Source organism: Urtica dioica, chromosome 4 (genome assembly GCF_054948205.1).
Source record: "Urtica dioica subsp. dioica isolate 48M chromosome 4, U.dioica_male_clone48M_v1_H2, whole genome shotgun sequence".
Taxonomy (NCBI): Eukaryota; Viridiplantae; Streptophyta; class Magnoliopsida; order Rosales; family Urticaceae; genus Urtica; species Urtica dioica.
The window spans coordinates 46,618,685-46,689,605 of record NC_142759.1 but is presented as its reverse complement, the minus strand read 5'-3'; the positions used below and the strand labels follow the sequence as shown (position 1 = coordinate 46,689,605).

Genomic DNA, 70,921 nt, shown 5'->3' with positions numbered 1-70,921 from the left:
ATTACCACAAGTGAATACCAAGACCAGGGACTCCCCCTGAATTTGAGACCCCTCTCAATTCCACTCTTCGAGCACACGCATATGCTCGATCGACTTCAGTCTTAATCGCACGTGAATCTTCAATCACGTAAACACAGAACCCAAATCACTCAAACACTCAAACTTCTTGAATAGTACTTGATGAATGACACCGCTCTTATCAATATACAAAGTCTCCCAGTCCGCCAGTCGTGCACGTCTAGGAACCGTAAGTATTTTTATAAAGTGTCGAAGGCTGCTAAGGGGGTAGCGCAAGACTTTTATAGCAGTCATACAAATCTGGAAGTGAAACTAGGGTTTCCTTACCCATACTCGCAAGAATATCACGCAATAAAGTCACCAACGAGGCAATCTGGCAAAACCAACTTGCCAGAATAACAGTTTGCGCACAAAAGGAAGGATGCCTTAACAAAAGCTGGAGCATGATGACCGACATCTTTCCTTACAACTTACTCTAAAAAATAAAGACAATTTATGACGTAACAACAATCTCCCCCTTTGGCTATTTTTTAGGCAAGCACTTCCGGAGCAGTTCTCAACCAAGCGTCATGACAAAAAATGAGCGTCAAAATAAATGACCTCCATGACGTCTCTCCCCCTGATTGCCTCAAAAATATATCAAAGGCAAGGATCGACCAAGACAGAGGGAGGAAACAACAATCTGAGCAAATAAACGAGAACTGAAGCAAACATCAGAAATAATATCAATCAACAAGGTCTGAACTTAGTCTGAACAAACATATCAGAGAGGTAGCAGAGGTGAACACAAATAGAAGTTAGGATGTTTCAACCAGATCACACACCAACAGGAAATAAAAGCTACAATTCAAAAGTTACAGACCATATAAAGAGCAAATTAGAGGGTAACAGTTTTGGAGGAGTCATCATCACTTTCATCTACAAAACCGTCTGTGTCACTGCTGCCAGAAACCTCAATATCTTCATCTCCACCAGTACAATCAGCATCATCGTCTTGACTAGGCTGAGAAGTAGAAGCTCCATCTTTTCCAAGAGAGGATGTCATCTCTTTGACAAGCCATTCACAGATAGACTTCCTGCGAGATGAGGTCTCTATGATTTCATTGAGAGCAACAATCTCTTCATAAAGTTCCTTGAGTAGATTATTCTGCACATTATCTGAGAGATGAGCCATCTTCAGTGTGCTTCCAGTGGTGACAGGTGCTGCGACAGAAAGCCTGACAAGATCACGGGCATGTTTCCCTTCGAAGAGCTTGTGACTACAAGAAAGGACGCTCGACTTTTTACCTGCAACATCAGTACTTCGCAATATGTTTTGGTTTTGCTTGAGTAAGATACCAGTGATGATCGAAGGAAACCCAATGGGAAGCTTCACAGCATAAGATTTGGCGTGCTTTGCCAAGTGATCAAAGACAAATTCTCCAAAGTCAAAGGAGGAACGAGTTCCAATTTGGTAGATCAGACAAGCCAGCTCTACCTTGATGCTAGAACCATGTGAGGAGGGAGCCCGGTTAGCGATGCCGATGCGATAGAGTACAAAGTACTTTGCAAAGAGATCAGAAGACGACAATGTGCCCTTGGAAGGCCAGACTTTGGTCTCATCACCAGTAATTTCCTTAGCAATGATGTCCAGGGAATGAACCCGATTAGCAGTAATGATTTTTCCCCGACCAAGGAAGTCGTTAATAACATAAGGGGAAATCTCAAAACAATGGTCCCTGACATACACTTTTCTGAATTCATCATCATAAGGAACATCAAAGGACAGGGAGAGATTGATTATGAATTTCCTCACCAAAGTGGGTAGTAGACCCCTATGTCAGTGACCGTCGAGATCATCTCAGCATCATGCATGAGTTCTATGATGACTCCAATCTTTAGAGCTTCTCTAGATAGCTCTTTCTCAGGAAAGATCGCACGATGATACTTAAACCACCACTTAAGAACACCATCTTCTTTGTGAAAAGAGACATTGTCCATGGGAGCAGTCGAGACATTCTTGGGGAGCTTTTTTCCTCCCACAGATCTCTTGTTCCCGATGCCGAGAGATGACACAGGAACATCTTCTTCAGCTTCAATGGGTTCGTCAGCAACTGGTTCCACAACAGGCTTTTTGCCTTTCTTCTTGTTAAGCCCAACTTTGACTTTCTTCTTCTTCTTGTCCAAAACAGGAACAACTAGCACACTCGCCTCAAGACTCTTTCTCTTCCTCTTCTTTTTCTCAGACTGAAGAGTGGCGATGCACACATCATCGTCATGCGCTACTTTCTCCTTCAATGAGGAAAGAACACCCTACGCAACATCTTGTCTCTTTTCAGTCCTTTCCTCATGAACCGAAACAGAGGATGTTGGAACATCCTTCACAGCATCTTGACCTAATCCCATAATTCCCCCAATCTCATCATCATGTGGGGGTTCTTGTTCATCAAGGAGAGACTCCAAAAGTTCATTGTCCCTAGGGTTCTCTTCAACATGTTTAGGAAGAACAGTAGAATCAGGGTTACCTCGAACCATTTTGTGCGGACTTTCAAGGGGAGAGACGCTGGTGTGGGCTTCTTCCATGATTGTGATATTAGCTTCGCCTTTCTCTTCAGAAGAGCTACTAGAACTAAGTCCCCCGTGATGTCAGTGATGGAGAGGGCGGCTTTCTTCAGCATGGCTTCTCTTACGATGATGAGAAAGGGGTTTGAAGGAGGAACAGACGACCCAGTAATTGCACCTCCGGACTCACCATCGACACGCTTACTGGGTTGCATTCCGTTGACCCAAACGCCATGCCTATTACTCTCGGTTTTAGCCTTTTTTCTTCCGACATTTTTCGCCTTCATCTTCGACTTTTCCTTCTTTTCAGACCCTGTAGTGCTAATTTCACTTCTTATACCAACCATCCTGAGGAAATTGTCAATAAATCCCTTTCACAAATAACTGTCAGACAAGGTGGTTACACAAATGTCGGGAATTTTGAAAGCGAAATATAACCAGTTTTTCAAATTAAGCTTCAGAAAATTTTCAAAATGAGTAACTTCCCTAACACCCTTGAAAACCAAACCATCTGTATGTTGAGGAAACTGGCGAGAATCAAAACGACGTCGTGCTATAAAATGGGCCTTGGTCAATTTCTAGCCTAAGCGAGAGACTAATGACATTGTAGCCCTGTACTCATGTCGAATAGGCCAATCAGCAACATGGGCCATGAGCAAAAACCTATGTAGTACACAGTAGCAAAAATTACAGAAAATTATCAATAAGGAGAAGATACCCACAAACAATCAGCTCTCCAAATCTCTGTAATTGCTATTGGTTGATTACACATAATCCCAGGGAGGATTTGAGTTTTTCAAATCTGCTTGCATCCAAAGCCTTGGTAAAGATGTCTGCAAGTTGTTTCTCAGTGTGGATATATTCAAGTTTGATCTTCTTATCTTCCACAAGATCCCGAATAAAATGATTTTTGATTTCAATGTGCTTTGTCTTACTATGTTGGACCGGATTTTTGAAATATTAATAGCATTGATGTTGTCGCAGAACAATGTCATGACATCTTGATCGACACCATATTCAGCAAGCATCTGTTTCATCCATAGTAACTGAGTACAACTGCTTCCAGCAACAATGTATTTAGACTCAGTTGTGGACAAGGAAATACAGTTTTGCTTCTTGCTAAACCGGGAAATAAGGTTATTTCCCAGATAGAAACATTCATCAGATGCGCTTCTTCTATCAACAGTGCTACCTGCCCAGTCAGCATCACAATATCCCATAAGAGTAGAAGAGGTATCAAAAGTGTATAGAAGACCAAATCAGCAGTTCCGGAAATGTACCTTACAATACGCTTGGCTTGAGACAGATTAATAGCTTTGGGATTAGCCTGGTAGCGAGCACAAACCCCAACAGAATAGGCTATTTCAGGACGTTTGACAGTAATATAGAGAAGACTACCGATGATGCTTCTGTAAAGGCCTTGATCGACAGATTCACCAAGCTCATCCTTAGTGAGTTTAACATGAGTAGCGACGGGGGTTCACTTGTGAGACGAATTTTTCAAACCAAACTTCTTCACAATGTTTTTAGCATATTTACTTTGAGAGATAAAAATATTACCATCCATCTGTCTGATCTGAAAATCCAAGAAAAAATTAAGCTCACCAACCATGCTCATTTCAAATTCAGATTGCATTCGTCGCACAAAGGGTCCACCATCTTGTTCGACATTCCTCCAAAAATAATGTCATCAATATAGATTTGAGCAATCATAAGGTTGCCATCCTCCTTCTTTATGAACAAGGTTTTATCAACTCCACCTCTAATATATCCATTCTGCACAAGAAACTGAGTTAGTCTTTCATACCATGCCCGAGGTGCCTGCTTGAGACCGTAAAGAGCATTTCTAAGCTTGTAGACATGTTGGGGCGAGCTGGGATCTATAAAACCTTTAGGCCGGGCAACATAGATCTCCTCATTCAAGTACCCATTGAGGAAAGCACTTTTAACATCCAACTGGAAGAGTTTGAAGTGGAGATGACAAGAGATGCCAAGTAAGAGTCTGATGGCTTCAAGACGATCAACATGTGCAAAGGTTTCATCAAAATCTAAACCTTCCACCTGTGTATACCCATGTGCCATAAGTCTAGCTTTGTTTCGAGTTATATTGCCATGCTCATCAGATTTATTTTTAAAAATCAACTTAGTTCCAATAACATTAACATTATCTGATTTAGGAACTAACTCCCAGACTTCATTTCTTTCAAACTGAACAAGTTCCTCTTGCATAGCACTAATCCAATATTCATATCAATTGCCTCATTGACATTTTTAGGTTCAATTTTATAGACAAATCAGAGATTACCAATCATTTCTCTGTAGTTTACTGGAGTTTTTGGACGAGTGCGCATACCTTCACCAATATCACCAATCACCTCCTCAATAGGATGGTTTTTTTGAACTCTCCTGGAGGGAACCCATCTTTCTGGTGAAGATTCAGCTTCTTCAGGGGAAGGCTCTTCTTCAGGCACAATGTCGTCCACTTCGTCACCGACATCTGTCCTGACATCTGTGCTACTAGGTAAAACTTCATCTTCATCATCAGCACTCTTAGAGTCATCAGAAACATCATTAACAACCACATATAGATTCCATCATAGACTTAGTGCGTTTATTAAAAATACGATAAGCACGACTGTTTCTAGAATACCCAAGAAAGATATCTTCATCACTTTTGGGATCAAACTTGCGACGGGGGTCCCGATCAGCAAGGATGTAACACACCGAGCCAAAGACATGGAAGTACTTGACGTTTGGCTTTCTCCCCCTCCATATTTCATAATGAGTGACAGTAGTACCTGGATGAATGGTAACTCTGTTATGAATATGGCAAGCTTGAGAGCTTTAGCCCAGAAGTGAAGAGGAATGTCTTTGGCAAGCATCATCACACGAGTCATTTCCTGAGAGTCCGATTTTTCCTTTCAACAATCCCATTTTGCTATGGGGTGATGGGGCAGAAAATTCATGAACTATTCATTCTGCAGTACAAAAGTTAGTAAAACTTATGTTTACAAATTCCCTTCCATGGTCACTTCGGATTCTGACCACTTTGCCAATGCTTTCTCCCTTTTCTTTTTCCACTTGCTTGATAAAGCTTCAAAAACAGAAAAAGTGTCAGATTTCTCACGAATAAAATCAACCCAAGTATCGCTGGAGAAGTCATCGACATACACAAACACGTATCTCTTTCCACCAAGGCTTTCAACCTGCATTGGCCCCATCAATTTCATGTGTAGGAGTTCTAAAACCCGCGAGGTAGTAAGATGTTGCATCATCTTGTGCGACTTCATGACCTGCTTTCCAATCTAACAATCACCACAGATTTTTCCTTCAACAATCTTTAGCTCGGGGAGATCAACAATCACCACAGATGTTGCACCATCTTGTGCATGCTTCTGAGGTTCAGATGACCGAGCTTTTGATGCCATAGTTTAGCTTCATCTTCCTTGGATAAGAGGCACTTAGTGACCTGAGAGTCTTTGACATGAGACCACATGTAGCAGTTGTCCTGAGACTTGGTTCCTTTCATAAGCTCATCATGTTTCTCATTTATCACCACACACTTATCACGAGTAAAATTAACACGTAAGTTCAAGTCACAGAGTTGACTAATACTAATAAGATTAGCAGTGAGACCTTCAACCAATAATGCCTCTGTTAAGCAAGACAAACTAGGATAGTTGAGCTGACCTTTACCAATAATCTTGGCCTTCACTCCATCACCAAAATTAACATGGCAATTAGAGTAAGGTTTTATGTTGGACAAAAAGGCATGCACACCAGTCATGTGACGAGAACAACCACTATCAATGTACCAATCATTACCAATGGAGGCATCAGGGAGGTGTATGCAATGTTGGCGCGATAGGATGTATTTTTCACTCTCCATTCCATGCGAGGTGGGGATTGGTGGCGTGATTGAGCTTGCCTGTGGGAGGATAGATGTCAAGGAAGATTCCTCCCATATAGGCGATAGCAAAAAGGCCGAATGTGACCTCTTCGTCCACAGTGATGGAAAACCCAACGAGGTCTGTTGACAAGAGACCTGGTTGGTCTATGAAAATATCGCTGATGCTGATTCTGGAACATGTCACAACCATATGTCTGAGACATATTGCGCAGCATCTGGGCAGCAGTCTTTTGAGGGACAAAAGTAGTCTGAGACGTGGAAGCACCGCGAGTATACCCAAGCCCCTTCATGTTCTTCGCAGGCTTTCCAACTGTGAGAATTTTATCAAGGGTGTCGGTGCCAGAGTTCAACATCCTGATAGATTTTGTCATCTAGTCAAGTTCCCCATTTAAGCGGCTGACTTCGTGCTTTAGATCAACAATGGTTTTCAAGAGCCTCGTCTTGTCTTCAGTAAGAGAAAGGATGAGAGCATTTTGCTTGTCAAGGACATGAGACTCTTCAACCCATTTAGTATGTAAGACATTATATGCATCATTCATAGCATCATCAGAAAGTTCATCATCAATAACAATTTTCTTAGAGGATTCAGCAACTTCATCAAAAGATTCAAAGCTATGAGTAGGAATAGAAGTTGTGAAAGCAACAAAATTGCTTATCTGGTCAGAGTCACTATCTTCTTCTTCCTCATCAGGCAGAGTAGCGTTGTAACCCTTTTTCTGCTTTTTCAGGAAGTTAGGACACTCCTTCTAAATATGCCCAAAACCTTCACACTCATGGCACTGTATACCTATCTCTTTTCCAGCAGTATTGTGAGAGCGTTCACCACCTCTGCCATTTGTGTGAAAATTTCCATTCTTCTGGAACTTTTGCTGAAAAAGTTGTCTTTGACATCTAGAGGGACGTTCTTCCCGGTCATCTGGCTGAATCTCTTCATAACTCTGCCATAGTTTTTGGCCAACATAGCAATAGTATCATCAATTTCATTATCAGAATCATAGTATACCTGCTCCTTCTGATCATGGATAGAACTTTTAAGAGCCATTCCTTTGTGTTTCTTCTCAATCTTGGGAAGGGATATAGCTCGAAGGTCATGAGGGATCCCATAAGTTCATCAAACTTCAACGTCTTAAGGTTATGAACCTCCTCTATGGCAGTGATCTTTATCTTGAATCTTGGGCTTAATGCCCTCGAGGTTTTTCTGACCAGATCTTCATCCGTCATAGGTTTACCGAGAGAGAAGGACTCATTGGCGAGATCTCGAATACGCACGTTGAAGTCGGCAACAGATTCATCTTTAAACATGGTGAGCGCTTCAAAGTTTGTAGTGATGTATTGAAGCTTCTGCTCGCGAACTTTAGTGGTTCCGTCATAGGCGACAGCAAGGATTTCCCAAGCTTCTTTGGCACTTATGCAGTTGTTTATAAGCCTGAAAACGATTTTATCAACCCCGTTAAATATAGCGTTGAGTGCACGAGAATTACCCAATGCAGCTTCATCTTCAGTAGGGCTCCAGTCCTTCTCAGGTTTTGGACTGTTCACTGCCCCTTTGTCATCAACAGAAACATGAGCTTCCCAACCATGGATCACCGTCTTCCAAGTCTTGTTGTCGAGGGATTTCATAAAGGCCCTCATTCGAGCTTTTCAATAACCATAGTTGGTTCCATCAAGAGCTGGAGGACGATTGACGGACCCTCATTCTCTGGAACTATCCATCTCCGGCAAACAGAATAAAGTACCCAGGAAACCACCCAAAGATCTAGGTGCCTGCTCTGATTAGTCAAAGAAGACAAGATGTTTCACACAATGTATTGACAATGTGTCAGACAACTTGCTTGAACACAGATAATAGATAATCAACAAAAAGTGCGATAAAGAAAAGACACACAATATGGTTACCCAGTTCGGTGCAACATCACCTATGTCTGAGGGCACTCTATTAGTGGAAATGATTTCACTATATAGTAGTCAATAGTACAAGCAAGGTCTTATATGATTACAACACCAAATCAAAGCCCTATAAACTATTACCACAAGTGAATACCAAGACCAGGGACTCCCCCCTGAATTTGAGACCCCTCTCAATTCCACTCTTCGAGCACACGCCTATGCTCGGTCGACTTCAGTCTTCAATCGCACGTGAATCTTCAATCACGTAAACACAGAACCCAAATCACTCAAACTTCTCGAATAGTATTTGGTGAATGGCACCGCTTTTATCAATACACAAAGTCTCCCAGTCCGCCAGTCGTGCACGTCTAGGAACCCTAAGTATTTTGATAAAGCGTCGAAGGCTGCTAAGGGGGTAGCGCAAGGCTTTTATAGCAGTCATACAAAATCTGGAAGTGAAATTATGGTTTCCTTACCCATATTCGCAAGAATATCACGCAATAAAAAGTCAGCGAGGCAATCTGGCAAAACCGGAAACTTGTCAGAATAACAGTCTGCGCACAAGAGGAATGATGTCTTAACAGAAGCTGGAGCATGATGACCGACATCTTTCCTTACAACTTGCTCTAAAAAAGTAAAGCCAACTTATGACGTAACAACAAGGGTGGATAAGGTCAAATGCGGTCTAAAATCAGTCTCTAAACAAGACCGTATCCTTGTAGACGGTGTAAAGAAATTGAGAGCATACTGTATCATTTAAGAAGATAAATCGAACTATTTTAGACCGTTCTAGTCCATATTTAAACTGCTTTTTTTTTTTTTTTTTTTTTTTTTTTTACAAAAAAATAGATAAGAGAATAGTTAAATGAATAACATTTTTAAATTATTAACATAAACTTTCTACTAATTCATACGTTCAACCCAAATTAGAAGGGTTTAATGTTAAATTATTATATAAAAAAGACTTTAAAGTAGTTTGGTCATACATATATATATATATATATATATATATATATATATATATATATATATATATATATATATATATATAAATTGCTCATACTTTTAGAATTTTTAAAATGATAAGTTTGTATAGTCCTTTCATCTTTTTTTCTTAGTAATGCCGGTCTAAAAAATTGGACCGGAGTGGATTGGATTAAAAAATATATTTAATCATATCAACGATTTAGTTTGTGGCGTCGATGATATCATGGGTAGACCTTCCCTTGAGGACCCAGCCACAAGGCGAGTCGCCAGACATGTTTGGCGAGCAGCGCTTGGTTTAGTTGGAGCTTCATAAATTGATCCTCCACCTTTTTTGGCTGACATAATTTTGAACATCGGATTCAATCCAGTACCTTTAAAATTATTCCCCATAAAGACTCTCTATCTCATGGATGACTGAGTTTGGGATACAAGTTCCCATGGACTTCAAGAGAGTTTCCCCGCCTCCCATTGAGAAGAAGCATTGTTGCCATTAGAAGCGAGTTGACATTGACAGAAGCAAGCTAGCTTATGTAAGAGATTTCATTTTTGTTTGGTTTTGTTTACCTGAAAGAATCACCCGCAACATATGCCACAATTAAAAGACTTTTTTTTAGTGAAAATATCATTTCAATAAGGCCTCAAGGCATATCATCTTGTACATGGCAATACAACCAGGGAGGAATATCTTCTCTCCAGATTACATTAAAAGACAACTAATAGGTGTTAGTAGACTTAAGCTCATTGACACCGAACCACGTTGCATGACGGCGGACGATGGTCACAATATTCGACGGTGGCGGTGGAGACGCTTGACGATGCCACAAGCTTTCCAATCTCCACAAGCAATCGTCATCACCTTTGTCTTTCAAAGTTTCAATGCTGCAATGTATTCAATTGTTCACATGTCTCGGATCTATAAAACCAAAGATTTCTCAAGAGAGATCGTGGGATCTAAATGGGGCCGCATCCAAATTTCTCAGATCTCAGATCGCGCAAACAAGACTAAAACTGGACTAAGTAGTTTCTAAAAAAACACCACAACATGTGGCTATCAAAAGCATTACTTCATTGTCCATACAAAATCAAGTAGAAAACTCTTGACAAGAAACCAAAACAATTCTCACGCCATGTCAGCTTTGAGTATCTTATGTGTGTCATCATCCACATCTATGCCGTCACTTTTCATCCTCTCCAAAAGCCCATCAACTTCTTTCCCCAACCTTATACACGCCCGGATTAAGGCATGGTACAGCTCTCTATCAGCTGGATGTATATTCTTCACTAACTCCATAAAAGCTTCGACTTCCCCAACGTCTCTGTTATCCACAAGCCAATCCAATATTTCCACAACTACCCAGGACTTAGGCTTCCATTTAATATTGTCGGACTGCAAGGACATAGCTTTCTTCATGCACTCCAAAGCCTTCTCCATGTTTTCCTCCTCCAAATACCCGGTTGCGACAATAGACCAGCTATTCGGTATCGGGGTCTTCCCTTTTGCAATGATTTCGAGAACCATTGACTCGGCTTTTTCGCTCAACCCTTTCTTACAATACCCAATAAGAAGGACATTAGGCACCCGAAAATCGTAAAATCGACTAGATGACTCCCAATCCTTGAGGATTCCTTCGGCTTCTTCAAGCTCTCCAAGCTTGATGAGCGTACTAATCATGGTTATATAGTCCCTATTGAGAACCTTCTTGCGCTTTTCATTTTGAATCTTCCAAAGCCTCGTCACCTCGTCTTTACAGCCGAGATCTGCGTGGTGTGAAATAAGGAAATTGTATCCTAATGCATCTTCACCAACCATTTCTTCACATTTCTTGAGGTGAACCAACGCTTTCTCGGTCTCGCCAGCTTTGATGTATAAATTGGCCACCTTGGAATAAACATGCCATTCACCTGGAATATGAGGTTGACTCTCCATTTCTTTAAGAAGTTTCTCCATATTTTCAAAATCGGATGTCATGCCATATACATCTATGCATATATTATAGCTGAAACTGTTCGGGAGAATACCATCCTTTTTCATCTCTAACAGCACCTCGGGGATTTTATCGACTTGCTTTGTCTTACTATAAAGATTCATAATGCTGTTGTAAGCGAGAGTGTTGGCAATGCCCAGATCTTTCATTTTCTGCATAAGCGAGAGAGACTTGTCGGTCATGCCTTCATTCCCATAACAATGCAACAGAGCACCAAATATTTTTCCTTTGTCTCCTTCTACACCACTTAAGCTAATGAGGAAAGTCTCTGCAGGTTTCACACCGCGGACTTTACCGATCAATTCTAAGTGCACAGCGTAATCACCAGAGGAAAATGCACCGACCTCCCTTTTATAAAACCACTCAGAAGCCTGCAAAAACAAGGACACAAAAAAAGTATAACAATAGGATCAGAAGAGATTCTTTTTTGTATGTTGCATTTTGTATATTTTTTTTTTGCGATTATTGAATGATTAATCACCACCAAACACATACCATCGAAATCCAATACAACAGAAAACGTTAAGACTCATAGTTTGGACAGCTTAGTGATTTATAAATATGTGTGTAGAAAGAGGTCAGTAGGGCTTACGATACATTTTCTATAATTAATCCTCCAAAGAAGATAAGTAATGTAGAGCGATAGATTGTCATACTCCTCAAGTCGATGGCCAATTTAATGGATTCGTCAATTTTACTATCCATTTACAATTTGACATAATAATAAATAAATAAATCACTTTGCACCTGTAGAAATCTCTTGTGTTTCACTTGAAAACACAGATTCCTCTGATTCAATATCCACCTTCTACATCTATTAGCCCTCAAAGCCATCTACATACTCTCAAATGCAGTGATAATTTAAGCATTGGTAAATAATCTTGTTACTTGAACTTCAAACAAACCACACACACACACCCAGAAGATTCCAACAAGAGCCATAACTATTCTATTTCCATAACCGATTATTCAACTCAGCTTCATCGAAAGTTAATTTTCATTTCTTAAAATACATTTCATAAAACTTCGATATCATCATCAACCGAAACAGAATCGTAACCTGAAGCGCGTGGGTGAAGCGCCTGCGAGATCGAAGAGTCTTTACAACGAATCGTAACTCATCGGGTCTGAATATCGTGCCTTCTGGGGCCCACTTATCGAGAGCTGGGACGATGCTGATCGAAGGGTTTCCAATATGGCTTATTTTCGATAAAAGACGTCCTCTGGTTTTTGTCGCTATGCTTCCACTAGGAACAGTACTGGTTTCTGTGCATAGCGATCTTCTCAGACTCGCCAAAGATGCTGATTTCTGAGAGATGTTTCGTAGCCTGTTTGCGATTTTGAGGATCGTCGAAGCCATTGGGTTTGAGCAATGCAGCTGAGGGTTTTTGTTTAGGGTTTAAGCTCAGTGCAAGTGACAAGCTAGCCCCAAATGGGAATTTTACAAGTGCGTGAAGTTAATTCTGGTCTTTATTTATATTCTTTCATGAAATTACATTTATTTAAATTTATAATGTCACTGCAAATAATGACACGGCTTTATTAATTATTTAACAAATTACTACATTGCGTACGCGTGATCTCCTTGTTCTTGTTGGTTACAAAGTCGAACAAAGAGAACATGTTGAGTTTTGAGGCTTGCCTTCAATATGTTCATAAACTCATCCAATCGATGTGTTGATGTGACTTCGGTCATGATCTAGAGTTTCTCTTGCTGAGCGCGGATTTTTTAAGCCACCGCCACTTAAACGCAATATCTTTTTCCCTTTATTTTTCTTAATTTTTTTTTCAAAGTTGCTCAAATACCCTATTAAAAATGAAACAATTTATAATTGAGATATAGCATTTGAGCGGAACCCCCGAAATAGTCCTGAAACCACAACGGGGGGCGCAGAAAGAAAAAAAAAACACGTGTTAGATCATCCCCACCCGTACGCTAAAGGATGGGGATAGCGTCCAAAGATGCTCCAACCGAGCAGCATATCTCACGCCATTATGGCGTGAGATATTAAATAGAGGTGGTGTCACGTCAAATATGGTGTGACATTATTCCCTACATCAAAATATTTTTTTAGTCCCTATAAAATTTATAATTTATATATTTGTATTGATTTATAAAATTATATCATATTTATCCTTTAATTATTCATTAAATTTATTTTCAAATACAACATAAACATTTGGAGTTTGGGAAAAACTAAAACGACATTAATTTTAAAAGAGAAATAAAATAACATTACAACGACATCGAAATGTAAAAAAAAAAACATTAAAAAAAAACAAAATGCAACAAAATAAAATTAAAAATAAATTTACAATACATAAACTAGTAGTCGGGAAGATTAGCGCTGAATCCTCCAAAACCGGTCAAATATTGTGAATATGAATCAGAATTGGAAAATGGTGTTTGAGATTGTTGTTGTTCGGCTCTCTTTTATAAAATTTTGGCTTGTTCAGCTTCCCAAAATGCACGAACCTGAGGATCTGATATTTTATTTAAATTCATTTTCATTATTTTATGTTATTTGTTTTGTATTGTATTTTGTTTTTTTAATAAATATTAAGTTTACTTTGTGTTAATTTGTATTTTGAATAATTTTATGGAGTAATACTTGATTATTAAATAATAAATAAGTGGTATAATTGAAAGATATTAAATAAATATAAGGGTATAGAAATAAATAAGAGAAAGTTGAATATAAAATTAATATTTCAATTTGGTGTAAAAAATAGAGTTCGGTTGGAGATGAGATAGTGTTTGATGTGACATGTACTGTAAAATAGAGTAGAAAATGGTGTTATCGGGTGAAGTTGGTCTTAGGTTCTTTTGTGCTTTAGTTCGCCGATGAGCCCATCCACCAAACAGTCTTTGCCACCCCACTGTGTGATTGAAGCATTGTCGTCCCTCTCACTAAACATACCAAAAGTTAGGGTTGTCATTTTTGTCTTCGCCACCTCTCTCCACCATTGAAGCATCGTGTAAAAAGATGTCTTCTTCCTCCTCCCTTCTCTCCGGCTTCCATCTCTCTCCGAACTCAACGTCACTCCCTCCAAAAAATATTTAAGTTTATGTTTCACTCACTAGATTGCACCTATATGTTGGTGATTTGCTTAAGCATTGCTATTGGTGGATATACTTGTGAAACAAGAATCAACAGCTTTAATTTCCCTCGTTGTAGCATCGACAAACATTAGAGGCTTGAAAAAAAAAGAACTGAGCGAATATGAATTAAATATAAAAAATAAAAATAAAACATCTCATATCAAATCATATAACACCTCATTATAGAGAGGGACTAACTTAAATAAAATATATAAATAAAATAAAATAAAGAAAAATATGTTGGTAGGATCAACCTGTCGAAAGCCTCTTCTAAACAGTTGGTGTTCTCTATAGATGTGAATGCATTTGTGCTACCCCATGCTTTTTTTAAGAACATAAATACGTCAAAATCATAACAAGATAATTTAGAAAGTATTATAAGCTCTTCTGAAGAAATTTACTACATATCACATGTTATGGCGTTGTTTTATTGTATGGGAAAAACGAAAATCCAAATGCAAAAACGACGTAAAACTAGAAGACCCTTCTCACCAATGGATCTAAAATCGGAGGACCCCTCTACCAGAATGTTCAAAACTAGAAGATCTATCCGCAAGGACTCCCAAAACCAGAGGATTCATCCGCCAAAACCCACAAAACCAGAGGACCCCTCTGCCAGAACCCTTAAAATCGGAGGACCCCTCAGCCAAGACCGTCAAAACCGAAGGATTCCTCCGCTTGAACCCACAAATCCGGATGATCCCTCTGGTAGAACCCACAAAACCGGAGGATCCCTTCGTAAAACCCATAAAACCAGAGGATCCCTCCGCCAAAATCCCCAAATCGAAGAATCCCTCCGATCAAGTGTCCATGACTTTGCACACTCAAAATCCTATAAATACCCCCTCATTTTTCACCAAAAAGAGATCCAATTTTCAAGAAGCAAAAGCTCACAAAAGCTCTCAAAGCACGCAAAAGATCGGAAAAGATCAAGAAAAATAAAAAAGACAGAGAGAAGAGAAGAAGGAATCAAGACTAAGAGAAGAGAACGAAATGAAGCCGAAGAATCCGACGAGAAGACGAGAATAACATAATCACCAATCCGAAGGACTCTCAAGACGAAGCAAGCCTTCACCACTCTTTTGAGATTCGAGGTAACGTGACCCCTACAACAAGAGATCGAGACACATTGCAAGCTCGCACCCCAACGCGTGTCATGTGAATGTTATCTGAGAAATCGCATTAACATTTTCGCACTAGAAGGAGGAGGAGTCTCTGACGGACTAATCGGTGAGCAACGACGAGTCATTGTCCAAATAGCCACCTCGAAGACACGTGCCACAATGAGCCAAGACCGGAGAGCTAGCGCGATCCCAAGGCCAGCGAGCCTCCACGCGCCCTAGAACGTTGAGAATCCGTGAAATACAAGACCATCGTGTTACATTCCCTCTATAAAAGTATCCAAGAACTTGAGAAATCGATTATCATGTTCTTCACTTAATAAGAGGAATATTTCACCACCACACTCAAATCCTACTTTAGTTCTCATCCCAAATCACGATTCAAAGATTCCTTTGAAGCTCTCGGACGCTTTGGGCCTTGTCCTAAACTTCTTTGAGCCCCTTGGACTCGGAGAGTGATTTTGGGCCCATCCAATACTAGAAACGTGACTATTCCAGGCACACCACGTGTCCTCAAATGTTAAATCCAAAAAACGGCTTAACATCACATACATCTAAAGATATAAAATGAAATGAAAATTTATATGGGTGATATAGAATGAAAATTATAACATTATATTTTTAATTCATTAAAAATTATTGGTTAATAAAAAAAATTAAAATGTTAATTTTTCATAGAATTTTTTTATATATCTGACTTGTCAAATTGACCTGACTGGTCCTATTGGCCCAACTGGATTAGCTCTAGTCGTCCCAGTTGGACTTGTTGAATACTGTTCATGTTCTTAACGTTTGTATCGCGAAAATAAATTCTTTTTTTTTAAGATTTCTAATTTATTATTTATACAAACTCTAAAACCGTAATATATATATATATATATATATATATATATACACACAACTATAATGATTAAAAGATAGATTTAGAGAGTAATGTTATAATTCTAAATATTTTATTGCGTAAGCATATTTAATGTTAAAATAACTTCTTATCGAAGATGTTGGCAGCGGAGGTCACTGAAGATGATTACGACGAAGGTTGCTGAAGATGTTGACAGTGGAGGTCGCCAAAGACGTTGACGGTGGAGATCGCTGGAAATCGCGACGGCGACGTGGAGCTGCACATGGGGTGAGGATGCGCTTCTTTTTCTTTCTTTTTTATTAGGCTTTTATAAAAATAAAAGATTTATAATTATTAATTTATTGAAAAAGAAGAAAACAATTGTGTGATATTATAAGTTTCATTTAAAGAGAATGTCATGGACTTAAATTTTATTATTGAAGGATCGTCCATTGTTTTTAGTGGGTCAAGCAAAGACAATAATTTAGTTTATAATATGAGGTAGCAATGAAAATATTTATAAACAAGAGGGAGGAAACCAATTCTTTCTAGATAGGGTTTTATCGAAACTCTCTGTTTTTATTATTATTTAAAGTTATGAACTCGTTATGTTCTTTCTCTTGTTGTTGTTGCAAATGGGGGAGGTTCTAATCTATTTATAGAGAGAAACCATATTTTTCTTTTTAGAAAATGGTTGGATGTCTCATTCAGACAATATGCTTTTTTTTTTCAATACGATATAATGATGATCAGAATTGCATATGTCCATGGTCTTTTTTTGTAACAATGTTTTTTAGCAATGTAATTTCATGACATAATATGCCCCCCCCTTCTTTTAGGCGACATAATGATAACGAGCTTTGTACGTATAGAGATACATACTTGTCCATGTTTAACTTTTTATAAGTGATATATAGGTGCCTATTCTGCACAAGATTGGAGTGAAGAGTTTAGGCATCTTCTGCTCATTCCACTATAGTGTCGCTCACTCTGGCTCAAATCATCTACCTTGTTGGTACATGTGGAGCCATTGACTTTAAAAAATTTGTGTTTGATCAAGTGGTTAGACATGCAAGCTCTGAAGCTATCAAGCTTCTTATTGCCTATCCCTCTCTATTGTGTGGGATCATGCTCAAGCAACATCCATGTCTGCTATTATAGAAGAAGTGCAGAGTCTTCCCGCAAGGTTCCAAGGCAGATTTTCATCAGCTACAAGCTTTTTCAGACCTATCATGATGTTGATATTCACAAACCTCCATCAGTTTGTATACCTCACCTCTTCTCTACCTCCTTAGAGGGCCCTATTGTGCCCATCATGTCCTCTGAGTCGAGATCTCATGTGGCATGGACTCTGATGTGCGAGCTGAGGCATCTTGACAAGGTGATCTCCAAGTCATCTTACATGAAGAAAGAGATTGAGGATGTTCTAAAGATGATGGCTCCTTCTACCACTGCTTCTACTTCTTCTAGAGTTTTTCCCATTGATGTCAACAAGGATCCCACCACCACCAACTAAAGAATCAGTTTCTGCTCCTTTTTAATACCTTATGAACAATGTTTGTTTGGGTTTGTAATAATTCTCTATAGCTTCTCTCTTTTAAGCTTTATTATGAGACTTACTTTTAGTATGGTACTTGGATTTTATCTCCCTATTCTAGATTTTTCTTTCTTGAGGCGGGGAGTAATTTGTGTGAAACTCTCTTATATGTTTATGCTGATGAAGACTCTTGGCTGCTTCTCTGGCTATGGTTCTCTCTTTGTTTGCTCTGTGATTGAGCTTCTGCCTGTGAGTTTGATGTGTTCTTATTATGTCTCTCTTGTCTATCATTGTGACATGTAGAGTGTGGTTGTGTGTTTTCAAGTCTTTCTCAAGTGAGCTTATGTTTGCTAAGTGAGTTTCAATGTTCATTGGACTTGTTGTGTTTTGTCTACAAAAAATCAAAGTAGGAGTTTATTGTTATTCTAGTGTTGGCTATTTTTGTAATGGCAAAATTGCTGTTCAATATGATGTCGGAAACATCCTCTAGAACATAATCTATTTGCTTTACACGTCAGATCTGTGAAGTGCTCTTATGCTGACAAATTTTTTTGTCTAATTCGCTTCCACATTATTTCCAATCGTCCATTGAACGTTCTCCATGTGCATTGGAAAATCCTAGCCCAAGACACTATGCATGTATGTGTCATATAAAAAGTTCTCTTTCTCATTTGGGTAAGGTTGTACTTCCTGGTATCTCGTTGCAATCGTCATTGCTGATACTCTGCATTTCAAGGTGTGTTGTGTGTTACTTTGTTTTGATTGACAATCATTGTTAGAGCTGGTCACATAGTTTGTTGTGTAGATGATTCAGATGATTGTAAACACGTATTGTTATAAGCGTTGTTGAAACACTGAGAGAGTGTGAGTGAAAAGTGAGGGGATCTCAAACACATGGAGAGCATGGGTTAGAAATTAACACTACTACATATCTATGATTTTAAGACATACATTTTAAGACGTTTACAAAATCGCGCGACTTTAAAAAATGAATTTTTACCTAAACCTTTTTAAGTTGTTTTAAAAAAGACTTTAATAAATATTTAAAGTCATAAAAAAATGACTTATAAAGTGTCAACGTATATTTTTTAAGTCAAGGAATAAACGACTTCAAAGTGTAATGTAAAATATTTACTTTCAAGTCATTTCAATAATATCTTCAAAAATGATCCACTAATATATGAATTTGGATTTTATGTCTTTTGTATTATGACTCTGTAGCATTTTAAAGTTGTTTTAAAGACATCTTTAAATGTAGGCAGTCTTGACACGTGTAATATGAGTTATGTTCACCTTTTTTTTATTGTGTCACAATAATATAACATAACTCATATTACATCTTAAGCGTCCACATCAAATGCTTTTATTCCCTTCAGAGTTAAAGTCCCGACCTCCTTGCACTCCTTTGCAAACCGCCCCTCTCCCATCAACACCTTGATCTCCGCCGTCGATTGGTTGTCTCTACTCGTCGTAAACATGCTTGTCGTACGAGCCGGTGTGACGGTATTTCTCAGCAGCGTTTTCGTCATGAACCCATCCATAGTTTCCACTCCCAAGCTCCAAGGATGGATTTCAATCGACAAGAAATCTCTATCCACGTCTCTTCAGTCCATATTACGGGGAATTGCTCGAGTATTACGGGCTGAAGGAGCAAGAGTCGGACATCGGCGAGCTTCAGAGGCAAGTTAAGATCAAGTCGGTAGAGATCGACATGCTCAACATCAAGTCGGTTAACTCTGGTTCTACAGGATTTCAATCTGTCATCGAAATCCTACGGCGATGGGTTCTCTCCTGGGTTTGAATCCCACAAAAAAAAATCATTGGAAAAAATTTGGTTGTAGTCAGCTAGGTGCTCGATGAAGTTCCCAAGAGAAAAGACCAACGAAGAACGGTTGCGGAGCAGTGATTTGTAGTTGATTTTTTTTATCAAATCATATCTATCCACGTAAGCAGGTAAATAATGCTCACGTTACATTATTAATAAGTTATTTTTAATAAGTTTATTTGAATATTGATTCGGTCCAAATTAAACAAAGCCCTATTTTTTACTCCGTAATGCTCTTTTTTCTCTGTCACTTAGTCTCGTGAAAATTGTGCATCCGCCGAGCCTCTCGTTTGTCGTTTATGCGAGCAACTGTCATTGAGTTTTCTCTTCAGCCTGCACAGTTTATTCAACGAGAAGGTTAGTTTTAACTTTTAACTTTTTAAATAATGGTTCACGTGCTCTCGACATTATATGTATAAAGCTAAGAAAACACCAAAAAAGCTGTGAATTGCAATATAATATCACAGAGCATCGTTCAGGGCAAAATCCAAATTTTTTTTTTCCGATAAAAAAAAAATCCAACTATAATTCTATTTTGATAACGAACTCCCTCAATTACAGTTTATGTGATACAAGCTGAATGAAAGGAAATAATCTTTGGCGTGTTTATTACTCCATCTTCGCACTTCTTTTCTAGACCTGTGTCAGGCACTAAAACACCGAAAAATATATAGTTTAAGAAGTGTATAAAGAGTAAACTTCATGAGTCCTTCCATCATGGTCCCGTAAATATCAGTCATTAGTGAAAAATATACAATATACTCATCCTCCAGTGTTTACTAAAATTATTTGAAGCTTTATGCTTACTGTAATTTATTATTAATATAGATCACAGTCTTTTTTTGTGTGTGGTTTTCCTATCTCAAATCTCTATATTCAGGCTTGTCTTACGTCTATCAAGTTATAAATCACATGAAGATGTCTATATTGCATATACTAATATTGGCAAAAGCAGTCTATCTAGTCACAGTAGTCATATTTTCTTATTAGATATTTCTACTAATGTATGGCAAAAGGTCTAATAGGTTGCAGACTGCAGTGCATTCCTCAAAAAAAAAAAAAAAAGTTGTAGTGCATTCCTTTAAAAAACTAGAAAGGAAAAGAATGTTGATTCAATTTTATTCCTCTGTTATAAATATAAATTCCAATGGTCTGTACATGTTTTATTTTTTCATAATTAATTATACTAATAGAATGATTTTAGGGGAAAAAAATTTTATTTTGAAGAATGGACAAGTCTTGGATGTCACTCGATAGAACAACTTCTCAATATCATAATGGAGTGGAAGAGTTTGTAAAGCACTGTCTATCCTGTAGTGATCCAAATAACATTAAGTGTCCATGTCTAAGTTGCGGAAATACAAAGAGTATGAATATAAGAAAAATAAGAGAACATCTAATATGTAATGGAATTGATCAGAGTTACGACATTTGGATTTATCATGGTGAGAGTTGCCCCTTAGTTGAAGAGCCTTACTTAGATGAGAGTGTAGAAGATGATGATTGTACAAGAGGCTTTGATGGACCATATGTTTCTTAAATGCTTGAAGATCTTGAAGAACTTGAAGATCCTCAAGTTCTTGAATCATTAGTTGGAGACGCCAATAAACCTATTTATCCTGGCTGTGAAAAGCTTACCACGTTGTCCACGTTAGTTCGCTTATATAATCTCAAAGCCAAAAATGGGACGAGTGACACATGTTTTGGGGAATTACTTGGTTTTCTTAAGAAGTTGTTGCCTGAAGGAAACGAAATGCCATCTAAATCGCATGATGCAAAGAAGACTTTGAATGCTCTTGGTTTGGGATATGAGAGGATACACGCATGTCCAAACGATTGCATTATCTACCGCAAGGAATTTGAAGAAGAGATGGAATGTCCAATTTGTCACACGTCGAGATGGAAAAAGAAAAAGAATAGTGATGAAGACAGGGAAGGCATTCTTGCGAAGGTTTTGTGGTATCTTCCTATCATTCCAAGGCTTAAACGCTTGTTTCGTAGTCCTCAACATGCAAAGAAATTAACTTGGCATTCAGATGATAGGATCAAAGACGGAAAGATGCGACATCCAGCATCAGATTCACCAGCGTGGAAAAGTGTAGATTCTTTGTGGCCCGAGTTTGGAAAAGAGGCGAGAAATCTTAGGTTCGAACTTTTAGCCGATGGCATAAATCCTCACAGCGAAAAAAACAGTAGGTATAGTTGCTGGCCGGTTTTACTCATGATTTATAACCTTCCACCGTGGTTATGCATGAAAAGAAAATTTATGTTTCTTTCATTGCTAATATCTGGTCCTAAACAACCCGACAATGACATTGTTGTCTACCTAGCTCCTCTAACTGATGATCTAAAGCTTCTTTGGAGAGAGGGTGTACAAGCGTTTGATGCATATAGAGGAGAAAACTTTACGCTTCGTGGCGCATTATTGTGGACAATCAATGATTTTCCAGCGTATGGAAATCTATCTGGATATTCGGTTAAAGGACACTGTGCATGTCCAATATGCGAGGAGGAAACATACAGTAAATACTTGAACCATAGTAAAAAAGTTGTTTACATGGGTCATAGGAGATATCTACCACAAAATCATGTCTACATAAGATGGAAAAAAACATTCAATGGTCTTCAAGAATTCAGGGCTGCTCCAGAACGTATGCATGGACTTGTTATTGACAGAAAATTGTCTGGCATGAGTTTCAGACCTCCAAGGAATATAAAAAAGAGACCTAGGCCCACTGGTACACAAGAGAATTTGAGTAAGGAGAACACTTTCGAAAGTGGTTGTTGGAAAAAGAAATCCATTTTTTTTCAATTGGAATATTGGAAACACTTACTTGTTCGTTACAATCTAGATGTTATGCACATCGAGAAAAACGTAATGTGATAGCATTATCGGAACTATTTTGAATATGCCTGGGAAAACCAAAGACGGGGTAAAATCCAGATGGGATCTAGTTGATATGGGCATTAGAAGTGAATTAGGACCAAAAGTAGATGGTAAGCGCACATATCTGCCACCAACGGGTTATTGTTTGACAAGAGATGAGAAACGTCAATTTTGTCAAACTTTATCCGAGATAAAGGTACCTGAAGGTGTTTGTGCAAATCTCAGCAATTACGTCTTTATGAAGGAGTTGAAGCTCTTCGGTCTTAAGTCTCACGACAGTCATATGTTGATGCTGCATTTTCTTCCGGTGGCTATTCAATCACTTTTGTCAAAGAATGTTAGAGATGCAATCAATCGATTGTGTATGTTTTTCAACATTCTTTGTTCAAAAGTTGTTGACCCGGATAAACTCGATCCACTTCAGAGTGATGTTGTAATAACATTGTGTTTACTTGAGCAGTACTTCCCTCCATCTTTCTTCGACATCATGGTTCATCTTATAGTCCACTTGGTGGAAGAAGTTAAATTGTGTGGACCTATTTTCTTGAGATGGATGTACTCATCCGAGAGAAATATGAAGGTTATGAAGGATTATGTTCGGAACCGCTCACGTCCAGAAGGATCCATTATTGAAGGCTACATCGTAGAAGAAGCTTTTGAGTTTTGTTCGGAATATTTGCATGATCTTGATTCAGTTGGACTATGTCATGATCTAGATCAAGATTTAAATGTTACGAAGGGCATGGGCAATGGTGATATTCTTTCTGTAGATAATAGTCAAGCTCATCGTTACATCCTACAAAACACAAATGAAGTTGAACCGTTTATCGGGTAAGTAAACAACAATTCACCACTCAAATACCTTTTTTTTTCAGCGTTGACTTCTAATAACTCACTTTCTTTTGTAGTGAGCATATTGATTGGCTGACATCCAATTATAAGCATACGCGACAAAAACAGATTCAAAAGAAGAATCATGATACATTCAGTGGCTGGTTTCGCACAATGGTTCAATTCTTAGCAAAGCATTCGATTCTTGTCACAACACATATCTTACAATTTGTTTTTACATCTTCAGATCGTTTCTCAAGTAAGGAATCATTCGTCTGTGTCCGACGTATTAGTTTCCATTTCAAGAGGTCCAAGCCCACTTGTAATCAAACATTCTGCTTATTTAATCAACGGTCTTCAATTTAGCACGTAAGCGAGAGACAGTATTAGAACCACACAAAATAATGGTGTCAGCTTACTTGCCAAGACCATGCAATTTTCTAGCGCTAAAGATAAGAACCCTATCTATTCTGATATGATTTATTATGAGGTCATCAAGGAGATATGGGAAATCGATTATGTCACGTTTCGAACTCCAGTCTTTTTATGTTCTTGGGTAGAGAGCAACAATGGAGTACAAACTGACAAGAATGGTTTTACATTCGTTAATTTGACACGAGTCGGTCATAAAGAAGAACCATTTATCATGGCGTCTCAAGCAAAGCAAGTGTTCTATGCAAAGCGCCAAAAGAGTGATGTATGGGCTCGTGTATTTGCAACTCAATCTAAAGACTACGTCAAGGATATCGAAGTCGAAGATGAGAGTGAAATTCTAGCCGAACGTTTGACACCATTGAAAGGCTTAGTTGAAGGCCCCTTTAACACAAATAGTTCAGAAGAAGATGAATACATTAGAGAAGATGGAGAAGGGATATGGGTTGATAATCAATAGGTTTTAACCTGAACCACGGACCCGAGGAAACTGCCTTTTAAAACCAGTATGTGGTGCATTGGTTTATTATTTTTTGTTTATGTACTCTAGATAAGATAAATCTACTTTTTTATTATTCGTATTCTGAATCAATTACCAATTTTGGATATAGTCAAATTGTACTTGTATGAGGAATGGATTCATCTGAACAATGTGTTTACATGTCATGTACCTTATTTTTTACTTAACTAGTTGTCTGATCTTTCTTATCACTTTGTAGATATGGATGATGACGAGATTCAACACCAAAACCAAACTGATGATAGCGAAAATGAAATGCCAGAGTCTGAGGAGGCTGAAGATCAATTGGAACTTGAAATTGAGGAGATAAAAATAAAAAAAGGTTAGAGGACGATCTCATATGAAGTCTGTCATTAAAGATAGAAATTGTGGAATCGTTCCCGAAGTTTTGTATAACGAGTTTGGTCAGCCATACGGGGCAGCAAACACCAAGTTACAAAGTTATATTGGTGTTTTGACACGTGCTGATATTCAAGTATCGACACGAGGCTAGAGAGATGTAGACGCTGATGTTAAAGACAAAATCTGGCATGTTATTAATGTAAGCTTTTGTATTATTCATTTTTATTCAAATATAAATCATGCTTTATCTTTTATTGTTTATATATGTTACAGGAAACGTACAAAGTTAGTAAGAGAAGTAAAGGGTAGATTATGGCATCGATTGCAAAACAATGGAGGCAGGAAAAATGGAGACTTGGAGGTTATATTTGTAAACATAAGGATAATCCTAGCATGCTTGTTGAACCACCCGAATGATAATTTGTCGAAAACAGAGTGGAAAGAATTTGTAGCCGTCCGTTTATCACCAACATGGTAGGTATGTTTTTTTACATGTTATCTACATTTAACCTCATTATAGTTGTGACAATATTTCTTCATTTATGTATAGGAGCGAAGGAAAAAAATATCAAAATATTAAAGCCAAACAAACTATCTATCATACAAGTGCAAGAAGACCAATTGCTACGATAAGAGAAGATATGGTACGACTCTGTCCCTTCAACAAGAATATAATAAAATCATGCACACATACAAACATACATACAAAAATACAAACACCTTGTAACTATCACTACTAAATAAATATTATATAATATATGCATAATGCGAATGTTAATGTACCCTATAATGATACAATATATATAGAGCTGATACTTGGATTGCGACATTTAATATTGCAGAAAGAGCAATCTGGAGTGTTTCCTGATAGAGCTGATACTTGGATTGCGACTCATAAGGGAAAAAATGGAGAGGTCAAAGAAAAAAAAAATTATTGAAAAAATTGTGAGTGTTGTCTTACTTTCTTTTAATTGGTGTTGATAGAATTAATTGTAACTCTAGGCAAGCTGATGTCATTATTATTTTTTGCTTATAATCAAGGTGGAAGTAAATCACAAGGAAAAAGATGGAACGTTTGCAGCCGATGGAAGGGTTGATAAATTAGCAATGGCCTTAAACAAAACTGAGCATTCAGGACGTGTTGTTGGAGTCGGGGCATATGTGACTCCCAAGAAATTTTTTGATGTTCCCAAACAATTGAAGAGTGACATGTTATTACAAAATAAGCAATGGAGTCTTCAACAACAAAAGCTTTGGGAGGAAAGAGATAAACAAGTTGAGACATTGATGACTCAGATAAAAGACTTGCAAGAAGAGCTGAATTTGAGTAAGACACAATACCAGTATCAACCATATATTCCACAATATCCCCAAAATAATTTGTATGGAATTCCTCCACAAAACTTTCCACACAATCCTTTGTTTGGTTCACAATCACAATTTACCCAAGCTCCACAACAATATTTTTCTTCCATGATACCACAACATCAACACTACCCCTCATTTATGCCACAACATTTTTCTCAAACTTCACCACAACGACAACCATTTTCCCCTATTTCACGACAACCACAGTTTTCTCCAAGTCCACAAAATCATGTAAATATACCTCCCATCCCCCCCCCCCCCCCCCCCAACACTTATCTTTTGCCGTACCAAATGAAACGCAGTCAACTTCTCAAGACCAAGACAAAATAGAACGTCAAATCCCTCAAGATCCTATAGAGCCCACTTTTTTCCGAAATTTTCTTAATACAGTTGCTCTTGATCAACATGAGGTGCGTTATGGGAAAAACATGCCAGAGAATCAAGTTGATCACCAATCAGAGTCTCAAATATTGGTAAGCATGTTATTAGTTTCATTATCACAAACCTAGATTTTAATTTCAATTTATTCATTCTTATAGGAAAAGACCTGCAAGCTTGCTGTTAAATCAGTAGACAACATAGTTGCCATAGGAAAAGTAGTAGGAATTGATCCAAATTCGAAAGTGCACGACATTAGATTGGGAGAGTCGAATGACAAAGTACAAGTACTTGTGATCATGAAGGGGTGTGAAGATGTGATGATTCCGATTCCAGTTAGGGATGAGATGACTAGACTTGTTGACACTGTGAAGTCCTTCATCGCTTGGTCAAAAGCACTCGTGTTGAACAAGGATAGCCTGATAAGTAAATATTGTAAATAAGCTAATTCACCATTTTCTATCATTTTCAGCAACTAGTTTTGTATTCAAGGCTAAAAAAGCAAGTAAAAAATCATTGAGTTCTAAGCCACACCAGAAGAACATGAAAGATGCGCAGGTACTTTATTTACATTTTAAATATTAATATTCTGCTTATAAAAGTTAATAACATGTTGTATTATAAAAAAAAAAAAAGTTAATAACATGTTGTGTAATTGTCTTATTCACTAGGGTGCTTCTTTTGATCAATTAATAAAAAAAATCTACCAAAGTAGCAGCAACTTCTTGCGGCTCCCAAAATTACACGAGCTCTTTCAAAATGCCACAAAGATTAGCACAATTATTGAACTGCGTTAAAGATTGGATGGGTAAAAAAGCAAGTTATATCAAGTTCGACAAGCAAATTATGGGTGATGATATATCTTTGCCCATTTTTAAAGAAGACATTAAACAATTTTGTTTCATGCAAGACATAGGATCATCTGCAATTACAATATATTTCAGGTATGACTATGTGTTTTTTTTTATAGTGAGCTTTTTTCCATTACTATAATTCAATGTATAATTTACCGTGTAGATATCTCCATGATGTGTTGAAACGAGAAGGAAAAACGGAACAATTTTCTTTCATAGAGCCTTCACGGGTTGCTATTAGAGGAGGAACATCACATTCACGATCCGCAAAAATTTGCCAAAAGTTGGAAAGTTTGCTTGAGTAACAGTTGTTATGCATTCCCATGAATACCGGGCAAGTCTTTTACTCTTAAAATTAGGATTTAATAGTTGAAATTGTTTTTCAATATTTTGATGGATATTTTTTTTGTCACATGTAGAGGTCATTGGACTTTAATTGTGATTGATGGTTCGGCTAAGTTAACTTATTACTTTGATCCACTTAGAGAATCTATAAGTGAAGACACACTTGACATTCTTGACGGGTAAGTGTTTAAGATTTTTACTAAACAAAGTATGAACAATGTATAATTGCTCTTACACTTTCATTTAATCATGACAAGGCAATGAAAATGTTTGCATTGGCCAAAGGACACAAGAAAATAATGCAAAGTAATTTTTTAAACACAAGACATTGCATTGTAAGTATCTCTGTTAAGTTATGGTTGTGTATAATTTATTTTCTTTTGAATGTTTTCTTTTTGTCGCGTTTGGGAGTTTTTCATGAAAATACATACAAATGCATAAGTACTTGACATATGGTTCAAAAATGCCATTGCAGTGTCCGAAACAGCCGTCAAATTTCGAATGCGGATTTTATGTGCTTAGATATATGCACGATCTCATAAACGCACCTGACTTTTACGCCGTTTTCAACTCAAATGTAAGTTTGTATATATATATATATATATATATATATATATATATATATATATATATATAAATATATGTCTATGTTATTTTTATAAGTTACTAATCATGATTTATGATTTATTGCTTCTTACCTTAAACTATTTTTTTTTTTTCTAATTGCAGTTTAACGGTAAATCGCAGTACAAAGTGACTGAAATGAGGTACGTACTGTTTGGGCAGAATGTGTAATTAAAGGATTACAATTTCAATTCTAATTCAAACTTATTTAATAGGTCATCTCATAATACTTAGCATATTGTTTATTCTTGTTTGTCACACTGAATTTTATCTATGAATTTATTTACTTATTTGTTATGCTCTTATGAATCATATTTTTATCATGATCTTGTAAAAGGCTGCTACGCTACTGTATCAAATGAAAAAAAAATGACTTTTGAATGTGAAAATAAACCCATTCATATTTAATTTTACAGATTTTTTTTTTTTTAAAAAGCAACATTTTAAGTAACAAAATGGACGTCTTTAAAAGTTTAATTTGTGAGAAAACTAGACTTTTAAAAAACGTATTTGTACATCATTGACCACGTCAGCAATATTTAAAGTCTCAAATAGAACGTCTTCTAATGTCAGTTAAGACTCATGATAAACGTCTTCATAAATGATTGTCCACGTAATTGATTTTTTAAGTCTTCTTTAAGATGTCTTCAAATGTATTAAATAAGACACAAAATAAACGTCTTTAAACACCATTCCACATCATCATATTCATGCCACCGTGGACACTTTTGAAGTCGTTGTTTTTTATTTTAAGACGTTTTTTTTAAGTTTTGAAGACGTTTTATAAATGTCTTGCAAAACATGCACTTTTTAAGTCATGACAATTGAAAACGTTATGTAAAAATGACTTTAAATCTTTTTTAAGTCATTTCCTTTATGTCACAAAATGATCTAAATGTAGTAGTGTACTAGGGTAGTTTGAAGTTGAGGAGACCTGGAAGGTGATCATCCCTGGTCGTTCGAATTTGTACTTACTCTACCGTCTAGTGAAGTTTCTCTTTCCATTGAAAGTATCATATCCCCAGAAGTAGACACAGTTGGCCGAACTGAGTTACCATATTTTGTGTTCATTTACTTTCAGTTTACATACTTGAGTTAATTTATTAAACTGATAAGTTGTTACTTAACCTATTAGAACAAAGGTTCGCCCTACCGTTACCGTTATCGTAACGAGACTTCAATTTTGAGGGTAAACCGCTTACTGGAGGGAAAATCGAGGGGTATTCAGACATAAAAAAGAAAATCGGTACCGTCAGAAAATCGCTTACCGTAGAGGAAACCGACAAAAAATGTAGGAAACCGAGGGGTATTCAGACAAATATTTTGCAAAAACAAACATACTTTTAATAGTGCAAACTTCATAGTTCATACAACGAATACATGATATCAATTCATCATCACAAATCATCATATTCATCATCAAATCATCATATTCAACTCAAGAACATCATTAATCATCATTAAACATCATAAACATCATATTCATCTCAAGAAGATCCACTCAAGAACATCATAATCATCATATTCATCATCAAATTATCATTTACAAAATAAAAAAACTCATATTCGGATTAAAAATTATTTTAATTCGAATTAAACCTAAAAATACATAGAAAACCATACAAAACAACTAATAAACTCATATTCATTGCTCAAACCCTTGAAATCATGGGTTTAAGTAAAAAAATGATAAAAAAAATGAAAAAAAAATCCCAAAATTTGAGAAACCCACGAAACTTACCTATCGAAAATAAAGGAAAGTTGACAAAAAAGCATGCGACGAACAAAACCCCGGAAAGTACCGGAAATCATCGGTAAATTGGAACAAAAACGGTAAATATCGAAGCGGTACCGATACTCTCCGGTAAGGCAGTTTCCGACCGATTTCCGATCGGTTTCCCCGAAAAGTCAATCCTTGATTAGAACATCCATATTTAGAACATCCATAAAAACTAAGGATCTCCTTACCATTACCGTTACCGTACCGGGACTTCAATTTTGGGGGTAACCTGCTTACCAGAGGGGAAACCAATGGTATTCAGACAAAAAAAGGAATTCGGTACCGACAGAAAACCGCTTACCATAGAGAAAACCGGCGAAATATAAGAAATCGAGGGTATTCAGACAAATATTTTACAAAAATAAACATATTTTTTTTTTTCATATTTTTCATATTTTGCAAAACTAAATTACTTTGATTACAACACGTATGACAAAATATAAAACATAAAGTTCAAACCAAGATGAAATTCAACATAAAGTACCACAAAGTCAAACCTTGATTACAAAACGTACGACAAAATATAAAACACAAAGTTCAAACCAAGATAAAATTCAACATAAAGTACCATAAAGTCGTACCTTGATTACAACACGTACGATAAAATATAAAACACACTATTTAGTAATTAATTATACGTGGAGTGTCTGGAGTGTCTCGTCACTCGTGAATGAAGAATCGGTCGACGGCTTTGGCCAACCTCTTGACCCCGGAGTGCGATCTTCTTGGATCAGAGGACCCCGAAGATCTACCGGGAACTTCGTCTTTTTCTTCGTCAGAGTCCCCTTGACTTTTTCGGAGGTCGACTCGCATCGACTCACACAAACTCTCACGTTCCTTCTTCTTTTGAGAGCGTACGTAGAGTAACTCTTGCATATCCTCCTGTACTTCATGAGGAACCTTGTCGCACATCTTCAAACTATTTGTCTTGTATATGTTTGCCAAGTGATTTTTCACACGAGTGATTCCACCACCGCCAATGATGTACCCGCAAAATTTGCATTTGCTTGCATTCGGTCGTCCTTCAACGGGCTCACAATACTCCAGTGTCGGGTCGGACGCCATACTTCATCATCATAATCATCAATTCATCATCATATTCATTTGAAATCAACATATTCATCATCATAATCATCAATTCATCAACATATTCATAATTATAATCATCAATTCGTCAACATATTCATCAATTCATCATCACACTCATCTCAAATCAACATATTCACCATCACAATCATCAATTCATCATCAAATTAATTTTAATTCAACATAATCATGATCACAATCATCAATTCACCATCAAATTAATTTTAATTGAACATAATCACCATCACAATCATCAAATCATCCTCAAATTAATTTAAATTCAACATAATCATGACAATAATCATCAATTCATCATCAAATTAATCAATTCATCATCATATTCTAGGATTAAAACACAAATTTTTTGAAAAAATCTCCAAATCTCCGAAACCCTAGACACGTACTTCTCGGAAACCTCAGAATCTTGACAAACGAAGGTAGCAACGAACGGGATCCTTCGGGAAGCGCAGTCACTTTGCCGGAAATCGCGAGACGAGGGCGGGATTTGAGCAAACGACGGCTAGAGAAAACGGAAATCGGACCGGGAGGGTTTCGTCAAAAAGTGAAGGGGAGTGGTAAGTTTTCCCGAAAATAAGCCCAAATCCTTTATATTTAAAAAAGGAATCCGGTCCGGTTCGACCGGATTCCTACCGGGTAACGGTTTTCGCATGTACCCTCCCAGTCCACTCCGGTTCGCCGGTTTCCCCGGAAAGTTAAACCTTGATAAAAACATCAGCTAAACAGTAGATTTACTTTTTCACATTCATTAAAAAAAAAAAATCCATTCTAAGTCACAAAACGAAAAGATCACCCAGAAGCCATGCTAGAAAAAAGAATGAATGATTTTTTTTTTTTTTTTTTTTTTTTTATGAAAGAAGTCATTTGCTAACATAACAATGGCTAATTATGCTCGAAATGGTTCTCATGGTCGAAGCCTTTCTTTAAGCAAGACCAGTTCAAATTAGATCCAATACACAAAGCAACTTCAACAACACTACGTAGAGGGGCTTTTGTTACGTCTACAAATACTAATAAAATAACAAATTTGACTAAATATTTAAATAATCTTCTATTGTTGTTGTAAATAAGCTCTGACCTATTATGATTGTGGCATTTGGTCCCTAATATATTTGTCTGGAGTAATATTATTTTTCTCAAACTACTGCTTTTTGTAACATGTTAGTCCTTTTTAAAAAAAATTATCTTTTTTTTCATGAAACTCAATACCGAAATAATTAGAAATATAAAAAAATATTATAATCTTACAAATTTGTAATAAAACCAAAATACTACTGTATGCCTTTGACTCAAATCTATTTAGTTTTTATTTAGTATTTTAGGTTCAAAGTATAATTTATTTTTTAAAAGGACCAGAATGCTATAAAATCAATAGATGTAAAAGGACTATAATATCAAATTATAAAAGCCCGTGGACTATTTGTGCCAGTAAGCCTTAAAACAAAAACCCTCGAAGGTTTAAGGGTTTGAAGCCATTTCAAGTTCCTCCTTCCATGCTTAAACAGAGACCTTAAGAGAAACCTCCAAAACCCGAATTCAATGACGTCGAATGTCCTCGGAATCGCGAAGAAGCTAGGAAACCTCACGGAGAAAACAGTCCTAGGGAGTCTGAGAAGATCGCTGTACACGAAAACGGACATCAATCGTGGTGGAGGAACATCGGCGACAACTAGAGGAATTCTTTTCTCGAAAATAAACCAGCTGAGAGACCCTTCGATCAGCGTCGTTCCTGTTCTCGAGCAGTGGGCAAAGAAAGTATCGAAAATCAATGTCCATGAGTTGCGAAACATCTTAAGGACTCTTCGAACCAACAAGCGCTACATCCAGGCACTTCAGGTAACGCTCCTGATTTGCTCGATTATCTCATAGATTTGGGAAATTCCAAGTACGAAGTAAAATATGAAAGGAACTTTGAGTGAAGCCTGTGTAGTTGATGGTTTTTGTTGCTCATTTCCTTGCGATTTAATTGGAGTCCAGGATTTGTTACTTATGTCTGACTTTCGAATTTGTTGCCACGGTTTTTTCATTTAAGTAGATGGATTAGGTCTTGTAATTACAATAATTTGTGTTTCCAAGTCAAACACAAGAAAATTCTTACTGGTGCAACGTTTAAAAAAAAAAATAAAGACATTGATGATAAAATTGTCGAAAATACACCAAATTTGGCATATGTGCTCTCAAATGCTTAAAAAATTAGTTAACAATATAGATGAATCTCTCATTCTTATCATTTCCATTGCATTATTATATGAGTTTTTATTCATGATATAAGCACTTTCTAATGTAAGAACATAAATAGAACCAAGATGTGTAGCGCTTACAATTATCCGTAAAAGATTAATCTGATCCTGTAGTATATGTTGTTCTCTGTTCTTGTCTTTTGCAGGTTTCTGAATGGTTGAGTAGCAAGGACACTGAGGAAATCTCACCTGCCGATTGTGCCATTCAATTAGAACTGATCGGCAAAGTTCGCGGTGCAGAATCTGCGGAGGCTTACTTCAATAGCATGAGCGGCGTAAACGAGAAGGGAAAATTGTACGGCGCTCTCTTGCATTGCTATGTGAATGAAGGCCTGGTCGATAAGGCCCTCTCACTTATGCAGAGTATCAAAGATCTGGGCTTTTCCAACACTCTCGCGTACAACAACATTATGACCCTTTACAAGACTACGGACCAACCTGATAAAGTCCCCGGCGTGCTTTTAGAGATGAAGAAGGACGGCATTCTCCCGGACAGTAATAGCTATAGAATATGTGTACAGTCATACGGGTTGAGATCCGATTTCGATAATATGGAGAAGATTCTGGAAGAGATGGAGAGTCAACCCCTGGTCTCGCCTGATTGGGGTACGTATGCCATGGTAGCTGATTTCTACGTTAAAGCCGGAGATTTTGAAAGAGCGTTGATTCACCTCAAGAAATGTGAACGACTGGTGGGAAAAAATTCACTCGGGTACAGTTACCTCATCACGAATTACGCGAACATCGGTCGTAAAGATGAGGTGATGAGGCTGTGGGGGCTTCAGAAAGCCAATTGCAAGAGGCAACTCAATAGGGACTATGTAGCCATGATTGTCACGCTTTTGAGGCTTGACGATCTCGAAGGGGCCGAGAGAATCTTCAAGGAGTGGGAGTCGTTTTGTCAGTATTACGATTTCTGGGTGCTCAACGCCCTTCTCACTGGGTACTGCCAAAATGGATTGACCGAAAAGGCTGAGTCAACGCTTCTCGAAATCATCGCGAAAGGGAAGACCCCGATACCGAATAGCTGGTCTACTGTTGCAGCCGGGTATTTGGATGATGAAAACATGGAGAAGGCCTATGAGTGCATGAAGAAAGCCCTGGCCTCGCAGACCGAAAATATCAGGTGGAAGCCTAAGCCGACCGTTCCAATGGCGATATTCAACTGGCTCGCGGATCACAGAGATGTCGATGAAGTTGAAGCTTTTATGGGCTCGTTGAAGAATGTGATTCCTGTTTCCAAGGAGATGTACCACGCTTTGATCAAGGCGTATATCAGAAATGGGAAAGAGGTGGATGGAGTTTTGGAGAGGATGAAAAGCGATGGCATCGATGTGGATGAGGACACACAGAACTTGGTCAAGGTTTCCACTTGAGTTTTGTGTTGACACACACAAGTCGTTCTCTTTCTTTGTTCGTGTTCTTTTATCTGATGAGTTGATTTTTAAAACTATTTATGATCCTCTTTATTGGATTTTTTGACCTAGGTGACAGAGTTCAATTTGTATTCTGACCTCTTAAGCACTCGGTTCTTTTTGGTTAGTACTTTGAATTGCATCTATAGAATTGTGGTGTTACATGTATTCAGAAGAACAGATATTGATTTTGTTGGGTTGGGTGCATTAAATTTTACTATTTTGTATCTTATTCTATTTTTTATAGGATATAATTTGTTTAATATTGGAATTGAAACACAATCTTGACTATGATACTTCGGGTTATATGTCTGCTACGTTTATATTTTATAACTTTGAATACCCAATAATAATAAAAAATAGTAGAAAGAGTGACTCACTACGTGCATTGATGGGCATCTTTTTTTTTTCTTTTTTTTTTTTAATAAATATTTTAAATGCAAAGAGTTTCATACAAGACAAAATGCCCTTATTACAGGTTAAAATACAACTTACAAAGTACATAGATCTAAATGGAAATGAATCTAATAACTAAGTACAAATAATGGCGCATCTCATTCATGTTTATAACAAAGAAAATAATAAATAGCACATTAAACTTTGAGCACTCATAATGATTTTTTAAAATTCCCATAATAGTTGGTGGAAAGATCCACTTAACCGTGATACGATGATCATGCAAAAGATAATTCATCTACTTGTATAGACCTAAATCAAACAGAAAGCTCAAATCAGGAAGGGGGATGACGGCTAATCTGTCTCCCATAAAAAAAAAAAACTCATAACCACAAAATAAAAGATCCAAACAACTGGAAATGAACAAATAAAATAAATAAATAAACATCAATATACACCCGAAACAAGATAAACGGCCGAAATATAACATAAGCGAAAATTCTAACAACCATCATACAAGTCCAAAACGGAGTTCAGCCCTTAACCGAAATTGAGAAACGAAAACCCACCACTGCCATGAAGAAGACCAAAACGGAGTGGAGCTTGTCCTCGAGCAAACCTGCAACCAAAATCCAGTCAAAACTCCATTGGGTGAGCACTAACGCCACCACCGAGATCCAACCAGTCGCAAATCACCATTTCCGTCTCCAATATCGCCATATCTAAAAAGAAAGACGTCATCGACGATGACGTATGAAAACGAAGGTAAACTGAAAATGAGAAAAGAAAAAAAGATGAGTGAATGATACTATGACTTATGGAGAAGGAGAGCTACAAAGCTTTGCCCTCCCCCTAGGTCAGAGCCAAGCCAGGCGTCCGAGATCCAGAAGGGAGTGACGACGGGGGAAGAGAAAAAACCTAGGTTTTTTAAGAGAGAGAGAGAGAGAGAGAGAGAGAGAGAGAGAGAGAGAGAGAGCTATGTTGTTATGTGCAACAATTGATATCTTTGGCGAAACATTTTATTATCATTTTATTTTTATTTTGAATTTAAAAATAAAATTCGTTTGAAATGTGTAACAATGAGGCATAAAAATAGGATATAAAATTTGGAACAATTAAGTCAATAGCCCAATATCTCACTCTCATTTTAAAAATAGTCAAAATTTTATTTTATTAAAAAAAATAGCCCACTAGACCGAAGTAAATTAAATTAACTAAAACAGTTAATTTAATTTACTTCGATTTGATAGACTATTTTATTAATAATATGAAACTTTTGTTATAACCTTAAAAGAAGCTAGAGTATTGATTAGTCGCAACAAATTTTTCATACAGTTTAGATTAATTAAATAATAATTACGAATATATTTATTTATTTTAAATATAAATTAAAATTTTAAATTAACAAATATATATTCAGAATAAAATAATTGGCTTAACTTGTCGCGGCATAAAAATAAATAAATTATTAATTGAACATCGACTAAAATATAATTACAATGTGACCTTATTTATAATTTTCATGTAAATGATTTTAATTTACTTAAATGGTCGATTTAAAAGTAGGGACAATAAGGCTAATAGTCCAATAACTCACATTTAAAAAAAAAAATGATTAAAGTTTTATTTTATTAAAAAAATAGTCTATCAGATCGAAGTAATATTTAATTTATTTGGGAAAACAGTTCATCAGACTGAAGTAAATTAATAAACTTAAGCAAGTTAATTAATTAATTTTGGTCAAATAAATTATTTTTTTAATAAAATAAAATTTTAATTAAAATATGAAAAAAAACTAAATGATTAACTAATTACAACAAATTCTTTTTTAAAAGTATAATCAAAATTTCATTTAAATAGTAATATTAATGTTTTGTACTTTATTTCTTCTTCTAAAAAAACACAACTGATTGTTTTAAAAAAAAAAAAAAAAAACACAACTGACTAATGCACGAAAACAGCCCACAGATGACAAGCCACACTTGTTGTAACATTGAAAATATTTAAAATAAAAATAAATCATTACAAAAACCCGCGAGGGTTCAAGCCTTCAAGGGTTTGATGCTATTGCTAGTTGCTACCTCCTTGCCATTCCTCAATTCAACAGTCCTTAAACCCTAAAAACAAAAAACAAAAAACAAAAAATACCTCCAACACCCAAATTCAATGGCGTCGAAGATCCTCGGGATCGCGAACAAGCTACGTAATCTCACGGACAAAACATCTCTAGCCAGTCTGAGAAAATCGCTGTGCACACAAACAAGAAGTAGTCGTAGTGAAGGAATATTCAGAGGGAATCTTTTCTCAAGATTAAGCTCTATGGGAGACCCTTCGTTCAGTGTTGTCCCTGTTCTTGACCAGTGGGCAAAGGAAGGCCCGAAAATCAACGTCAACGAGTTACGAAACATCTTAAGGACTCTTCGATCCAACAAGCGATTCATCCACGCGCTTCAGGTAACGCTTCTGATATTGACTACTATCACAAAGCTTCGGAAAATTCCACATACGAAGTGAAAAAATGGAAGGAACTTCCAGTGAAGCCTGTGTTGAACATTTATATATAATGATGGTTTTTGTTGCTCATTTCTTTGTCCAGAATTTGTTACTAATGTATGACTTCCATTCAAGTAGATAGAATAGGTCTCGTAATTTCAGGAGTTCGTGTTTTTCAAGTCGTTACAAGAAAGAAAAAAAAAAATATATATATATATATATATATATATATATATATATATATATATATATATATATATATATATATATATATATATATAGGTTTACTAGGTGGGCTTGTCTATCAGAACAAACATTAATGAAATCGTGGGATTGACAGTACACCATATTGTCATTTTGATAGGATCTTAGGGCTTGGGGTGATTGTAAAATTTGGCTATTGGTAAGGGGTGATTTTAGAATTATTGACGAATTCTTAATCTATAAATTGACAAAATTATGGTGGGTCTCTTGAATACCGAATTATCTTTAAATGAATTTCAGAGGATCTTATCGCATACCTACGAATCTCCCATTCTTACCATTTCTTTTATTCTGCACTGGATTGTATGTGTTTATGAGTGATTACTCGTGTTACATGCATTTTCTCATGTTGTTTTGTGTTCTTGTGTTTTTGCAGGTTTCCGAGTGGTTGAGTAGCAAGGACAGCGAGGCAGTGTCCTCTGCTGATTGTGCCGTTCAATTAGAGCTGATCGGCAAAGTTCGCGGCGTGGAATCTGCAGAGGCTTACTTCAATAGCATGAGCGACGTTAATGGGAAGGGAAAACTATACGGCGCTCTCTTGTACTGCTATGTGACCGAAGGCATGGTCGATAAGTCCCTCTCACTCATGCAGACTATCAAAGAGCTGGGCTTCGCTACCACTCTCACTTACAACAGCATTATCACCCTTTACAAGAATACCGGCCAAGCTGATAAGATCCCAGGCGTGCTTTCGGAGATGAAGAAGGACGGTGTTCTTCCGGACAGAGGGACGTATGGAATATGTATACACGCGTATGGGCTGGGCTCCGATTTCGATAATATGGAGAAGATTCTGGAAGAGATGGAGAGTCAACCCCAGATCTCGGCTGAATGGGGTACGTATTCCATGGTCGCTGATTTCTACGTTAGATCCGGGGATCTTGAAAAGGCGTTGATTCACCTCAAGAAATGTGAAGGGCTCGTCGGTCATAATTCACTCGGCTACGGTTTCCTCATTACGAATTACGCGAAGCTCGGTCGTAAAGACGAGGTGATGAGGCTGTGGGGGCTTCAGAAAGCCAATTGCAAGAGGCAACTCAATAGGGACTACATATCCATGATAGCCACGCTCTTGAAGCTCGATGATCTCGAAGAGGCCGAAAGAATCCTCATGGAGTGGGAGTCATCTTGTCAGTTTTATGATCTCCGTGTACCTAACACCCTTCTTTTTGGGTACTGTAAAAAAGGATTGTCTGCAAAAGCCGAGTCAGTGGTTCTCGAAATAATTGCAAAAGGGAAGACCCCAATACCTAATAGTTGGTCTATCATCGCGACCGGGTATTTTGAGGAGAAGAACATGGTGAAGGCTTATGAGTGCATGAAGAAAGCTCTGGCCTTGCAGACCGAAAATATCGGGTGGAAGCCTAAACCGAACGTGCCTATGGCGATATTGGACTGGCTCGTGGATCAGGGAAGCGTTGAGGAAGTCGAAGCTTTTATGGGCTCAATAAAGAACGTGGTTCCGGTTTCTAAAGAGATGTACCATGCTTTGATCAAGGCTTATATTAGAAATGACGAAGAAGTGGATGGGGTTTTGGAGAGGATGAAAAGTGATGGCATAGATGTGGATGAGGAAACAGAGAACTTGGTCAAAATTTCTACTGGAGTTTTGTGTTAGACACAAGCCATTTTTTCTGTTCATGTTCTCAAAGTAGTAACCTGTTTTTTTTTTGTGAAACTAGCAATGGTCTTCTTTATTGTGTTTTGTTCTCTCAATGCGGAAGATAAATTTTATTTTCATACCTGCAAAGAATAGTAAATGGCATTTTATTTACACGCTAAGAATGGACTATTATCACAATTTTGGATAAAAGTAATATATCTCATTTCAAACACATTTTCTCATTCTCACTTTATCTCTCGATTTTCACATCTCGGACAATTTCTGAAGATCATAGACAAATGCATGCGGAATGAATTTTTTAGAATCGATTTTCATTTATTTAAATTTTATAATTGAAGAACATATTAAATGTCATCAAAATTAGTCAGGAATTCATCAGATTTAGGCCAACTTCTACAACACGGTAGATCATCAAATATAGTACAAAATCTTCTCTAACCAGACTGCAAATACAACACTATATTTTAGTATGTGTATAGTATCACGCCAAATTTAATGTGTTACTGTATCACATGACAAAAAGAAAAAAAGAGTTATATTGATATATTATTTTAGCTTTAGCTGATTACCAACTACACTACCAAATCAACTTTATTGTACTATTTTATTGATTTTAATAATATAGTAACGAAGAATAGTATTTTTATTGTGAAATTTAGTGTTGTGATTAGAGTTGAAAAAATATTTGGTGCTAAAAACATAGAAAAATAGTGTGATTTCAACACAAAACTTAGTGTTAAGGTTGGAGTTACCCTTAATTGGATTTATGGAAACGACTCCAAAAGAATAGTATTGTGTTTTGAGAAATGACTCAAGGATTATCGCCAAAAAAACAAAAGGGTCAACATGTCAAGTTTTACTATAATAACTTGAAATGCGATTTTATAACATCATTTTTCATATTATAAACCGCGACTACATCATCCGAGAATCTGAAATATGGCAATCGAGGTTGCTAACTTCCAACTATTAACTAAAGAGAAATTTCATTTTGTAGACCTCAAAAGTCTCAAATATCAAGACTAGACCCATCAATTCAATAATATCCAAAATTGGACTTTTCATCCATTTTTGGACAAAAATGCCCCTAAAATCAAATAAACCCTCAAACCTCTCTCTTTCCCGCTCATTTCTCTCAGACTCTTCATCTCTCTCTCTCTCTCACCAACCAAATCTGTCAAAATCCGACCGAATCCGAGCGTCTCCGAGTAATTCAGACGAGCTACCACGCTCTAAGTCCGGCGTTCAAGGTTCTTCGAGCTCAAAATCCGGGTTCAAGATTCCATAGCTCAATTACCCTTCATGAATATTGTCAGCTAGTCGGGATTTACAAAATTATCATTTTACCCTTCTAACTGTTATTTCCTCAACTCCTTGTCACTTGTAAATAAGTTAGAAACAGTGTATTGACGAAGAGTTAACAAGTCACATTGATTCATCCAAAAGAGTCACGACTCAATTCGGACACTGGCCAGTTCATTTATTCACATTCCAAGGAACAAAGCATGAGGTGATATACATTGCATTTCAGCAATCTTGTACATGAATTCCATATCTATGAGATCTTCACAAAGTTGTTCATGACATCTTCATAACTTAGTACTTCACCAATAGGTCTTGTCTATATCACATAGTGAATCTAGAACTCTGACTTTCTCAAATGAGAATACGTAAGCTATGAAATGACATGTCTCATTTCAGGATTGACGTAAGCATGATGCAATTCATACATAGTGACTCTGAGACGGAAGAGGTTAAATGGTTTGTTCTTACAATGCCTTTAGAAGTGCATTGGTCAATTAAGTACCTTCAGAAGATACATAGGAAGAACTATAGAGTCTCCAACTCTCTATGTCTCATAACCAGACATCATAGATTCTCCTAACAATCATAGTGAGATCAATATCCCTTTGATCCTTAGATTGTGAATATACTGTTTTAAGCAAACCATGAAGAGTTTGTTCATGCAAATCTATATTTGACTCTTCATTTGTTGTTAGGTTTGTTTAAGGACTAAAACCTATGGTTTTCATAAAGCTTCAAACAGACAAGGAAGAATGAATGAACGTTTCAACTTTTATTAATTATTCAGCAATTACAAGCAAGAGTCTTTGTGAGACTTTATTACATCAAATGTACATAAGTAATGACTACTACTCTTCTTGTGGGCACCATTGACAACACAGACATGCCGAAGAGGACGAAGAGGAGGACTTGTGCGGTGAGGAAGATGACGATGAAGAACATGTTTCAGATACTCCGCAAGTTCCTCGTCAGGTATATTTATAATGAATTATTAGTTTATTTATTAATGAATTGTTAGTTTATTTATTAATCAATTATTAGTTTATTTTTTTTAATGAATTATTAGTTTAATTATTAATGAATTATTAGTTTATTTATGAATCAATTATTAGTTTATTTAATTAAATGTATTCATTTCAGTCCGAACATGCTCCCGCTTATCATGAGCGTGCTCGTCCCGCTCCGTGGGTTTTTATGGAGGATATGTGGAATCAAATGGTACATTCTCATATGATCGTCTTGAAAGATTTGAGTACGAACAACCATAGACCATAGAGAATGACGCGGGACCGTGTATAAATACTTTTACGATAAAATCAATTTCTAAATCATTAGTTTCTATAAATCACTAGTTTCTTAATAAAACATTGGGTTTCTTCAACTTACAGCTTTCCATGTTTGAGAATATCAACCTCATGTTCAAGGACATGACATGTTTACCTTCGAAGCCGTTACCAACTACACAAGTTGGCGTACGTCGTTCACGTTGATCGCACAGTCCTCATCCTCCTCCTCCTTCACAGTTGTCATCTTTGACGGAGTCGCCATCTTCTTCTCCGAGTAGTACACGTTTACGATGCGAAGATGTATCGGAGAAGTTGTTTGTGCTTACAACCTAGGTTCGAAGAAACACGAAAGGGACTCACAACGGACATCATCTCAAAAGCGTCACCGGAAAGATACATTCTCCTCCGATTTTACTGACATGACGCGGCACAAGTACTCAGAAGAGTGGCTCTCATCGTTCAAGGCGTTGAAGGAACCAAACACTGCCGCTTTTAATGAATTCGTCAAGTGGTGATTGCAGGATGTTCGCAATCAAGTATGTGGAGCACATCCTCGTTGGCTTGAAGTTTGATACACTTCACATCGACAACATAAGAACGTTTAGGAAGAAATGGTCTACCGACTTATTTTATCAGATGGAGATGCGATGATGAGTCATCTTCTTTATTTTGTTGATTTGAAAATGTTTGGAAATGTTTTGGATATGATATGTCAACAAAAATACAAAGTTCTAAACATCATAATAAAAACAAAATACAAAGTTCTAAACATCATAATAAAAAAAAAAAATCAAAGTTCTAAACATCAAATAAAAACTAAATCAAAGTTGTAAACATAAAAATACAAAAAATAAAAAATAAAAGTTCTCATTCCCTTCAAGTGCAGTCTTCATACTATGGCCTACACCACCACATTTGCCACATTTTTGGTGAATAACAATTTTTTCGCCTTGAGAGGGGTATCGATTGACCCTTCGCCTTCCTTGTTTACATTTCTTTGGCCGACCGACTTGTTTTTTTTCAATTGGTACATCAACCGTCATATTTTTTTTATCTCATCTGGAACGTTCCACTGGTCTTCATTACCAACAGGATGTATGGATTCCTTGTACAACTCAATCGATATCTCTTTCAAATAGAAAAGATTACACAATGAATAAACGTCGACACTCCGATGTTGTGCAGATGCGATGGCATGCTCACACGGGATTCCAAGTAGTTGTGGTAGTCCGCAAGTGCATGTTTTTCCAACAAATCTACTTCAAAATCACCTCATGTGCCTTTGACATGACATTCATACAAACCTAGTCCGTACGCGTGACGTGCTGTGCCTTTTCGTTTAGATGGCCGAGGTCGTCTTGAAATTTTTTGGTCAATTTTATATCGGATTTTCTATCCATTTCTTCTCGATCGAAAAATCAAGTTTGAAGTGTGAATCAAATGAACTCAAGCAACGTGGTAATGAGAAACGTTCTTGCATTCATCGTCTTATTGTTGAAGCTTTCTGCATTATTGCTTGTCATTATATCATACCTACTACATACAAAACAATAATGTTGTTACGTTATGTGTTGGCTTATTTTTTTTTATTGCAAGTTGTTAAGGAAAGATGTCGGTCAACATGCTTCAAGATTTGCAGAGATATCTTTCTCTTTGTGCGCAGACTATATTTCTGGCACGTTTCTTGTTTTTCCAGATCGTATCACTGAAGACTTTCCTTGATGATCTTCACGCATTTATGGGTAAGGAAACCCTAGTTCGACATCCAGACTTGTATGACTGCTATAAAAGTCGAGTGGTTTCCCCTTAGCAGCTCTTGACGCTTTATCAAAATATTTAGGGTTCCTATACGTGCATGATTGGCGGACTGGGAAACTATTTGTTTTGGTAAGAGCAGTGTAATTCTACAAACACTATTCCAGAAGTCTGAGTGTATGTGAGATTGAGTTTTGTGATTACGTGATTGAAGTCTTCACGTGCATTGATAATGAAGCTGACCAAGTATCAGAGCATTCTTGAAGAGTAGAATTGAGAGGTGTCTCAAATTCAGGGGGAGTCCCTGTGTTGGTAATCACTTGTAGTAATAGTTTCTAGAGCACTGATATTTGTGCTGTTCATATAATTCATTGTTTGTACTATTGACTACTTTATATTGAAATCATTTCCACTGGCTGAGAGCCCCCAGATGTAGGTGACGTTGCACCGAGCTGGATAACCATATTGTGTGTCTTTACTTTTACGCACTGCTTATTTCATTATCCATTATCTGTGTTAGAGCAAGTTGTCGGACACATTGATGCTATATTGTGTGCGACATCTTACCTCTTCCCCTAAACAAAATTTCAAATAACATATTAACTAAGTTATAAAAGTCTTAAAATAAATATAATGACAAAGGTAGAGTTTTAGTTGTACCGTTTCCCAAGATTATTAAATGCTCTAGCCCGCCGATCAAAACCGACTTCCTCAAGATATGTTGCCATCTCGACATCTTTCCATCTCAACTGCCTAAAATGAGCTTCGAATGCTGTCTTATTAAGGCATAAATGGCGGCCATGAGTTCAATGCCACAATGATCAATCTTGAATTTATGTTGGACATTTAGTTTTAAATGACGGTAGCATGCTCCGTGAGGGATACCAGAGAACCCTACTCCGACACCATGTATGATGCTAACATGTCGATCTGATATTCACGGCAAATCTTGTACGTCTTCACCGATAGCTTCTCTCAACTTTCTCAAAAACCGAATCCACAAAGAATGACACTCGTTGTCTACGACCCCAAATGCAAATGGATATAACTGCGAATTCGCATCCATAGCAATTGCGCAGAGCAACTGTCCACCATAATTTGTCTTAAAAAATGAACTGTCCAATGATATGACCGAACGACATGATTTCCTCTATGACACGCCTCAATAGAAAAGAATGCGTACATAAATTTGTCACCTAGGGGGATTTCCATGAATAAGACACACAATCCATTGGTGATACTACTATTGGAGGCTCATGTGACGGTTGACATTGTCCCGAGGGTACTGTAAAATTTTCAACAAAATCATCATATTCTTCAGGGTTTGCGAATTCTTCACATTTGTCACTGATGTATCCATCATCTCTGTCACTGTTGTGTTCATCACATCCGTCACTATTTAGTTCATCATCTATGTCACTGTTGTGGTAATTATCTCTGTCACGCCAGCATACTTCGTCATACTTATACAACTCATCTTCGATACCATTGCATTGATGAATGATAGGAATATCTTGTCGGTTGTTGAACATATGAACATCTTATCGGTTGTTGATGATAGGAACATTGTGTCGATCGTTGATAATAAGATTATTCTGTCTCTTGTTGCGTTCAACGCGATGCAATTCTTCGATCATCACATTTTTTTCCTTTAGAAAGCCCTCGATATACACTTGACGTTATGATTTCTTTCGATACCAAGCTTTACAAAGTGAAAATCTTTTACGATTTTTGTGCTTCGTATAATACATAACGTCAACATCTATCCTTCAAGATAGCAGGCTCCATCGGAATCGTACCCGTTACATATGAAACTTCAATTTTTTAGCCAAACATGAATATGTCTATATCGATTCTCTTATTGACCTTATCTACTAAGTCAATGTAGGTCATGTCTTTCGAAACTTCGATAGAAAATATTCTCGTATTTTTGAACACCCATAGGTGTTCTTTTATATCTCACGTGCCATTAAACAACACATAAATTGCAAAAAATACAAAAAAATGCATTAAAATAAGAAAATAATAGGATTCCATCGGATTCAATCGGAACGTTTTGGAAATTTTTGGATTTGATCGGATATTGTCGAATTTCATCGGAACTTGTCGGATTTCATCTGAATTCTACAGCCTATCGGAATCTATCGGATTCACTCGAAAATTAACCTAATTTAACATTGAATTTCATCGAAAAAATGTTGAATTTCATCATAAAATATCAGATTTCATTGAAAATGACGTAAAATTCCATAAAGTTTAACATAAATCTACCTACTTATTTGATTTTCCTCAAAATATATCACTGAGCGTATAAAAGATGATTAAAGAAGCAAACTTACCCATTTTTGACAAATTCAACCAATTGGAGACACGAAATGAGGAGAGAATGAGAGATTTGAGAAGAAAATTAGAGAGATTGAGTGAAATATGGGTTATATGGGTTGGAAGGGTATTTTTATATGAAAATGAGTCAAAAATCTAATCTTGGATATTATTAAATTAACGAGACTAGTCTTGATATTTTGAGACTTTTGAGATTTACAAAATAAAATTTCCCTAACTAAAGATTAAAAAAAAAAAAAAAAGACATCCACTATATTGCAATTTCAATGTTTCAAGCTACAATACTCAGAAAAAATAACTCCCTTAAATATGGCACTTGATATTCAAAAGATATATAGTAACTATACTAAAACAATAAACATGGATTTAATTGCTATATAATATGTTTGTCATCTTTTCAGTTTGTGATGTTGATATTCATTTGCGTTGGTCTCTCTCTCTCTCTCTCTATATATATATATATATATATATATAGAGAGAGAGAGAGAGAGAGAGAGAGAGAGAGAGAGAGAGTGACTAACCAAAATCCCAGTCACGACTCACGGTCACAACATCCATAATTGGGATCATCGTTGTACCTCACAGCTGCAACCGCTCATTGTTGAAATTGATCGCGGCTACCATTAGAGCACAAAGCTTAACGAGTTTATGCATCAACATTTATACTCTTGAAAAGCACCGCTATGTTCTATAAAAATATGCTCTCAGTCGTCATAGTTCTCCCTAAAAGTGCTATGATACAATTTTTTTTAAAGTAAAGTATCACAATAATAATTTGCCATTACATATCTACTATGGAGTTATCATTAATAATTAGTAGTTAAAAGTAGTTTTTTGAATTATTAATAGAGCACTGTTCTGCATCAGCGCTATCTGCGATATGGAACCCACCCCTTATGAGTGCATCAGCATGCTTATTATTTTCATTCTTCAAATCGTTTTGATGCTTTATTAAACATTAGTTCTGGGATTAATATATTCTGCTAGTCTAACCGAGAAGCAAAATTTTGGTTCAAGTTTTATTTTTCTCTTTAAATATTAAGGCCAAATTCAAATTCTTAATCGAGGCTTGTATTTATATAAACATATATCTGAACAAACGCAGAAGAAAAGCATATAAGAACTCTTTAATAGATCAAAACTATACAGTCTTCTATTCAAGAGTGAATCATCTGCAGATATAGACCATCTCAATTATCGCTCGTCCAGTTAAACTGTCGGCTAACATGTGTACGAATGATAATAATTGCTACCAACATTATTGTAACTACTAAAAAGAGGAAACTCTAAATATAGAGCTGCTATTCAACGCTTAAAATATTTTTAGACATCACACTACAAATTTCATGATCGTGACATTCAACAAAATGGAGCCTAAAACCAAGAGCAATACCTGGATTCTGTTCTCTAAAAGCCGTGAGATAACTGAACTTGGTAGGTGAAATTATTGCAAATCCAAAATTGGTGAGTGAGTTCAGTATCACTAGAAGAAAACTGGATCATAACATAGAAAGCTGGAACTAATTAAAAATAAAATTGTATGGCTTACAAAATCAATCTGCCAGGGCCTACCAGTTCTCATACTAGTCAATCAAGCTTTAAGAATTTTCTGTGTTTCCTCATCCACATCAATGCCATCACTTTTCATCCTCTTCAAAACCCCATCAACTTCTTTCCCATTTCTAACATAACCCTTGATCAAGGCGTGGTACATCTCTCTACCGACTGGAATCACATTCTTCGCTGACTCAACGAAAGCTTCGACTGCCTCAACGTCCTTGCTATCTGCGAGCCAGTTCAATATTGACATAACCAAATCCGGCTTAGCCTTCCATTCTGTAGTTTCCGTCTGCAAGGCCAAAGCTTTCTTCATGCACTCAAGAGCCTTCTCCATTTTTTTCTCATCAACATACCCGGCTGCAATAATAGACCAACTGTCCGGAATCGGGGTCTTCCCTTTTGCAATGATCTCACAAAGCATTGACTCGGCTTTTTTGGTCAACCCTTTTTTGCAGTATCCAGTGAGGAAGGTGTTAGGTACCCAGAAGTGGTAAAGTTGACAAGATGACTCCCACTCCCTCAATAATTTTTCAGCTTCTTCGAAATCTTCGAGCTTCACAAGTGCACCGATTATGGTTACGTAGTCCTTATTAGATTGCTTCTTGCAATTGGCTTTCTGAATCCCCCACAGCCTCTTCATCTCGTCTTTACGGCCGAGTTTCGCATAATTCGAAATCAGGAGATTGTAGCCAGCTGAATCCTTACCAACTAGCTCTTCACATTTCTTGAGGTGAATAGAAGCCTTTTCATGATCACCAGCTTTAATGTAGAACTTGGCTACCACAGCATAACTACCCCATTCATCCGGGATTTTACGTCGACTCTCCAACTCTTCCAACATCTTCTCCATATTATCAAAATCGGATCTCAATCCATATGCATCGATACATAGTCTATAGGTTCCTTTGTCCGGGACAATACCATCCTTCCTCATCTCTGAAAGCACGTCGGGGATTTTATCAGCTTGGTTCACATTCTTATAAAGGGTCATGATGTTGTTGTAAGCGAGAGTGTCAACAAAGCCCAGGTCCTTCATTCGCTGCATGAGCGAGAGAGTCTTGTCGACGAGGCGTTCTCGCACATAGCAATACATGAGACAAGAATATAATCTGCCCTTTTCTTCTACATCGGTGTCGATTACGCTATTGAAGTAAACCTCAGCAGATTCCACGCCGTGGATTATGCCGATCAGATCAAGCTGCAAAACGCAGTCACCGAGGTCCTTGCTGATAAGCCATTCGGAAACCTGCAAAATCATAAACAAGATAAGCAACAAGATCAGAAAATTAACATTTTGGTCATTCTATTACGATCCTTACATCAGAAGTGCATATAATCCAATACATGGAAGATGTTGAAGACTCCGTATTGGGACAAATCACAACGTTAGGTAGTAGGGTTTCTGAGAAATTTGTTCATGTATAATCAATGTCTATTCTGATTGATATTCTCACGGAATGAAATTGCAATTTTATTTTCACTTTGCAGTAGAAGAAATTTCCTTGAAAACGAAGATTCATGTGGTTCTAGAGGCACGAGATCTAATCAACCCATTTTAACGGAGAAACAGTTGTTACAACCACGAAAGCCAATCATACACAAGTCGAAGATCTTGTGGCTTGGACTTCAAAGAAGAAACCACAGAATATGAGCATTTCAAACCAAATCCCTAAGCAAACACAAAAATACATTTGTGCTCATTTCCGTAACAGAGGCGTTACCTGAAGCGCGTGGGTGTATCGCCTGTGGGCTCGGAGAGTCCGAATGATGAATCGGAACTCTTGGCGGTTGATTTCACGGCCATCCTGAGCCCACTGGTCAAGAATCGGAACGACGCTGATCGAAGGGTGTCCCATAGGGCTTATTCTCGAGTAAATAGTTTCTTTGGCTCTCGCCGTTGCTTTTCTGGTAGCTCGTGTGCTCAGCCATCTTCTCAGACTCGTAAGAGCTGTTGTTTCCGTGAGGTTTCGTAGCTTCTTCGCGACTCCGAGCAACTTCGAAGCCATTGGTTCTGGATGTTTGAGGTTTAAGCTGCGGTCGGAGTAAGTGAAGGAGAGTGAGATTCAAGTATTCGAGTCTGTATTTGAGGGTTTAAGCCTAGCCCCGATGGGGACTTCAAACAACACTTTTAACGCTTAGAAAACGACGAAATTTCAGAGAAGATGTAAACGACAGAAACATTAGGGAACCACCATTTTCACGTTTCAAATTCTATCATAGATATTTATATATATCCTAACACTATATTATAGACATTGATTTAAAAACATAATTTACCGCTCAATAAAAATAAAATGGGACAAACGTGTTTATATCTCCCATAATAATCTATTACTCTTATAAAAAAAACAATTATTTCGTTCAAAAGAAAAAAACAAACAAACTTTTTCTTATGTTGAAATTTTTCACTGACTTTGTGTCTCTGTAATTTGTTATGAATTATCATCTCTGTATCTTTTCATCGGATATCATTTTCATAGTTTTGGTGTATGTAAGTAAGATCTTTTGAGAGAGAGAGAGAGAGAGCTTTTTCATTTAATTTTTTTTACCTTTTTTCTTACTCTGAAAATAATATTAAGTAACTTTGTCACAAATAACTCTAATATAATTCATTGATTTCTTGCTAGAAGAAGAAGAAGACACTACTAACAAAAAGTACATTTAAAACTTATTTTTTGAATTCATCCAAATTAACGATACAACATGGGCATCGTGGAAACTATTATACAACGCTTTTTAAGTAAGCGCAATCTATAATATTGGCCTAATCACACGCTACCACGTGGGTGTGTCAATAAAATGATACACTGTGTTTATATTGAAACGTCGTGTATAAGGTTGGTCGAATCACGTTATTCAGAGCCAGCTCAAGAAAAATTGGAGCCTTGGGCAAGAGAAAAAAAAATGGTTTTTTATAACTCTATTTAGTTTAATTTAAAAAAATCAAAAAAACATATAAAAAATTATCATTAAACAAAATATAAAATATGAATTTACAATACAACTCAATTACAAAAATATTTCAAAATAGAAAGAAAAAAAAATTATACAATTTTTTTTTTTTTTTTGAGATGCAAATTAAATCTTTAGTTGATTTTTTTTTTATGTATAAATTTCTCTTGATAGTTTTATATTATTATTTATTTTGAACTTCTATTTTTTTGTGTGACACTGATTAATGTAGAATAAATTGAATTAGGAAGTATAAATAGGGCAGCGAATACCACGTTCATGGTATAAAAAACGCTTGAATTTTTTATTAACTTGAATTAAATATATTATTTTCTCAAATATATTTGGGTCATTATAAAATACAGAATAATTAAGAATTAATTTAATGTATAATAAATTATGTGATATACATGATGTTATTACAAATTCAAAGTATATATTAGTATTTGACTAAATTTGAGATGACAGACATGATATATTTCGTAGAACTTTAGTTTAAAATAGACTTCTAGAAGGTATGTGGTCATTCTCTTACTCAATAAATATGAATTTTATTATTTAAGGTCTACGATGCAATTGGTACTAATGTGAGAGATTTATAGTTTGAGTTGAGTTGGATATTCAATTGATGGCAAGTTTGTTAACGTTAAAATATCATTTGTAGCTTTAAAATTGCAATTCTTAAAAATTTAAGAAAAAAATCGTTGGTCTTTTGTAGCATTGGTGGACTTTAAAGCAACAAAAAAAAAAGGGCTTTAATGTGACTTTATTGTCTACCAGAATACAGCTCAAACGGGCCTTCTTAATGTGGCTGTCTTATTGCTGACTATTTTTTTTAAAAAAAGGCCTTCCTTGGGAGGGGGCCTTGGGCCTTTGCCCCACTCGCCCCACCCTTGGGCCGGGCCTGACGTTATTGCACGCAGTCGAATCACGTTGTATAATATAAACACCTAAATTGTTACATGTTTATTCAAATATTCTTCCCCAAATTGTTTCACGATTTTTGACCTAAAACTCCATTAAAGTCCGTCTTTTCAACCTTCCGTCGTCGCCGTCGACCACACTCCACCTCGTCGTCGAGCCGTCCTTCGACTATGGTGGTCTTCATGTTACCTCTTCGTCGGGCCGTCCTACGACTACCATGGTCGCGCTCGAGTTCGTCATTTTTCACTCTTTAAAATTTCTTTTAGAGGAGGCAAAATAAAAGAAAACCATGATAAATAAGAAATTGAATCTTACACACATTAATGGTGATTTTCATAATTTTATATTATTTGAAGCTTCTTAGCTGATCCTTGTGCCGAAGAGAATGGGAAATTGCTTTGTTATTGTTGCCTTGAAGAATGATTGACAAATGGAAAGAATTGGAAAAGGTAGTAAGTGGCTTGAATGATGATTGTGCGATATTTCTCTTGATAGTCTGATTTTTTTTTTTTTTTGTAAAACGTGGGCGGCACCACGACGAACTTATCATTAATCAACCCTCACATATGGCGGAGGAAAACCGTGGTTACAAGCATAAGATTGGTCTCTAAGAACATCGCGCATTGCGCAAGGAGGGACAACCCCCTCCAAACGAACATCCGAGTCAAAACTAAGAGAAAACTGAGCAAGATTATGCGCCACGGTATTACAAGATCTAGGAAGGAAATTAATCTCAAAACCGGAGAAGAAGGGAAGAAGTATCTTGATAGTCTGATTGGGAGAGCATAATTATTTCTTGAAAAACAATTACTCCTTGAATCCTGGAGGTTATATACACCCTCAGTGTTTATACGTGAGGGAGGTGAGATACACTCTTGCGATTTTCAAAGACTTTGCTAACGTGTGATGAATCTTTTATCTTTATATTATCCCAATTAATCCTACAAAATAAAATGTATCAAATCAAATATTTGTACACTAAAAATTAATATTCTCTAATAAACTTATAATCAGTAATAACAAGAAAATATTCAAATAATTATAAATTAATATTAACAATCTAACACAAAAATAACACTTTCATGCACTAATCAATGCCAAAAGAGGTACACCATTTCATATCTTATTTTTTAATTAATTAAACATGAGAGACGGTTTAGCTCGGGTTAAATTTCGACCTTATTATATCATTTTCACTTTATTTAAGCGTAGCTTATAGGATCTCAAGCCAGTCTCTTATTACCCAGTTCACTAGGACCTAGATTTCTTGGAGGCGGCTAATTAAACACAAAGACTTGAGTTCCTAGTTACATCTAACCATTTTTTGTTAGCTAGACTAATTTCACTTCTTCCAATTTATTAGCGTTTTAAGGCCCTTAATCTTGATAGTGATTTATGTCATGGCTTGTCATATTCTTGATTACTAAAAGACACAAAATCATACACGCACAATATGTATACATATGAATATATATATATATATATATATATATATATATAATATTTCTAGATATTGTACGTACCTAAAATCCACTTACCCAAATAATAAATTTTCCAGATTCCAGATCCGTCTCTTCTAAACAAAAGGGTCTTTCTGAACTTCACTTAAAACTCGATCTACGCGAGATCCTTATCTCTCAATGAACTTCATAACGATCTTTGATTTCATAGAAGAAAGACATAATGGATCGTCGATCGTGCTTAGTGTGCTTTCAATCCATGCGCTTGGTACACACTCTTTACATGAAACATAAGTCAAAACATATTTAGAATATCCTTCTAGCTATGGTTCCAGAGTGTCTCGACTACAAGAAAGATCGATGACACATAGACAAAACACAGAGACAGAGACCCATATCGGACTCTAAGAACACAACCTTGACATCTCTGTTAGGAATTCTCGCCCACGAGAGATAATGAATAAAACATAAATGATTACTAAATAGGAAAATGGTTTACTTTATTAGCATCATATGAGTAGTGTGTTGAGCTCTGAATAACAGAATCAATAGCAACTATCATCCGTAGCCTCGTATTAAACTAAGTCACGTGCTGGGCACCTGAGTTCGAACGGTGAGCTAAAACATGGTTGATGACTGATACATACCTGGAGAGATGTATCTAAAGTCATAAATGCGGAACACTAGTGAATGTTGATCACGACGTGCGAGCATTCTGCACTTGTGGTAAGTGCACGACTCGGAAAGACTTTGGTTGTAGATGTGTCGTTTAAGTACCGTTACAACACACTAATCGGGGTCGCTATGATGGTCACAGTGAGACTTGATCTAAATCTTGAAGTGATCATGGACACTGGATCATGTTATCGTGCTCTTTGACTCATTCACTAAAAGGCTACTATCATTGCTAATCACATCTTATGTCTTGGGTGTTTCGGAGCATGATTCGAGTGGGAATTGGTTGACAGATACAGATTCCAGTCTTCCTAAAAGAAGATCAATGTTCACTCACCTAAGGGTTGATTCCATAACCGATAGATTGTCGGCACTTCCGAAGTATGTACGTTCGGAAGAATCTTTCGCTGGGGAAGCAACAATGCTTAAGGTATATATGTATCAAGAAATGTATAACGGATTAACTGACCTTTCTCGATACGGGTTGAACCTGGATGATCTTGATCACGTACTGACTAGATCAGTGGACACTCGTCACGATGAGTAAATATAATTTTAGTATAAAAGAGAGTTAAGTCTTAGAGTACCTAGGTGGAGTCTGACCAAGATTAGGCAAATTGATGTGGAAAAGATAAATTACTTTTTCTTCTTTTCATGGATTTGTTAAGCTTCTATTACTATGTCCATAGTCTCCGATTCGACTTCGATAAGACGAATAAAGAACGTCTAATAATAATGTGTTTCATTATTATAATCTCACAAGCTGTAATTGTGATTGACAACATCAATTCTGAAATATGGGTATTTGTAGAATTAAATAATTATTTATGGTAGTATTAATTATTTATTGTTTGATCCAGTAAACTATTAATCAATTACTTATTTGTTTATTGTTGGACCAAGTAAATAAATAATTAATTGAGTTTTAAGCAATTGAGCCTCGCACATATGAGGTGGACGATTTTTTAGGGTTTCGGGCATTGGGATTTGCGCAAACTCCTTGGCCGTGTACCATGAAATTCGTCCACTACATAATGGTAGTTACCAATATTTTCTCTTTAGTTGTTTAAATGAAGGAGATAGAAAAATATTTAAAAGGAAATAAGATATTGTCCTTTACTCTCTTTCATGAATATTTAGAGAGAATAATATTTAAAAGGAAATAAGATATTGTCCTTTATTCTCTCTCATGAATATTAGGAGATAATAATATTTAAAAGTAAATAAGATATTGTTCTTTATTTACTCTCATGAATATTAGGAGAGCATAATATTTAAAAGCAAATAAGATATTTCATTTATTCTCTCATAATTAAATATTATTTATTTAAACATAAAATAAAATCTCATAGATTTTGATCTGATAGCTTAGAGAGAAAGTATGATTCATGAAACGAGATGCAAGGGCCAAGCTTTGATTCACTAGTGTGAACACAATAAAAAGAAATAATATATTTTGGAAACTACCAAGAATATATCTTTTGTACTACTATAAATAGGGGATTCATGAGAAGAGAAAAATACACTTTTGGTGCTTTAAAATTTTCGACCAAAGAGCTCTCCCTCTCTCTTGTGGCCGATTCTCTCTCTCTCTCTCTCTCTCTCTCTCTCTCTCTATATATATATATATATATATATATATATACCCCTTGAAATTGCTCTATTCCGTCCTTAGAAAATAAAAGTGAGATGTTGAAACAACATTTGTTTCTTGATCGTGTGAGATTAAAGAGTGTGGTCTCACGCAGTATTTCTTTATTCGTCCGAAGAATACGTTTCGGAAGACTACGGTGTCATCAAGAGAAGTACGAGGATTTGGAACCTTGAAGAAAGAGATCAAGGCGTTCAAAGACGAGGATCTGAAAGCTTGAAGAAGGAGATCAAGACGTTTGAAGATGGATTGAGAAAACTTGAAGTTTCTGTTCTTGAGCCCAATCCGTAAGTTCTCTATGAACCTTGTTCTTTGTTCTTATTGGTTGCTTGACATGTTTGAATGCTTTCATTATTTAATTAATAAAGGAAATCTAGATCTTGTTAGATAACCATACATTTAATTAGTTCTTGTTAGTGTAATTAATTTATTCCGCAACTTATACGGTTATCAAGGTGAGCACATATTTACAACAAGTGGTATGAAAGCGATTGTTCGTGTCCGATACCGCTCGTGTTTCTCCAACAAGTGGTATCGATTGTTCGTGTTTGATATCCTACGTGCTTCATCGACGAGTTGTGTCAGACCAATAGTTGTTGTCCGATACCCCCTCGTTTCCCAAGAATCTCTTCTTCAATTCAAGCTAAGGAACGTAAACTATCATTCAACCATCTATTCTTCTTGATTGGGCAAAGCCCATTGCTTAGAATAGAGTCTCGAGGGTCGAAACTGAAAGACAACGTATGTACACATAATATTTATCTTAAAGATTAGGATAGCTTAGTTGAGCTATTCATAAATAAATACAAGTTAGCTCAATAATAGATATAATGTAGCTCTCGGGTTTATTCGTATGATTGCTTTAATGTAAATAAAATAGCTCATCAATACAAGGTTATAGAATGAACTGAGCTTTTTAGTTTATATTGGAAGATACTTTGAAGAATCGAACCATTTTTTTAAGAATATACATGTATAATATATGTGCACATAATTTTTGGGAAGACAATATGATATCAGACACGAACTATCGCTTTGATATCAATAGATGGGAAATAAAGTGGTATCAGACACGAACAATCACGCTGACACCAATTGTTTGGAAGTAAGTTGGTGTCGGACACGAATAATAGCTCCAATACCAATTGTTGGGAAAATAAAGGTTGTTAGTATTGGACACGAACGATCGCTCTGTTGCCATTTGATGGGGTATAGTACTCCCCTAGGGTTAATTATGGTTCCCATGTATGCACACGAAAAAATAGTTCCAATACTTCTTATTGGGTAACCAATCTCTTAACCCTTACAATATGTTTACTAATGCGAAATAGAAGAATACACGAACAATTGCTAATCTATAACGTAAACAATAATTATCAGGATACTCAAAATTATTCAATAACAACAGATTTAATATTTAAGACAAGCACAATCAACACAAATCATAAGAGGATTTGTAGCTTTCGGCTTAGCTACAGATCCTCCACGCTCCTAGCTTTTAGATCACCTTGCTTCTCGGATTCCTTGGCGGTTCCTCGCTCTTTGGATCTTCGGATCTCCAAGCGTTCGGGCTCCTTCGCGACTCTTTGCTCTTTGGATCTTCGGATCTCCAAACTCTCGGACTCCTCGGCGACTCCTTGCTCTTTGGATCTTTGGATCCCTAAGCTTTTGGACTCATCGGTCGCTCGTCGATTAATCGTTACTACAATCTTCCAAGATGTAATCTCCACAAGGAAATAGACCGATGTGAGGGCCAACTCTTTCCTCAATAATTAATCCAACAAGGTGTTGCAACATTTTTTTTCTTTCTCTAGGAGATGGTATGAATGAATTTCCAACTCCGGGAGCGAGGAAAAACGTCCAGGCCAGAGGGAGGGAGGTTGCCCAATATCCAGTGTGGAATAAGATTTAGTTGGGCGAAATTCTAGAGTGAAATGCACTCAGTTAGACGATTTTTCCAATTCTTTAAGCCCCATATTTATAGTTTTATAGTTTATCCAAAACAGAATATGCACTTACTTGATTTTTTTTTATCTTATTCTAATTAATGTGAAAGATTTATTCTATGAATAGAACAAATCAAATATCTTTAAGATACTTTAATAAATAAAACATCTCATATATGTTATTTATTTACCTATCATTTTAGAATATATTAATTTGGTAATTTATTAATAAGGAATATCTTCATGATATTCACAATAAATAACATCATTTATATATAATTATTTCTCACAATAAGGGATACTATCCTATAAGTAGGAGAATAGAGAATATCTCCACGATACTCTCAATAAATAACATTATTAATACATTATTTGTTTCTCACAATAAGATTTACTATTCCATAAAAGGAAAAGCAGAGAATATCTCTATGATACTCTCATAAATAATTACTACACTAAATACTTACCAAATCGGATCATATTTAATATATAATATTGATTTCCTATTTGATAAAAGCCCCAATACAATTGGGTTTTCATCAAACAAATTCAAAGCCCATGTACCATGATGTACACGTCTACCACAAGCCCTATTGGGCCTTGTGAGCTGTTTTAAATTTCTTTTTTACAAGTCCATTTAAATTTAAGTGATATTTCGAGTTACTTAAACAATTAATAACTTATTCGTAAAATACTTTATTACGAATGCGAAAGAAATTACAACCAAGTTGCATTAATGAGAGTGTAATCAATTATCTAATTATTATGAACATCTCTATCCATCTTATCAGAGCCACTTTGGGGGCTAGGGACCTAGTAACTGAAGCTCATACGAATCTGCAGAAAATAGACGAAATCTATGTTTCCTCTTATTCATTCGATTCGTCAATCTCGGCGTCACTCCACAAGATGAGACAAGATTGCACTCTTCTTGTTACTAGAATTATATTTTACTCTACGTATATGAGCATCCATTGATATAATCAATACATGAGCTTAATCCTCCATGTTCAACTCGAATCGAGAAAGATCAATTATTACATTATACATTTCTTGATACATATGAGCCCTAAGCATCATTGCTTCACCATCGAAAGATTCTTTCGTACGTACTTACTACAAAAGTGCACGCAATCAATCGATTCTAGAATCAATCCTAGGTAAGTGAACATTGACCTTCTTTCAGGAAGGCTGAATTTTGTATCTGTTAATCATTTTCTGCTCAGTTCATATCCCAAATTTCCAAGACATAAGTATTTATGCATCTTCAAGTAGCCATTAACGAATGAGTCAAAGAACTCGTTAATATAACCTAGAAGTCAATGACCACTTCAGGATTTAGATCAAGTCTCACTCTGACCATCATAGCGATCCTGTTTGGTGTGCCGTAACGGTGCTTAACATTTTTCTCATCAAAAGAACAAGTCAATTAAGGAAATATTTAAAAAAAGCCAACAAGCTCAACGTTAGACCCCTTGTGGTCCGGACGAGCACGACTCCAAAAAGATCAAAGTCAGTGATCCGGATGAGCAAGCCAACAAGCTCAAAGTCAGACTCATCGTGGTCTTGACGAGCACGACTCTTAAAATCTCAAAGTCCCTCGTGATCCGGACAAGCAAGCCAACAAGCTCAAAGTCAGACTCATCGTGGTCTGGACGAGCACGACTCTTAAAATCTCAAAGTCAGATCCCTCGTGATCTGGACGAGCAAGGCACCTAGCTAAAAGTCATACCCCTCGTGGTCTGGATGAGCACGACTCTATAAAGCTCAAAGTTAGACCCTTCGTCGTCCAAACGAGCACAACTCCAAAAAGATGAAAATCATATCCTTCATGGCCGGACGAGCAAGCCAACAAGCTCAAAATCAAACCCCTCAGGGTCCGAACGAGCACGACTCCAAAAAGCTCAAAGTCATATCCCTCGTTATCATGAAGAGCAAGCCCCTAGCTCATAGTCATACCCTTCGTGGTCCGAACGAGCACGACTCTAAAAAGCTCAAAGTCATATTTCTCATGGTCTAGACGAGCAAGCCAACAAGCTTAAAGTAAGACCCCTCAGGGTCCAGACGAGACGGCTCCAAAATACTCAAAGTCAAATCCCTCGTGGTCCGGACGAGCAAGTCAACAAGCTCAAAGTCAGACGCCTCAAGGTCCGGATGAGTACGGCTCCAAAAAGCTCAAAGTCATACCTTTCGTGGTTCGGACGAGCATGCGAACAAGCTCAAAGTAAGACCCCTCGTGGTCTAGATGAAGATATCACCAAAAAGTTCAAAGTCATATATCCCTCATGATCCGGACGAGCAATCCACCTAGCTCAAAGTCATACATGTGACGACCCGACTTTTCGGACCGTCTTACTTATCTTACTTTTTAAAACTTAAGAAAATTTGAGGTAAATTTTTTTTTTTTTTTAAACATAACTTAAAATATAAAGTTTGAAAACTCGTAACCTAAAAATAAATTTTCATTTAAACTTGATGAACGAAAACAACCAAAAAGTCGAAGTTGCATAATGGAAATTTAAAACCAACAAAATACCATCGTAAAATAAATTCCATAAATAAAGTCGTAACCTTTAACGAAATTGAAAAACATAACTTAAACCATGAACAATAAAACCTTGGGTTTGGATTATTGAAAAACTGAAAGCAAAGCGGAAGTCTTTTATTTTCGAAAACGGCAACCATAACCCAACCCTCTCGCTATCGCCGCCGCTGATCCACCCTCCTCACTTGTTCATATGTTGTTTACCTACAACACGGACGTATATACATAGAGTGAGCTAACGCTCAGCGAGAATAACTATAACTCACAAAACATAAGCAATAAAAATAAAATGCATGAACCGGTTATTCGTATTAACTGTGACATGAGATACCCTATTAAAAGTCTATCGTATTGTAGTTCGGGGGTCCCCTAGAGTAGCCGTACCGATTTCAGTGTACACTTTGGTAACGAACCATGGGGCTGCGACCTCCCATAGTACGCTCCGTCACATACATAAACATATGAGGAACTCTCTATGTGAGCCCGTAGTTCGGCTCGAGAAATTCCTCTAGGTACCTCCGTAATTCGAGGCGGTACGACTCTCTTGCTTACTTAACTTATTAATCGTGTTTATTACGTTAAAAGCATGAGCGACATAAGATAAAAACATACATGATAACATAGCTAGAAACATAAGACGTGTTATAGATATTCTAACACACAAGCATAAGATAATAATATAAACTCACATATCGTCATATCATATCATAACAAGCACATTCCGAACAAACACGCACACACAAAAATTCACACAATACATAAATACTTCATATCACATAATACGTATTATATATTTTTTTTTAACTAATCCGTGTTGCAGTGAGATTATTCTCACCTGGATATCGGAATTACGATCGAAGACCGTCGAAGGAAAATGATGCTCTTAATGACTCGGAACCTAAACGGAAAAGGTTGACTATTACTTATCACGTAAGAAAAGGATTTAATACATGACTTAGTTTCTGAAAATTTTCAGAAACGAGATCCGACGTGAAATTACTAAAATACCCTTGGCTATTAGGGTTTCGGAGAAAACTGAAACTCTGGAAAAACTTTTGTAAAAAAATCAAGTACGTATAAAATATAATTTTGAGCACTTTTTGTAAAGGCATCACGGCCAAAATAATACTTTAACTATTTATTAAAAATAAAAGAAGTGCTAAGATCTAACTTTAAAGTTTTTGTCAAAAACTGTCTGCGCACTGTTTTGAAAATAATCAGAAAATATTCAGTATTTGATAAAAATATTTTTCGATTAAAGGTTTAGATAGAAGACAATTAAACCTAAAGTTTGCAAAAAGAATCAACGCAAAAGCAAATTTGTTGAATCCAAAGTAAGCGTTTAAAGTCTGAAAATCGGGAAGAGGTTTCAGGTCTGTGCGCCGATTTGAAAATAATCGGAAAATATTCTGTATTTGATAAAAATATTTTTCGATTGCAGATTAAGATAGAAGACACTTAAAACTAACGTTTCCAAAAAGAATCAACGCAAAAACAATTTTTTTTAAACCAGCACAAGCGTTTTAAGAAAACGTTTTCAGGGAATCCGAATCAGAGAGAAAAAAAAGCATACCTATTAGGAGCTACGAATTTTTCAAACCAAAGAGGAATGGGGGAGAGAGAGCAGAGAAGAAGCATTAAAAAAAAGAGGAGGGATGCATAAATAGGATTTAAAAAAAAAACCCTAAGCCCAAACCTAAAAGCCCAAACCCTAATCCTACTTATTTTCTTAATATATTAATTATTATTATTATTATTATTATAACCTAAACTACACGCTAAACTACACGCTGATCACATTCGCACATTCAGTAACCTTTATATATATATATATATATATATATATATATATATATATTATAAGAAGTTAAAGTTAACGTAATATATATATATATCGCACATAATATATATATTATTCAATTCATATATATATATATATATATATATATATTACGTTAACTTTAACTTCTTATAATATATATATATATATATATATATATATATATAAAAAGTATATATAATAACTTATTTATAATATATAACTTATAAATATTATATAACTTATATATATTATATCCACATTTTATAATCTAAAGAGTATATTAAATTCAAAAACACTCTAAAGAACACATAAAAATAAAACTTCAAAAACTACCACATAAATAAATCATTTACTACTACTTTATAAAAAAAAACTAACGTAACTTGAACACAAAAATTTTAGCTTTTTAATTCAGCTAAAAAATTTGGGATTTCACAATACCCCTCGTGGTCCGGACGAGCCCGGCTCCAAAAAGCTCAAAGTGAGATCCCTCATCATCTGGACGAGTAAGCCAAAAAGCTCAAAGTTAGATCAACTGTGATCCAGATGAGCACGGCTCCGAAAAGTTCAAAGCTAGACACTCGCGGTCCGGATGAACACACACAAAGTCCACCAACAAACACTACAAAAAAAGACTCCCTCAAAGCAATAAAATTTCTCGCACGACAAGTCGCACGAGAAACTGGGGAGTCAATGTTGAGTCAGATTTTTATAAAGCAATTATATTAAATTTCCCCAAAACAAACAAAAAACCATTAGTTGGTCTAGTGGGAAAACATCAGTGGTTATCACGCCCGCTTATGGTTCGAATCTCCACTGACAATTAGGTGCTCTTCTCGCCACGTCATCCACACACTCACCTACCCGCCCAAAAGCCAAACATGTGTGGCTGCTTCACGCCCGCTGATGTGCCACCTTGCCAAATGCAAACACACACGGCCAAAACATATACAAGGGAGTTCCAAAACTTATTTTCAGCCAGGACCCACCAAAAAACCCACAACCACACCTCCAAAACTCTATAAATACCCGCTTTACTTTACCATTGTATCTCGAAAAAAATAAAAATCTAAACAAACTCATGCCAAAATTCTCTCTCACTTATCTCTCTTGATTCTTCTCCTATAAGAACACTTAAGATAAATAAAAATAAAGAGAAAAAACACCACAAAAAAAAGAAGTAAATTTCTCTCACCTCATCATATCTCTAAAAAGTAAAAACACAAAGATAAATATTTCTACATCCATTCTCTCTAGAATGGGCGAAGAAATATTCTCTTTCTCAAAAACACTTGGTCTCACAAATTAATCCTAACCAAGCCAAATTATATTCACTCTCTAAAAGTGTCCAATAACTTAAGAAATCGTTCTCATGTTCTTTACTTAATAAGAGAAATATCTCATTACGCGCTTCACGTTCTTCTCTTTTCTTAGAAAATCGCGACGAAGAACTCACTTCCAGCGTGAAGTTGAGCGAAGAATCACAACCACACTTAAAACATATATGGATTCTCATCTTAAATACGATTCAAAGATTTTTATGAAGTTCTCGGACGCTTTGGGCCTGGTTTTATACTTCCTTGAGCCAATTGAAATATCGAAAAGTGATTTTGGGTCATCTAAGACTAGACACGTGACCATTCCAAGCACACCACGTGTACACGAATCTTAAATCCAAAAAACGATTTAACAATAATTACAAATTAAAATTGCATTTATGAAAATAAACAATAATATTCTTATCTAGGAGATCAACTCACATAGCAATAATAGAATTCAAGAATGATTAACAGTAATACAATAAATAATAAATTCAATACAATAAATAAAAACAAAGCATACACCAAGATCTTCAAATTTTTTTTTTTTTATTTTTGGATTGAGATTCTCTTTAACCGTTCAAAATTTAACTTGACATAAAAAAATAAAAATAATACAAAAAAGAAAGTCGATAGATTGAGTTTAGGAGTCGGGACGGTCTCAACAAAGAAATCGGCGTACTCCAATCGTCGTCAAAAGCTCTTTGTGATATGTACGGTTCTTCTTTGGTTCTGAAATTGGAACCTGAGTGTGATGGCTTTGACGAGGATTTCGCTTTTCAAAAAATCAATTATTTTTATTTATTTATTTATTCTTCGAAATATAAGGTGTAAACGGGGCTGAGCTAGAACAATGTCATGCATTATACATGGTATATAATATAATTAATATATACATATGGACACTAAATCATTACGTTATCGTATTCCTATACAAATTGTTCAATGTATAGTAGTTGATTTGTGTACATCAAATAATAAAGAAACACAAGTTGGTTAAAAAAAAAGGCTCGATCTTAATATAACCAAAGTTTTCAAAAGTCAATAATTTGTCCCAAATACATGTACGGTTGGAGGTTCGTCGGTTCCAACCAAGGTCTAAGGCTTTTTTTTTTTTTTTTTTTGGAAGGAAAAGGTCCAAGTCATTAAGCCTAAAGTATGTATGTATAACATTTGCTCTCCACGACTTTTCAGTACTCATTATATTATATAAAGAAACCTTATATAATTATAGTGTGTTATAAATATTTCAACATTTTCCTTGGCCATAGAGCATGTCTAAAAAAAGGGTTATTTTGAATAATAGTCAAATTGGCTCAACAATATTATGGAATTAGCTCATGTTTCATTTTATTAAGTAAATAGCCAAATTTTAATAGACTATCTAAACTATCCCTATTATCCACAACCTCCCTTAATTCTAACTCATTTCCTCTCACCGCCGCCACAAACTTCTCCGACGACGACTCCTCCACCACATCCGCCGCCGCCACGCCCTCCTGCTCCGGGATCTCGAAGCTCCGGTGAGTCCAAAGACTGGATTTCTCGCATAACCGTTTAACCGGCGAGGATCCGACGACCGAGCTCGCTCGTCTCCCAAGACTGCTGACTCTCCGCCTCGAGTCGAACCGGTTCGACGGAGGCCTCGACGAATCCTCACCCCAGAAAAAGAAGAAAGAAAGAAAAATCTTTGATTTTGTAGATTCACTGTAAATTCGCGAATATGTTAATTTAATTAACGTACTGGAGGGAGTTAGGTTAATTAATTAACTGATTCGTGAAGGATTTGAAATTCACAAAAATTTACAAAAATAAGAACTTAAATCAATTGATATTCAAAGCATTCAATTAATTAACCTAATTCCTAATGCAATCATTTAATAAATTAACTTTACTTACAAAAAATCAGAACATAAGCTAATATTCAACCAATAAGTTAATTAAATTAACCTATTCGCGAAGGAAGTGAGGGCATTATGGTCTGAGCCGAATACATGGGCTATTTGCTTAATAAAATGAAACTTGAGTTATTCCTCCAATAAAATTGGCAAACTTGGCTCGTTACAACAAATTTCATCTAAAAAAACCCATTACGTTTTTAGATAGTAATTAATTTGTATATATAACGGTAATTAAAAGAAAGAAAAAAAAATATTGTAATTAGCCAATCTTCTAATTTTTTTATAAGATTTTAGCTAAAATGTCATATTATTAGAAAATAGTCTACTAAGTCGAAGAAAATTAAATTAACTAAATAAATTAATTTAATTTATTTCGACGTGTTGGATTATTTTTCGAAATAAATTAATTTAATCTAATTCATTAAATAATTTATTTTGGTTGGTGGACTATTTCTTTAAAAATATGGACTATCGAGCTATTAGCCCAATTTCTCTTAAAAATAAAAGCATAAATCTCATTTTTAATTGTCTCAGTATGTAAGTTATAAAAAGAATTGTTCAGTGAAAAATCTTCGGAACTGAGCAGATATACAAAAAACTTGTAAAGATTCTCAACTGATTTTTTGCTAATTTTTCTTTAATCCATAACATAGAGAACTTTGTGCGTAAGAAGATCATATAATGTTAGAGCGTAAGTAGATCATATAATGTTAGAATTCTAGCAATACGTGAGTGCGAATCGTCGTTTTCCAGCTTTAGCTGACTTCTTATAATTTTATTTTCATTGATAATGGATCAATCAGAAATTGAAGTCATAACCCTGTTCATCGCGATAATAATTGATCATTGTTAACCTTGGTTGTTTACATGATTATATTTATAGTTACTAAAATAATCATTTTTTTTTGTTCTAATTAGCCTTATCTTGATCACCTGAATCTTGGATTATGAGCTAAATATTTTTTTTTACTATTTCAATTTTATGCATGTATTCATTGCTCCGTCAATCCTTGTCAATCCTTCATTTAGTTAGGTGTCGCGCCCCTCTGAAAATTAAGCATATAAAGGAAAATAACACATTTATATCCCGTGTTTTAGTGAAATGTCGAGTTTAACCTCGGTTTTCAAAAATATCGAGTTCATACCCTCTGTTTAACTAAAATAACGAAATTATACCATCTGTTTAACTAAAATGACGAAATTATACCATGAAATGAATAACAGCATCACAAATCTTCCTTTCATTGATATTAACTCTTATATAAGAAAAACCGAATCAAATCTAAATCAGTACCCTAACTTCCAAATTCTCAATTTTGAAATAAAAATAGTCTTAAATTGAAATTAAATAATAAAACTCATACCTCCTAATAAATGATTTAATCCGTGTTCGAATTGTAACTCTAAATCCTGGATTCTCTGTACGAATATGCGATTTTGATGACTATCAACTATTAATGTTTACTCATTTGCCTCTTTCTGTGTTCTTCGCGATTAAGAGACTACTGTTTATTTTTTAGTTTTTAAATAAATTACATATATGGCGCGAATGAATAAAGATAATTGGTGTTTATATATAAATATTATAGTCAACGTCAATGAAAAATCAATAAAAATAATATTCGTGACACTGTTGTCTATTTCAGGGTATAATTTCGTCATTTTAGTTAAACAAATGGTATAATTTCGTCATTTTAGTTAAACAGATGGTATGAACTCGACATTTTTGAAAACCGAGGGTTAAACTCGACATTTCACTAAAACACAGGGTATAAATGTGTTATTTTCCCATAAATGTATAATACATATATATATATATATCCATTACGTATTAGGATCTTTTGTATTAACTAGTTATTTCAAACTTAATGTTTAGCAAAATGGCTATCTTTAATTATTTTCAATATGATTAATTTAAGCTTACAAAATTTTAATCCAGTGCACTTTCTGTATTAATCCACTATTCGATAAATCAGAAGAAAAAAAAAAAGAAAAACATGTCAAAAACTTTAATCCTACTCTCAAAAAATTTAAAAAATTTGGCGCAAATAGTCCCCAACTTTTTATGATAATGATGTTTTAGTCTCTGAACGTTTTTTTTAAAGCATTTTGGTCATTAACCTATTGATTTTGTAGCATTTTGATCATTTTTTAAAAAAATTAAAACCTTTTTATAAAATTCAACACTAAATCAACTTAAAACATATTTACAAATTAAATTAACTTGTGTATAATTTTAAAAAGTTTTAAAAAGTAACATATATAATGCTATAAAAATCTAATATTGTATAATTTTTTTAGTGGTTTTAGGATCAAAATATGATGTAATAAATTTATTTTGTAAAATTAACAATTTAATTTAGTATATAAACACGCTTTAAGTTCATAAAGTATATAATTTCATAAAATAAAATATATATATATATATATTTTTAAAGGACTAAAATGCTACAAAATCAATAGGTTAGGGACCAAATGATTAAAAAAAAGAGTTTAAAGACTAAAATGCCACTATCATAAAAGGTTACGGACTATTTGAGCCAAAAATCCAAAAATTTAATCCCCTATTCGATAAATCAGAAGAAAGAAAAAAGAAGACGAAAATGATGTCAAAAAATTTAATTATGCTTTCAAAACATTTAATCCATTGTTCGATAAACCAAAAGAAGAAGAAAGAGAAGATGTCAAAAAATTTAACCCACTGTTCGATAAACCAAAAGAAGAAGAAGAAGAAGAAGAAGAAGAAGGTGGTGTGACGATCGACGGTGAAACCTCCTTCCGATCGTCAATCGGAGCCTTTCAAGCCGCTCTTCTCATCCTCATATTTTTTTTATCAAATCCGATCTTAATCAAACCCTAAGTCGATCCATCATTGAACCACCACCACCACTGACCGTCGCTCACGCCGGAAGATTCGAGCAGCGTCGACGAATCTCCGGACGAGGCTAACTCTCCATGGACGCCTCTTATTTGAATCAGAACGCCAAAAAAGCTTCAAGGAATGAGGATTCTCCGAGATCGGAAGCTTCTCGCGGAGTCCGACAAATGTTTGGAACCAGAGAAGTCATCATCCACTTGTGGAGTCCAAGAGGCAGAACTTGGAAGATCCGAGGCTTCAAAGTTGACTATGCTCAAAACAGACAATGCTGAGGAATGTACGTCCAGTGGAGATTCGTCTTCAAAGTCCTCTGTTGGGGTATCGGACGCAGATGCAAAAGTAGGATTCGACTAAAATGAAGGTGTTTTGGGGGTTTTTTATTTTTTATTTTTTATTTTTAAATTTTGGCTTTTTTGCCTCAATTATAAAAGTTGGGCTATTTTGCCAAACCTAATTTAAAAATGGCTAGACAGCCGCAACACCCTACTTATTATTACTTAATAATATTTTAATGTGTAAGTGATTAATTATTTATTATAATATATATCCAATTGATTAGAAACAAAATAACAGCAATTAATCTTATTAACTAAAACAAAAACAAAGACATGTGACATTCTACATTTTTTGTACTAATATATATTCTATCTTCTCAAATTCACTATCGAAAAAAATATCAGGTTTAAGTCTACCGGTCTGTTAGGATGCCTCAACAATCTCTAAGACTTTAGAACTAGTAGAAAATTATAAAAATAACGCCGATGCATAGATGATTTGAATTGTGCCTGCTAATATCAACCAATGAGAAAATAGAGAAATGACGTTTTCAATAACAATTTAAATAGTATACCTATTTAATTAATCTTACTAACGAAAATGATAGATAATGTTATAAATAAAAATAACAACTAATCTTATTAAAGAATCACTAACAACAATTAATCTTATAACGAAAATAATATCAACAATTAACCTTATTAACAATGACAATAATATAGATAATCTTATTAACAATACCAATAACAACACCTAATCTTATTAATAGTTCACGTTCCCCATTGGCGAGGGATTATCTCTCTCCACTGACGAAGAAATACTTTACGGTGTTGGGTCGACTATCATGTTTGCAACAACTAACAAATACTAGTCTAAAGTTTTCAAAATTTGTAGCAATTTAGCAACCTAGTATAAATGTGCACAAACAAATACAAGCTTTAGAAACCTACTACTACTTAGTTCATATATATTCTAAGTACAAATAAAAGTACAATCCTGTTAAATAAAGTAGCGTTGTGTTTTATAAAGCTTTGTATTACGTGGATTAGTTGTGCTGACGTGGACGAATAAGAAACTCAGTATATAAGCTTCAATTGTACTCATGAAACTTTGCGAGGGTATCAAATTCATTTGAATCTAGCCAAACAGATTTCAGCTTCTCCTATTCTCTCTCTCTCTCTTCTGTGTTTGAATTCTTTCATGGTATCAGAGCCAAGGCTCTCGTAACCCTAGATCTCCTCCAATGGCGACTCCAAGCTACTCCAGCACCTCCAATGGAAGCTCGACAATGCTTCAGACTGTTGGAATTGATCTAGGGTTTAAGAAAAAGTTTAACGCTTCGTTAAGCGGTGGAATTTTAAAAATTTTCTTTTACAAGTAAAACCAACTTTTACTAACCTAGACAAAAGAGCAAGTACACGTAATTAAAAACTATTATGAGCTAAGAAGTTTACTAACCTTTCTTGAAGCTTGATCTTTGAGAAGCTCTTAGAAAGTTGCAACGCTCGTCTCCCCTCGCAGCACGTCCCTCTTTCTTTCCTCGGCACCTCGAGCAACCACGAAAGTTTCTATCACTAAATCACTCGAGAGAAAATGAATTAGTGAGTGGGCACTTTTAAACACTACGACTTAAGAACGAGTCTTGAAGTCGCAGAGCTAAACTCTAGGTCAAATGAGGACCTAGGTGCCAAAACAATAAAACGAAATTGAAGAGAGAGGGAGAGAGAGGATCGGCCACAATGTCTAGAGAGAGAGTCTCTCAATCTCTAACTTGTGTGGAATGAGTGAAATGAGAGGAATGAGGGCTCTATTTATAGGAGAAGGATTACCTTCAAAAGGTAGTTTCCTTTTCTCTATAGAATATCACATATTCATGAGGTAATATTATTTCCTCTTTTTTTCCATGTCTTACACGTCCATCATGCTCCATAAACCCTATGGATTTGTTTCCTCATTTGTATTCCTCTCTCTTTGGCCAAAATCCCCTTGCTTCTAGAAGCAAATTTGTTTCCTCTTTTTTCTTTTGGCAAGTATCTTCATACATTAATGCACAAAATAATCTCTCTTTCACACTAAGGGCTGCACGAAATTTGGTCTCCCATTCACTTGGGTTGGACGGCCAAAAGCCTTCTAAAAAGGCTTTCTAGGTTTTTCTTTAATTGTTCATGACAACATAAGAAAAGCCCATTCAGAATTTTCAAGTAAAATTCTATGAAATGAAATTAATTCACAAGGCCCAATAAACATGTTATGGCCGTGTGATATAATATGTCATCATATGACATTGTCAAAAAATTTATTGACATTCATTTCATGCCATGTCCAAAAAGACAAAATTACCCTTTCGACAATTTTCGTTCTTGTTTTGACTTAGCTTCCAGTTTAACTATTCCTATTCGATGTGATTCGTGACAGTGACCTCATGGATCCAAATGAACAAAGCTTGAGCTAAACACTTGGACTCAAAAGTTCACAAACATTTTCCAAGTTTAGCTTAATACCAACTGACTCCACTAAAGAGTTGACACTGAAAATCTCTCGGTTCAAATGAATTTATTTTCTACTCAAGAATTCAACCTAATTATGATGAGCGGATCCACTGAATATTATCTATGTTTACCCTTCATGAATGTCATCAGCTAGTCGGGATTTACTAAATTACCATTTTACC

At 35.9% G+C, this 70,921-nt stretch overlaps 4 protein-coding genes and 1 pseudogene across 5 annotated transcripts; 3 read left to right on the top strand and 2 right to left on the bottom strand.

The window, feature by feature from the left end:
* Positions 1–10,325: 10,325 nt before the first annotated feature.
* Positions 10,326–12,767, bottom strand: LOC149401701 (pentatricopeptide repeat-containing protein At4g21705, mitochondrial-like). Of its 2 annotated transcripts, none has more exons than XM_089611075.1 (2): positions 12,389–12,767; positions 10,326–11,699 (listed from the first exon to the last, which is right to left on the bottom strand). In XM_089611075.1, exons 1-2 carry the CDS (start codon positions 12,686–12,688, stop codon positions 10,464–10,466), a joined length of 1,536 nt encoding a protein of 511 aa, XP_089467201.1. In that variant the 5' UTR covers positions 12,689–12,767; the 3' UTR covers positions 10,326–10,463. The 2 variants fall into 2 exon arrangements, with proteins under 2 accessions (XP_089467201.1, XP_089467202.1); XM_089611076.1 differs by lacking the exon at positions 12,389–12,767 and adding an exon at positions 12,076–12,221.
* An 8,216-nt stretch (positions 12,768–20,983) lies between these two features.
* Positions 20,984–23,477, top strand: LOC149401700 (uncharacterized; annotated as a pseudogene).
* A 9,196-nt stretch (positions 23,478–32,673) lies between these two features.
* On the top strand, positions 32,674–35,102 carry LOC149401699 (pentatricopeptide repeat-containing protein At4g21705, mitochondrial-like). The gene is made up of 2 exons (XM_089610282.1): positions 32,674–33,056; positions 33,607–35,102. Exons 1-2 carry the CDS (start codon positions 32,760–32,762, stop codon positions 34,834–34,836), a joined length of 1,527 nt encoding a protein of 508 aa, XP_089466408.1. The 5' UTR covers positions 32,674–32,759; the 3' UTR covers positions 34,837–35,102.
* A 2,186-nt stretch (positions 35,103–37,288) lies between these two features.
* Positions 37,289–39,863, top strand: LOC149401698 (pentatricopeptide repeat-containing protein At4g21705, mitochondrial-like). Its single transcript, XM_089610591.1, has 2 exons — positions 37,289–37,725; positions 38,405–39,863. The coding sequence occupies exons 1-2, from the start codon at positions 37,438–37,440 to the stop codon at positions 39,644–39,646; spliced, it is 1,530 nt and encodes a 509-aa protein (XP_089466717.1). The 5' UTR covers positions 37,289–37,437; the 3' UTR covers positions 39,647–39,863.
* A 7,956-nt stretch (positions 39,864–47,819) lies between these two features.
* On the bottom strand, positions 47,820–50,007 carry LOC149401697 (pentatricopeptide repeat-containing protein At4g21705, mitochondrial-like). The gene is made up of 2 exons (XM_089613763.1): positions 49,623–50,007; positions 47,820–49,147 (listed from the first exon to the last, which is right to left on the bottom strand). Exons 1-2 carry the CDS (start codon positions 49,905–49,907, stop codon positions 47,933–47,935), a joined length of 1,500 nt encoding a protein of 499 aa, XP_089469889.1. The 5' UTR covers positions 49,908–50,007; the 3' UTR covers positions 47,820–47,932.
* Between the last annotated feature and the right edge of the window lie 20,914 nt (positions 50,008–70,921).

What these genes read in the sequence shown, in the direction of transcription:
- LOC149401701 (XM_089611075.1), bottom strand. Translation starts at nt 12,688, where the DNA reads ATGGCTTCGACGATCCTCAAAATCGCAAACAGGCTACGAAACATCTCT. An exon ending in GCTTCACCCACGCGCTTCAG is followed by an intron (nt 11,700 to 12,388) that starts GTTACGATTCTG and finishes TTGTTTTTGCAG; the next exon opens with GCTTCTGAGTGGTTTTATAA.
- LOC149401697 (XM_089613763.1), bottom strand. Translation starts at nt 49,907, where the DNA reads ATGGCTTCGAAGTTGCTCGGAGTCGCGAAGAAGCTACGAAACCTCACG. An exon ending in GATACACCCACGCGCTTCAG is followed by an intron (nt 49,148 to 49,622) that starts GTAACGCCTCTG and finishes ATGATTTTGCAG; the next exon opens with GTTTCCGAATGGCTTATCAG.
- LOC149401698 (XM_089610591.1), top strand. Translation starts at nt 37,438, where the DNA reads ATGGCGTCGAAGATCCTCGGGATCGCGAACAAGCTACGTAATCTCACG. An exon ending in GATTCATCCACGCGCTTCAG is followed by an intron (nt 37,726 to 38,404) that starts GTAACGCTTCTG and finishes GTGTTTTTGCAG; the next exon opens with GTTTCCGAGTGGTTGAGTAG.
- LOC149401699 (XM_089610282.1), top strand. Translation starts at nt 32,760, where the DNA reads ATGACGTCGAATGTCCTCGGAATCGCGAAGAAGCTAGGAAACCTCACG. An exon ending in GCTACATCCAGGCACTTCAG is followed by an intron (nt 33,057 to 33,606) that starts GTAACGCTCCTG and finishes TGTCTTTTGCAG; the next exon opens with GTTTCTGAATGGTTGAGTAG.